A 72,089-nucleotide genomic window follows, 5' to 3' on the forward strand; every position below is an offset into this window, starting at 1 on the left:
GGTGAATTAATTGTCATATCCGACGAATAAAACCTATCCTCTATATATAGTGGTGGCCCGGGTCCTCTTCCCTTATCGTTTCGTCGGGAAGGGATCCCACAACGGGCAATTTTGAAGGAGAACAGGGGAGCATGCTCCCCCTGCCCAAAGATGGTCTTCGCGTGCAAACTGGCTGCCCACGCTGCAGGGCCGGGCCCGGGGATGACGTCTCTCCTGCTGGCAGGCGGTGACGGCCTAGTTGCACCAGAAGAGAAACTTTTGGAAGATGCCTTGGGAATCCCAGTACGTCCTTGCCCCCCTTTGCACTAAAGGGGAAACTGCACCGCCCTACTTCCTGCTGCTCGTCTGTCCTTCCCTTGCGTCATCCTTGACTCCTGAGGCCGGGCCTCGCCTCGGAATATCCGCTGCTTCAAAGGGGTCCTCGGGAGGCCCGTGCGTGTCTGGATGACGTTCCTCCTCGGCCTTGAGTGGTGCCAAGCCCGTTGGTTTTCTTGATGAAGTGGGCCGGCCCTAGGCCACATGCAGGCAGGTCTGGGTACCCCCATTCCCAGAACGCCGATAGTAGCCCCCGGGCCCATGGCGCGCTCGGGTTGGCTTATGGGCGAAGCCTCGGGGGCGAGTTGAGATGCCGTGGGCCCCAAATGCCTGTGGGCCAGGCCGGTGTGCGTCACGCGGCTGGAATTGAATCTTCCTTATCTTATGTCTGTGCTCGAGTTATTAGGAGCCTTGCTTGTTGAGTCGGTGCATTATTGCTTTCCTTCTCCCACACTCGCTCTTCCCCCTTGGTCTTCCACTCCAACTGGCATCCCTCAGATCCAGCGTCGCGCCGCTTCCTCGCCAGTCCATCAATGGCGCCCATCGGCAAGCAGAAGCCAGAGGTGCAAGGTCCAGCCCCGGCTCCTCCGCTCTTGGAGTGCGTCCTTTCCAAGGATGTGGATCTCGTCCCCGTGCTTCCATGGACTGCGGCCGAGTCCAGCGAGTACGGGCAGGCCCCGATCTGGCCTGGCGCCATAGAGGAACGGCTCGCATCGAAGGTGGTGTACTCCTTCTTCCTCAATAGCGTCTTCGCCGGACTGGTGCCGCCTTTATCCCCGTTATTCACCGCCATCTTGAACCACTACGGGATCCAGGATCTTCACCTCCAGCCCAACTCTATATTGCTCATGTCCTTGTTTGCTTTCTACTGCAAGGCTTTCATAGGTGTGCAGCCTTCAGTGGCCTTCTTTCATCACTTCTTCAGCCTTCGCCTGCATGACGATACCCAATTGTTGGCGTGTGTCTCCTTCGTGGCGGCCCAGAGCGGCAATCTTCTCCTGAAGACCGGGAAGAAGGTGGAAAACTTCAGTCAACTTTGGGTTCTTATGAGCCTCAAGGACGCCAACCCTCAGCTGGAGGAGCCGAAGGGGTTGCCGGAGAAGACCTCCGCGTGGAGCTCGGCAAAGCCTTCCGACCCTCGGGTCGCGCCCATCTTGGAGCGCTTCTCCCGCGACATCAGCGCCAAGAGGTTGACTGTTGGGATGATAGTGAAGGAGTTCTTGTCACAACGCCTTGCGCCCCTTCAAGCCCACTCCAGGCCTTTGTGGGATCATCGTGCTGGTGACGACGAGTCAGGCTCTGGTCCGAGGACCTTCCCACTGATGAGCTGATCAGGGTCGTGGCGATCTTGTTGGGCGGCGACCCTGGTGACCTGCCTGAGGCTCTGGGCCCGTTGTACCGTCTTGACGACCGGGCCGACATGATCGTCAGGCTGCCTGTCTTTGGCGAGCGTGGGCTCCTCCCGGCCGAGGGCTTCGGTCCGGTAGAGGTGTCATCCGGCAATACCTTCGGTGAGGGGGATTCAGAGAAGACCGTCGAGGACTGCCCGACAAGCGCGCCCTTTTGTAACAGGCTGTCCTTCCGCACGAACTCGCAGATGATGATGCCACCGGTGAGGTCACCGCGGGGGTTCCCTCGCGCCCGATCCGGACCTCCACGGGAGCCACGTCGAACCCGCACGCTACACGGTCTGCGTGCGTGCCCAACCCCCAGAAGTGCGAGGCTGGGTCATCCTTGGCGCATCCCGCCTCCGCTGGTGGAAAACCTGAGGCGTCGGGCTCGCCCCCCTCTGTGGGGGGTCCTGTTGCTCCAGCCGGCGGGGGGGGGGGGAAGAGGACGAGGTGGATTAACCCCGAAGAGTAAGTCACTTGTCTTGGCATGCTCTGTGCCTTCGAAGTCCGTGCTTGGCTGATTCCCTGTTTTGCCTGATGTCGAGGGACGTCGTCTCGCCGAAGGAGAGGAGGAAGAAGTCGGTCGTCAAGCCGAAGGCGACTCCTGACGCACCGCCAGCCCTCTCCAATGCATCTTCGCATGTCGATGGAGAGGGGGGGCTCGCAAGGCAACCTCCCAGACCTTGATCATCGTGCCCCCGAGCCCCCGAAGTGCCCTAAGGCGACCGTGGTGACGCCGCTGCCCGAGGGGAAGGTTCCGGAGGGCCCTCAGCCTGCTGATGCACCAATGCCTGCAACCTCCAGGAAGCCTTCACAGCCCCTTATTCCTCGTGACGCTGCCTCCCCGACGGCACTGCCTGCGGCAATATTGGAGGATGTTCAAGAGGAGGTCCAAAGGACCTCGGTATTCATCCAGGGTGTCCTGAACGCGGCCTTCACTGTCCTGGGCAATGTCGCAGTCAAGATAGGGAAGGCCGAGTGGGAGGCCAAGGCCGCCCTCGCTGCGCGTGAGGAGGCGCTGATGGAAGCCAAGGCGAATGTCAAACACTGCGAAGAGGTGGAGGCCCGCCTACAGGCCCTCCAAGGGGAGCAGGCCAAGCTAGCCGAGCAGCGTCGCCTGCAGGAGGAGGGACTTAAGGCCCGTGAGGCCAAGCTCACTGCCCGAGAGGGGAGAGCTGTCCCAGGAGGAGAATTTCCTGGGCACGAAGCAGGCGCACTTGGGAGAGTTGGAGACGGAGGCCGCCTCGAGGAAGGCCCTCCTTAGTGCCTAGGAGGAAGCCTTCGCCACGGGCGAGGAGAAGAAGGCCGCGAAGCTGGCCTGCTTCCCTGACGTTGAGCTCGAGCTTCGCACGGTGCTCCGCTCCCTCTGCTGGGACGGGTTCTCTGAGCCTATGGCTATCACGGAGGACGGCTTTGCCGCGCTCACGAAAGAGCTCGTCGCGGAGCTGGAGGGCGCCATCGTGCAGGTGGACAAGATCTTGGACAGCGAGTGTCGCGACCTCTTCTTCGCGGCTGCGACACGTGTCTTCACCCACCTTCATCTTTGCGAGCCGGGTTTTGACCTCGGCTCCGTGATCCTTCCGGTCCCTACCGAGGCCCGTGACCGTGCCGCGGAGGCGGTGAAGGGCCCCATGGAAGCGTTGGTGAGGAGGTTTGCCCGTGTCGCAGCTCCTTCATCTCCAGGTGCCGCTGAAGTCGACGACGGAGAAGACGATGCTTCTGACATCAACGACCAGCCACCTGCGGAGGGGGCGACCGGCGGAGGCTCCTCCTGATTTCTTCTCCCTGTCTTTTTCCTGCAATGCACATCGTGCCTTGGGGAGGCGTTAAACTTATTTGCATTTTCATGAACTTTTCGAGGCTTGTAATAACTGAATGCTTGAATGTTTTCTTCGCCTCGTTCCTGTCATGTTTGATGTGTTACTCTGCGTCGGCAAGGCCCACCCCGCGTGTACCTCCCTGCGGTTGAACCGACAGGAAACCAAGGACGTCCCAAAGGGGGAAGGGTCTACGAGCGCAGTTAGGCCCCTGAGTCGCGATGCTCAGGAGTCCCCCTTGACGCGCGAGCTGCCCTCATGAGGAGAACGCGCCAAGGATTTCAAAACTTTAGAACACCTTCAGCGCTCCGCGTCGGCAGGACCTGCCCTGCGCGTACCTCACCGTGATTGGACTGACCGGAAACCAAGGACGGCCTAAAGGGGGAAGGGGCTACGAGCACAGTTCGGCCCCTGAGTTGTGATGCTCAGGGGTCCCCCTTGACGTTCGAGCGACTCCAATGTCACTTCTAGGAAGGTGGGAATTTAAGACTCCCGGGCTCTTTCAGCACTCAGCGTCGGCAAGGCCCGCCCCGCGTGTACCTTCCCGCGGTTGAACAGACCGGAAACCAAGGAAGGCCCAAAGGGGGAAGGGGCTACGAGCGCAGTTCAGGCTCCTGAGTCGTGATGCTTAGGAGTCCCCCTTGATGTACGAGCGCAGTTCAGGCTCCAGCATTCTTCCTAAGAGATCTAAGGTGGCTTGTTGAGTGCACTAGGCTCTGTGTTGTTTGGGTCCGACCCGCGCGTACCTCCCTGCGGTTGAGTCAACCGGAAACCAAGGATGACCCAAAGGGTGGAGGGGCTACGGGCGCAGTTAGCTCCCTGAGTCGCGATGCTCGAGGGTCCACCTTGTCGTACGAGCGGCTTCGTACCTTCAGTTGTTTGCCCCATGCACTGAGCGTGAGCGTAGTCGCGGGGTGGCTGTGTTGATTTCCTTGCCAGCTGTGGGTGTATCCATTGACAGGATGTGTTGGTGCCAACTGCGGGCATAGTCATTGGCTGACTATGTTGACTGCCCCCATCTGTACCCAGCGCGTAGCATAGGTCTTCCACTAGGCATGTGGTGGACCCCTCCGCGTCCTCGGGGGGCCCTGGGCATATACAGCCACAGCTCGTTATTACGTGGGATTGTCACGGTGGGGGTGTATCTGTGAGGTCACGAGGATGCTTTGGCCTCGCGAGTGTCCCTACCCCCGAGTCATTGGTGGACTAGGCTTCTCCCCGATGCGGAGCATAGGGATTCCACTAGGCGTGGGATGCACCCCTCCACGTCCTCGGGGGCCCTGGGCGTATACCGCCTCGACTCCTTAATACGTGAGATTGTCACGGTGGGGGTGTATCTGGGAGGTCGCGAGGATGCTTTGGCCTCGCGAGTGTCCCTACGCCCGAGTCATTGGTGGACTTAGCTTCTTTTGGGTGATTGGTAAACCGTGTTGAATTCTTTTTCTTTGACAGTGAGTTTGGGTGTCTCATGCCTCGTGCGGCATGCAAGTATAAGCTTCGACCAGAGTCCCCATGAGGGGGTCGACTGCCCAAAGATGCAAGCAAAGTAGAACGTTAGGGTTCGAAGAGGGTGATGTAGAAACAACTGAAAGATGCTTGAATGAAAGTAGCGGCTGGGAGTGCCTTGAGCTCCTGGAGACCGCATAACCTTGTGGGCGAGCTCGGACAAGGTGGGCCAAAAAGTTACGTGGCAGCAACCAACAAAAAGATACCTAGCGGCCATGCAGCTAAAGTGGCGAAACTGTCGTCATCGCCCGAACTCCTGCTTCCACGGTCGCAATCTTCCTGGGTTCCCCCTGAGATTCAGGGCCTTCGCTTGGCATCTCTTCCTCCTCCTCGCCACGCTCCAGCAGGACAGGCATGAGAATGGCCCGTTGGAGCCACTGGTAGGTGGCAGCCGCGTTCCCCAGCCCGAAGAGCATGTGGGCATCGACGCGCGGGTACACCCACCGATGCTTGGTTGGCGCGGGCCAGAATGGGCCTTGAGCCGCGACTGTATCGATTGTGAGCGTGTTGATGAAGATGCACGGCCGATAAACCGTGCCGACAGTGGTGACTATGATTGGTGGTGCAGTGCAGACCCCGCCTCGCATGGCTTGGGACTCTCGAAGTTCTCGGATTGCTCTGATGACGGACTCATGAGAGCTGAGTAGACGCGCGTTAGACCTCGCCCTCGATTTGTGATCGAGCGCCACCCTCGCCTCACCGATCAGGTCTGGGATATCCCTGGTGGGAGCCGCCAGGCCCGACCCAAGGGGGGCGCCGAGCGTGCCTTCCTATGCGATGGGAGGCATGGCCCCGTCCCCCGGCATGGAGCCCAAAGCCCCTGGGCGCTTCGTGAGGAGGAGTTCCTTCTTCTTCTTGTGTGGGTCCTCGTGAGGCAGTTCGTCTTTTTCTCGTCCGGGCGCTCTGCGGCCGCTGCGCGGTAGGCGCGCTTGAGGGCGCAGACGACATCCTTCTCGTCGCAGGCAATGGTGATGATGCCGCCACTCCCTGGCATTTTGAGGACGTTGTAGCCATGGTGGGTCACTGTCATGAACTTGGCAGGAGTCGGGTACCCAAGGATCGCATTGTACGACAGGTGGATGTGCGCGACGTTGAAGACAAAGATCTTAGTGTGGTAGTTCTTGCGCTCGCCGAAGGTGACTGGCAGCTGCACCTACCCGATGGGCACGGTGGACCCCTCTGTGACTCCTGAGTAGGGCTTGGTCGGTAGGAGTTGTGCGTACGGTAGCTGGAGTTTCTTGAAGGTCTCGACCGAAAGGACGTTGAGCCCCGCTCCATCGTTGATAAGGTTTTTTGTGACAAGGACGTTGCTAATCGTCGGGTTGCCCATCATGGGGAGCTTGCCAGCCATGAACTAGGACGTGAGCAGATCACTTGTGTCAGATTTTTGGCTCCGCAAAACCCTAAGTTTTTAAACTCAAGGGCGCGTGCGGAGTCCGCATTGCAGATATGGTTCCTCGGCTCGTTACTCGATGGGCAAGGCAAAGAACTCACTTGATGGCGAGGAAAACAGAGAACACGACAGTTTACCTAGGTTCGGGCCGCTGGGAAGCGTAAAACCCTACTCCTGCTTTTGTGGATTGCCTCTCGTAGAGGTTGAGGTATCAACTGATATAGCGTTCTTCGGCCTCCTATGGCTAGGTGGCCTCAACGGTGCGATGGTGGTTGAATGAAAATGGTTTAGGGTTCGGACCCTATCTACGCAACAACCTATCCCTATTTATAGTGGCGGCCCGGTTCCTCTTCCCTTATCGTTTCGGCGGAAAGGGATCCCACAGTGGCAAATTTTGAAGGGGGACACGGGAACGTGCTCCCCTGCCTAAAGGTGGTCTTCACCTGCAAAGTGGCTGCTTGCGCCGCAGGGGTCACGTCCGCCCTGCTGGCGGGCGGCGGTGGCTTGGTTACACCAAAGTGGACACATTCGGAAGATGCCTTCAGGTCCCGGGTACGTCCCTGCCTCCTGCGCACCAACGGGGGTGCTGGATAGCCCTGTCATTTGTGATTCACCTGTCCTTCCTCTGCGTCATCCTTGACTCCAGAGCCCAGACCTTGCCTCGGAATGTCCGCCGCTCTGGATGGGTCCTGAGAAGGCCCCCTACAGGTCTTGATATCATTCCTCCTCGTGAGGCTTGGCCCCTCACGAGGGCCTTGCCTCGAGCGACGTTGAGCTTGGAAATGCTTGGTTGATAAAGTAGGCCAGCCCTGGGCTGCAGGCAGGCAGGTCTGGGTACCGCCATTCCCAGAACGCCGATAGTAGCCCCGGGGCCTAAGGCGCGCTAGTGTTGGCTTCATGGTGAAGCCCTGGGGGTAGTCTGAAGCGTCGCCGGCCCTATAGGTGTGCAGACCAGGCTGCACCCGAGCGTTTTGCAGCCTAGTGGCAACACTCCAGTTCCCGAGGCGTCCGAAGGTGCGCCTAGTCAAACTGATGTGACGCCTGGTTTACTCATTGGTGGCGGCGTCTGTGCATGCGCCACGTGAATGCGTCCCCTCACGAACCGCGTGGGCCCGGGGACGCAAAGGGACGCCAGCTCAGTCTTTTATTCTTATTTAACCCGGCAGGGGCGATAAGGCTGACATCGTCTCAGTTTTCTTCGTCTTCCATCTTGAGCCCTCCACTTTCTGAACATGGCGCCGGTGAGGAGGTTCTCCGCCGCCGAGAAGGTGAAGACTTCTGGTGAGGGTCTTGGTGCCCCACCTACCAAGAGGGGCCGAGGCCGCCCCCGGAAGTGCGCGGTGGTGTTGGTGCAGGCTTCCGCCAGGCGCAGCCGTGGCTCTGCCCTTCCAAGTGGTGCACTAGCGAGCACGAGCACGCACGGCGACCGAGGTGGAAGTTCACTGGTGGCCACTCGGCCACCGCTCCCGCGACTCCATTTAGCCGACATGGCGATGGAGTTCGTGATGTGGGTGGACATGACAGAGATCGCCTGGTTCCAGCTCCCAAGCTTCTTCGTGAAGGTGCTGCCGTCCGGCGGGCTCTTGGGCCTCTGGCTGCAGGCCCGAAGCTGCTGCGGCGGGGCTTTCCTGGGTGGAGGTCGAGGTCACCCCCCGCGTCTATGTGTATCTGACCCACGGGTGGCAGGTAATCGCTCGTGCCCGAGGCTTGAAGGGGAGGCGCTACCTCCATTTGAAGTACGACGGGGAGGCGATGCTCTTCATCAAGATCTTTGGGGACGAGGGCGAGCGTCTTGGTTGCTTCCTAGAGGACACCAACTGCGGTGATCCCGCGGATGAGCTTGCCTCCACCGACGGGCGCCGCGCCTCTGGGAACAGCGACACCCCATCAGGAAGGAGCCCGGACGGCAGCAGTGACAACAGTTACGACGAGCCACCCCGCCGCCGTGACCGGACCTCAGGGATGAGCCCCAAGCGGGGTGCCGCCCATCCGCTCCTGCGGCGCCTGTGAAGGAGGAGGAGGACACAGACTGAGGGTCATTGTGCGGGTGTCGGACGTCTGCGACGACAGCCCTCCTTTGGGATCTCCATCACTAGCTGTCTCCTCCTTGCTTTCGGTCCTGCGTCCATGAAAACTAGAATAGGCCCTTCGGGCATGTACTAGATTTGGGCAGCCATCTCTTTTGTTAGTACTGTTGCTTCTTTGTTAGTTCAGATACTTAGCTTTGCATGCTTGCAGTGAACTTCTTCGTGGTGACGTGTGATTGTGGCGCTCGGGGGGGGGGGTTGTTTTTCGGTTGGTTTCTCCTTGCTGTGGGTGAAGTGGGTCGAAGCTCTATGTCAGTAGGTCCCAGTCCCGCACATTTTCCTGCCGCGATGAGGCGCGACCCGTTACCAAGGTCGCTCCTAACGGGGCAAGACCCGGACCCCCCTAATACCAACCGAATCACTTGGACGGCACCAGGGTGGTCAAGTGGCTTTGCCAGCGGTGAGGATCCTAAGGCACGATGCTCAAGAGCCCCTTAGCCATTCAAGCGGCTCTACGTCGACAGGTCCCAGTCCTGTACATTTCCCTGCCGTGAGGTACGACCCATTAAGGTCATCCCCCATGGAACAAGGCCACGGTACCCGGGTACCAGGTGGCTTTGTGACCGGTAAGGCTCCTCAGGCGCGTTGCTCAGGATGCCCCTTAGACGTCCAAGAGGCCCTCGCGAATTCTTTTTCTGGAGATCCCTAATCTGCATTCAGGAAGCTCTGCGTCGGCAGGTCCTAGTCCAGCTCATTTCCCTGCCATCATGAGGCGCGGCCCGTTACTAAGGTCGTTCCTCACAGGGCGGGGCCCTGGCTCGAGGGTACCAAGTGGCTTGTGACCGGTAAGGCTCTTGAGGCGCGGTTCTTAGGAGCCCCCTTAGGCACTCAAGCTGTCCCAAGAGAAACAACTGTCATAAGAAAAGACCAAATGTGTTTCCTCTCAAGGGCGGTGCGCTGAGCCGTGAATGCGACTCTTGAGCGAGTATCAGATGGCATGAGTCTACCGACTCGTCCGTGAGTGCCATGCGAGGGTTCGGGCGGCAATGCCTTGGCGAGGTGCCGGCACCGTGCCCCCCAGCCTCCGCTCACGGGGTACGTGCGGGTGGGGACATGTAAATGCTCGACTTAGTGAAAGAGAGTGTGCTACAAAGAGTGGCAAGGAAGACGAGTTTTCGCAAAAGCTTCATTTGGAAAGGCCCCGAGTTTGATTTCATAAACAACAGCAAATCCAAATCTGAAGAAAGGCAAATGCAAGCCGCGTCCAGCGCCTAATCTATTCGCCGCCTCCGTCGCCCCCAGCACTGAGCACACGGCTTCCACTAGGCGTGGGATAGACCCCTTCCACGTCCTCGGGGGGCCCTGGGCGTATACAACCTCGACTGATTATTACATGAGAGTGTCACGGTGGGGGTGTACATGGGAGGTCGCGAGGACGCTTTGGCCTCGCGAGTGTGCCTACCCCAGGCATTGGGGACTGAGCTTCTGGAGTCATTGGTGGACTGTGTTGATTTCCTCCGTCTTCCCCACTAGGCGTGGGATGGACCCCTTCCACGTCCTCGGGGGGGCCTGGGTGTATACAGCCTCGGCTCGTTATGACGTGAGAGTGTCACGGGATGAAGTAGGTTCGAGAAGAATTGAAGGACGATGCAGGATCGATGCAAAGGACGTGCAGAGTCGTTACAGGTAGAACTTGCAGAGGTGTTAGACGTTCCACGCATTCTGGATGAGGACTCCTTCTTGACTCTCCACACGCATAGAGCCTGGCCTGGAGACGTGGACAACCTTGAACGGGCCCTCCCACACGAGCGAGAGCTTGTGCGATCCCTCTGTTGATTGGACCCGCCTCAGGACGAAATCGCCGGCTTTGAGGGTCATGGAGCGGATGTTGTGGCAGTGGTAGCGCCGCAAGGCCTGTTGGTACCTCGCGGCTTGGAGGGAGGTCCAGCGGGGCACCTCCTCTCTGAGCACGAGGTCTGTCTCCCGCGCAGTATCCAGACGCTCTTCGTCAAACGCCAAGACCCTCGGGGACCGGTGCCTTATTTCGTGGGGAAGGACCGCATCAGCTCCGTAGACGAGGAAGAACGGGGTCTCACCGATGGGTTTGGTTGCGGTGGTGCGGATGGACCAGAACACCGATGGGAGCTCATCGACCCAACCCCGACCGCAAGCTTGAAGCTTCTTGTTGAAGCTCCTCACTTTGAGACCCCGTAGGACCTCCGCGTTGCCGCGCTCCGCTTGGCCATTGCTCCACGGATGGGCCACTGATGCATAGCATATCTGTGTAACGAGGTTAGCAAAATAAATCTTGAAGAGATGATAAGTGAACTATGAATCGTTATCGGTGATAATGCGGTTAGGGACGTCCAAGCGGCTCACGAGGCCCTTGATGAACTTGAAGGCCGACCCGGCGGGGATGGTGTGCACAGGCTCCACCTCCACCCACTTGGTGAGTTTGTCGATGGCGTCGTAGAGGTAGCAGAAGCCCCCGGCCGCCCGTGGGAAAGGCCCCAATATGTCCAGCCCCCAGACCGCAAAGGGCCGGGAGAGCGGGATGTTCTGGAGACCTTGCGCGGGCTGGTGGATCTGCTTGGCGTGGAACTGGCAGGCCTCGCAAGACCTGACCAGCTCCGTGGCATTCTCCAGCGTTGTAGGCCAGTAGAACCCTGACCTGAACGCTTTACCTGCGAGCGTGCGCAAAGAGGAGTGATGCCCGCAGTCGCCTCCATGGATGTCGGCTAGTAGCTCGCCCCCTGCTCCCTGGAAATGCACCGTAGCGTGACCTTTTTGGGGCGCTTGCGGTACAAGGCACCGTCTCGTATGCAGTAGATTGATGCTTGTCGTGCCACGCGCTCCGCGTATTCCTCCTTCTCCAGCAATGTGTTGTGGAGCAGACACGCCGCAAGTGTGTGCATCCAATCATCAGCCTGAGCCTCCAAGGCCAAGAGCAGTCGAGCCCCCGAGGCCTGACCGCAATCCGGAGCCCCCGAAGGTGGTTCCGGTGGGAGCTCCTCTCCGTGTGGTACCGGCTCCTCACGCGACGGTGTCGCGGAGGGCTTGAAGAGTCGCTCCTCAAAGACGCCTGGTTCTTGAGCCTCGCGACGTGAAGTTCTTGTGGCGATGTCGTGTGCCTCCTTGTTTTCGCCTCGTGAAACATGCTGCAGCTCCAGGCCCTGAAAGCGTTTCTCAATCTTACGTGCCCCTTGTAGGTATGCCTCCATATGTTCGTCCTTGGGTGTGTACTCTTTGTTGGAGAAGTTGACGAGGAGTTGAGAGTCGCCCATCACGGTGAGGTGCCCGACCCCCAAAGCCGCCGCTGCTTTGAAGCCAGCGATGAGGCCCTCGTACTCTCCTATATTGTTGGAGACCTTCTCCCCAAGCTGGAAACAGAGTTGTATGGCGTAGCGAAGCTTGTCTCCCGTCGGGGAAGTGAGAAGGACACCAGCCCCTGCTCCTTTCCGTGCAAAGGCTCTGTCGAAGTGCATGGTCCATCCCTCGGGTGCCTCCACACAGGGGGCAAGGGATTGGCTCCCTTCCAGCCCCCGTTCCGGTGCGTCCATCCACTCCACCATGAAGCCAGCCAGGGCCGGTCCCTTGATGACCCTCGTCGCGCTGAATTCGATGTTGAAGGCCTGAAGCTCGATGTTCCATTCGGCGACCCTTCCCGCCGCGTTTGGGTTGCGAAGGGTCTTCTATAAGGGGTAGGTGGAGACGACCTTGATTAGGCCCCCTTGAAAGTAGTGACGTAGCTTGCGTGAGGCAATGAGGAGCGCTAGAAGGAGCTTTTGCTGCATGGGGTAGCGCGAGCTTCTTATGGCACCATCCTTCAATCTAGGACTCTGGCTCCTCTGCTTGCGGGGGGGGGGGGGGGGGGGGGGGGGTTGGATCTCGTGAATCGGGTGAGCCCCCAATCGCCGTGGGTGGGGGCCCGCCGGGTCTCTCCAGAGTAGCGCCCTTGCTGGTTTGTTCCTCTCTTACTGCCACCAATGCAGCTCTGGCGAAATGGGGGTTGCAGCGAGGTACAGGAGCAGAGGATCCCGAGGGCGAGATGCCACCATGACCGGCGGGCCCGTGAGGTAACGCTTGAGCTCGTCAAAGGCGGCGTCGGCCTCCGGGTTCCACTCGAAGGGCCCTTTCCTTTTCATGATCTTGAAGAAGAGCATGGCCCGCTCGCCAAGCTTGGAGATGAAATGACCCAAAGAGGTAACGCACCCCACCAACTTTTGCATCTCCTTGAGTGTGGTGGGCGTGCTCATCTTGTTTATGGCATTGACCTTCACTGGGTTTTCCTCGATTCCCCGGTGCGATACCAGGAAGCCGAGCAGCTTGCCCGATGGGACCTCAAAGACGCACTTCTTGGGGTTGAGTTTCAGGTTCACCTCCTGGAGGCTGGCGGAGGTCTCCTCCAGGTCCTCCACCAGGGTTCTTGCCTGTCTTGACTTGACCACAATGTCGTTGACGTAGGCCTGTTCGTTCCTCCCGAGCTGCGGTACTAGGGCGATGTGCATTAGTCACAGGAAGGTTGCCCCGGTGTTCCGTAGCCCGAAGGCATGCACTCATAGCAGTACACCCCTCATGGGGAGACGAAAGTTGTCTTCTCAACGTCCTCCACCGCCATCTTGATCTGGTGGTAGCCTGAGAAGGCGTCCAGGAAGCACATGAGGTCGCACTCCACGGTGGAGTCCACGATCTGATCGATGCGTGGTAGCGGGAACAGGTCCTGTGGGTAGGCCTTGTTGAGATTGGTGAAGACGACGCACATGCGCTCCTTCCCGTACTTCTTAGAAACAACCACCGGTTTGGCCACCCATTTAGGGTAGCGCACCTCTCGAATGACTCCTGCCTCCTTCAGCTTGCGCACCTCCTGAGCGATGAATGCCTGCTTTTATGAGGCTTGCCTCCTTGCCTTCTACTTCACTTGACATGCGTTTGGGCATACCATGAGGTGGTGTTCAATGACATACCTCGGGATCCCCACCAGGTCTGAGGCACTCCAGGCGAACGCATCTTTGTTCGCCGTGAGTAAGTCCACCTACACCTTCTCTTGGTCTTGGGGGAGGTTCGCGCCGATGGTGAAGGTGGGGGCCGAACTTCCTTCATCCACTGGAACATGCTTTTTCTACGCCAGGTCCTAGGAGAACAATTTCTTCTTCTTCACGGGCGCAACGTCATGGACGTCCCCCGGGTTCTCTGCGGCGTGCACCTCGCCCCTGAAGTTGGCACGCGCCACGGCCGCAGCCTGGTGGGAGATCTTGAGCACCCGATAGGCGTCCTTGTTGTCCCCCACGATGGTGACGACACCGCCGCTCCCGTGCATCTTGACGACATTGTAGCCCGGTTGCGTTGCTGCCATGAACTATGCGGGGGCGGGGTAGCCGAGTATTTCGTTGTACGGTAGTTGGATGTGGGTGATTCGAAGTCGATCTGCTCGGTGCGGAAGTTGGAGCATGTGCCGAATGTGACGGGGAGGCAAATACGCACCATGGGGACGACGGATCCCGCGACCACCCCAGAGAAGGGCTTTGAGGGTTCAAGCCGCTCTCGGGGTAACCGCAGCACGTCGAAGGCCTCCACTGAGATGACGTTGAGGCCCGTGCCGCCGCCGATGAGGGTCTTGGAGACGGCCACACCGGATATGGTCGGCGTGCACATCATGGGAAGCATCCCACCGGCCGTCGTGGCCTTGGAGTGATTGTCGGGCCGAAGGTGATGTTGACTTCTGGCCACACGCGACGTTCCGGCGCTTCTGGCCTTGGCTGCAGGAGACGCTTCACGTGGCGGGCGGGAGGTGGCGCCTGCAATCCGCCGAGAATGCAGGCGACCACAGGGGCGGCCCTGCTCACGGGGACGTCGTCCACTGCTGTGGACCGGTGGCCGTTGGAGGTTGCACTCGCCATGCAGTCGCCAAGTCAAGATCTGGCTCTTGCTGCCGCGTGGAGGCTCCGACACGCGCCCCTTCATGGCGCATCAAATGTCGGATTTCGGGCTCTGCAAAACCCCAAGGATTCAAACTCCGGGACGCGTGCGGAGTCCGCGTTGCAGATACGATTCCTCGGCTCGTTACTCGATGGCAAGGCATAGAACTCACTCGATGGCGAGGAAGACACAGAACACGACAGTTTACCCAGGTTCGGGCCGTTGGGAACCGTAAAACTCTACTCCTGCTTTTGTGGATTGCCTCTCGTAGAGGTTGAGGTATCAACTGATACAACGTTCTTCGGCCTCATATGGCTAGGTAGCTTGAGCGGTACGATGGTGGGTGAATGAAAATGGTTTAGGGTTCGTCCCCTATCTACGAAGCAACCTATCCCTATTTATAGTGGCGGCCCCGGTCCTCTTGCCTTATCGTTTCGACGGGAAGGGATCCCACAGTGGCCAATTTTGAAGGGGCACAGGGGAACGTGATCCCTTGCCTAAAGGTGGTCTTCACCTGCAAAGTGGCTGCCTGCACTACAGGGGTGACGTCCGCCCTGCTGGCGGGCGGCGGTGACTTGGTTACACCGAAGTGGAAACATTTGGAAGATGCCTTCGGGTCCCGCATACGTCCTTGCCTCCTTCGCACCAACGAGGGCGCTGCATGGCCCTGTCATCTATGATTCGCCTGTCCTTCCTCTGCGTCATCCTTGACTCCGGAGCCCAGACCTTGTCTCGGAATGTCCGCCGCTCTGGAGGGGTCCTGAGGGGGACCTCTATAGGTCTTGATGTCGTTCCTACTCATGAGGCTTGGCCCCTCACGAGGGCCTTGCCTCGAGCGACGTCGAGCCTGCCGATGCTTGGTTGATGAAGTAGGCCAGCCCTGGGCTGTAGGAAGGCAGGTCTAGGTAGCCCATTCCGAGAACACCGACAACTTGGGTTGAAGGTGACAGTGGTTTGGGACCAGTTGAGGGGTGCATCGCTTCAGGCTTCGGGAGAGCGATATTCACTTCCCGTGCGAACTACTTGAAGGCACGGTTGGAGGCTCTTGGCGCCGCCGAAGATGGAGTCCACTGCCCTCACCTCCTGGAAGCCCCCAGCCCCGTCGTCCTGCCTGTCTTCATCCCTCCTCCTGGGTGGCAGAGGCAGAGTAGGCAGTCCAGCCTCACAAGGCTGGCCACGTCGTTGCCCCTCCTTGGGGTCGTCACGCCAGCGGTCCTCCTGAGCATGGCCATGCCAATGTTCGTGATGAGGCTACTAGCGCCACCCCTGACGCGGCTCTCGGTCGTCCAAGCGGCCTCCGCCACGGCCTCCTCCGCGGGCGGGGCTTCTATCTCCCCGCCGAGGGCGCCTGCTGAAATGCTCTGCACGGGCCAACTGGAGCTCTTGGCACTCGGAGGTATCATGGCCGATGGTGCCATGGAATATGCACATTGGCCCCCCTCTTAACGGGCGCTCTCCTCCTCATCCGAACTTCGCCTCAGGTTCGGCTGCGAGCACCGCATGGGCCTTTTGCTTCACCTCCTTGGCCTTAGCCTTCATCTCCTCTGGTTCCGCTGCATGAGGCCTGAGGAGAGACATGCGACCTTCCTCAGCACTGGCGCACTTGTTTGGCAGGTTGAACATCTCTAGTGCGGTGCTCATTTCGCCACTCATGGCGAGCTCCTCCTTCATCTTGAGGTCGGTGACTCCGTCAGAGAAGGCCGAGATGACGGCCTTGTCCGACGCCTTAGGGATCTTGAGGCGCATGATCGTGGAGCGTTGTATGAACTTGTGCAGGGTCTCCCCCTCCTACTGCTTGATGCGCCACAGGTCGTTCATGGTGGGGGCGCGGTCGCGAGTGCCCTAGAAGTTGGCAACGAAGCGCTCGTGCAGACTGTGCCACGAGGTGATGGACGCCTTCGGGAGGTTGAGGAGCCAACATAGCGCGCCACCCTTGAGCGCCATGGGGAACAAGCATGCCATGACCTTGTCGCCTCCTCTTGCCTCCCTGATGCTCAACGTGTAAAGTTGCAGGAACTTTGTCAGGTCGAGGGTGTCGTCGTAGCATGGGGGCAGGTCGGGCTTGAACTTGCAGGGCCATGTAGTTGGGTAGAGTTCACGGGCGATGACGAGGCATCCCACCAGTCCGACGGGTGCAACGTGTGCGGGGGCGACCGGTCCCTGTTGCTCCAACGGGTCTGCTTCGGGCGGGGAGCGCTCGCGGTCCAGGACTTGCAGCGCCGAGAGCGTGTGCACGTCGGCGCACGGTCGAGGAACCACCTGACAGCTTGCTTCATCTCCTAGCCTCCCCTAGGCTCGCGGGATTGGTCGCGGGGACGTGCCTCCTGTCTGGGCTCGAGACGCACATCTCTCAGCGATGGTGGGGGCAGTGCATCTTGTTCCTCGTCGTTTGCGTTGGACGGTTGGGGCTGAAACGAACAGGAGAGCGCCGCGGAGTCGCCGCCGGCGGTAGTGAGCCCCTCTATGCGCTGGAGCTAGTCGTGATGGCGGTCAGGGGCGGGCTGGTAGCGGAGTATCTCGGTGGCCATGGTAAGTGCGCTCCGGACGTGTGGCATCTCCGGCCGGGCGTGCGAGGCCGCCCCGGAAGCCCGGACGAGCGACGGAGTGCCGAATCGGCCGTCACGGCACTTGGTAGCCGGCTGGGAGGAGCCCTGTTGTTCTTGAGCATCAGGGCCCATGGCGGCGTCCGCCCCGGGCAATGGTGACCGGCGTGCGCCGGCGGGGCCTACTGGCGCCGTTTGAGCAATGCATGTGGCACGACGTTCGGCGTGAGCCCGGCGAGCGTCAGACATCAAAGCGACGGAGCTTGGTGAAGCCGGAACTTGGAGGAGACCTTTACATGCCCCCTATCTGGCGCGCCAAATGTCGGATGTCGGGCTCCATAAAACGATAAAGATTGAAACTCAGGGGCATGAACGAAGATCTCTCACTGGTTCGCCTCACCTAGCTCGCTACTCGCATGCGATGACAGGAAACTCACTCGATGGTGAGGAGGACACAGAACATAGAAGTTTACCCAGGTTCGGGCCGCCGTGAAGTGTAAGACCCTACTCCTGCTTTGGTGGATTGCCTCTTGCGGAGGTTAGTGGATGAACTAGTATAGTGATTAGGCGCCTCCTGAGGCTGGATGACCTTGCGTGGTGCTAGTGGGTGAATGAATAGTCCTCTCCTATGAAGCAACCTATCCTCTATATATAGTGGTGGCCCAGGTCCTCTTCCCTTTTCGTTTCGGCGGGAAGGGTTCCCACAACGGCCAATTTTTAAGGGGAACGGGGGAACATGCTCCCCCTGCCCAAAGGTGGTCTTCGCCTGCAAATTGGATGCCCGTGGTGCAGGGCCGGGCCCGGGGACGACGTTTGTCCTCCTGGCGGGCGGCGACGACCTTGTTGCACCAGAAGGGAAACCTTTGGAAGATGCCTTGGGAATCCCAGTACGTCCTTGCCCCCCTTTGCACTAAAGGGGAAACTGCACCGCCCTGCTGCATGTTGCTCGTCTATCCTTCCTGTCATCCTTAACTCCTGAGGTCGGGCCTTGGCACGGAATATCCGCCGCTCCGGAGGGGTCCCGAGGAGGCCCCTGAGGGTCTGGATGTCGTTCCTCCTCGTGAGGCTTGGTCCCTCACGAGGGCCTTGCCTTGAGTGGTTTCGAGCCCATTGGTTTGCTTGATGAAGTGGGTAGGTCCTGGGCCACATGCAGACAGGTCTATGTACCCCCATTCCCAGAATGCCGACGGAATTCTTCTAGATCTGCTCCATGTGGTACATTCGTGTAGGTGACATTGGGAGAGGCCACAAACTTCTGGGAAATATCATGACGTACTATTCTCAATGGCACATCAAAAGAGCTCCAATTGGTAAGAAGGTAAATTATGTTGAAGTAATTGCCACTTTGACTGATAAGATGGATGTTATTATGAACATGGTTTCTAGTAAATATACTAATGTTGATCCCAATGACAGGCCATTATCTACCTTGATCGATCAACTAATTATGTTAATAACGTGAGCTTTGTCTCTCGAAGTAATTTCAACAACAATGCTTATAGAGGAAATTTCAATGTTAGACCGTATGCCGGTAATTGCTCTAATAATTATGGTAATTCCTATGGAAATTCTTCTACTACTAATAATATGACACCCTCTGATCTTTAGAACACCATTAAATAATTCATTAGTTCTCAAAAAGTTTTCAATACTATGGTAGAAGAGAAGAAGCGTAAAGTTGATGATATGTCTAGAAATATGGATATAATTGCTCATGATGTGGAGACTCTTAAAAATAAAAATTTGACACCCAAGCACAATATTAATGATTCCATTAAATATATCCAAGTCTCTATTAATTAAATCAATGAGATGATCGCTAGGTTGAGAGCAAAGCGACAATTCCTAGAAAAAGCTCTTCCACCGAGTTTTTAGAGTAATCATGATGAAGATGTTAAAATGGTTGGTGTTTCTCCTATTGAATATTTATTTACTAATCTAAAAATTGATGATATATGGACTGGATATGATTCAACTATAGCTAGAAGGCATCCCATTTATTTGGATGGTGATGATCTTAATGATAAAAATGAAAGAAGTGGGTTTGGAGAGGTCAAAATTTTAACTAGTGATGTACCCACTATCTTGGATTACAAGGACTTTAATTACGAGACTTGTTATTTGGTTGAATGTATTTCCTTGTTGCAATCCATTATTATCTCACGCAATGCCTATGAACAAAATAAAGCTTTTACTGAATAATTCATAGAAGCGATGATAAAAGCTTATGATGAGAAACTTGAGCTAGAAGTTTCCATACCTAGAAAATTGCATGATGAATGGGAACCTACTATTAAAATCAAGCCTAAATAATATGAATGTAATGCTTTGTGAGACCTTCGTGCTAGTGTTTCACTTATACCTACATCTCTTTGTGATGTGTTTGGTCTCACCGATGTATAAGATTCTTCCCTTAAATTGCATCTTGCACGTTCTACCATTAAGAAAAATTTGGGTAGAATAAATGATGTTCTTATTATTGCTAATACAGATTATGTGCTTGTAGATTTCATTGTGCTTGATACTGAAGGCAATCCGTCTTGTGCAATTATACTTGGTAGACCCTTCTTACGAACTATAGGTTCCATTATTGATATAGAGGGAAATATAAAATTACAATTCCCATTAAAGCAAGAGATGGAACACTTCCCTACGAAGAGAATTAAACCACCTTATGAGTCTATCATGAGAGACACTTATGGACTGAGTATCAAGGACGATATCACTTGAAACTATGCATTATGCCTAGCTAGGGGCGTAAAAGATAGCGCTTGTTGGGAGGCAACACAATATTTATCTTACGTATTGTGCTCTACATTCTGTATGTGTGAGCTGACACGATTGTTTTCTACTGTAATGATTGTGTTTTTATACTTTAGTTAGCGCTTGTGCCAAGTAAAGCCTTTCAGATGATCTAGATGATAGGTATAATTGATACGGTGCCAAACCAGAAACTTCTACGTTTGGTGCAAAATTTCTATGATTTTACTCCAACTTCTTTTTGACCTGAATTTTTTACACAGTACGGATATATAAATGTCCCCGATTTTCCATATTTTTTAGAATTTCAGAGTTATAAAAGTATGGTTTAAGTGCTAATGATGCTATGGATTGTATCGGGGTATAAGCCATGGAGAAGTTAAAATACAATACCTTATGTAACAACTAAATATGAATTAATTTATAATAGTACCTAAAGTTTATGATTTGCCTATTGTACTAATGGATCTCAAGAGGTTTCTATTGAGTTTTCGGTGCTAAAGTTTTCAAGTTTAGGGTGCGATCACGATGGATGAAGGAATAAGGAGTAGTAAGACCCTAAGCTTTGGGATTACCAAGGCACGTGTAACGCCTGGAACCAACGCTCCACAAGATTCCCCTTTTATTCCATTGTCGTCGTGTGATTTGTTTGGTTGTCCCATTAATCATCGTGTCATGCACATCATTTGCATTGCATAGACACATCATTTCCATCAGTTTTGAAACTTGCATCCATTCTTAGTTGTCGGTTCCCTCCGTTTTGTCGTTGACCGTTTTGAGACCAAGCACACGCGCCCTCGCCCGCGACATTGTTAAAATATTGTTTTTAAAAGTGTGTATAAAACTTTCTAGAATTAGGTTGAAAGTTGGCGTGCGGTCTTGTTATAATGTAGGTAGGCCGCCTGCCAAATTTCGTCGCAATCGGAGTTCGTTTGATACCCGAACTATCGATCGTAGCGGCACCGTCGTTAGTTTATTCGTCGGATGTTTTTTGCTTTATAAACTCTGTCACGGGCCGCACCATTTTCCTCTCGTCTTAGTCCAACAGCCTCTACAAAGCCTATCCGGCCCACCTAGCCACCTCTCACATCCAGAACCGTCCGATTGCGATCGTACGGTAAAATATCGGACTAAAAAACCCCAAACCCTAGCTTTTTTCCTATATATAGATAGCCCCATGTCCAAAAATGGTCTCCTCGCACCTGTGCCTTGTTTTCTACACCGGCCACATATGCCACCGCCACTTGGCCACCAGACGCCACCCTCGGCCAACCAGACGCCGCCATGTCGCCCAACAACTCCTCCCTCCACCGCATGCCCGCCGAGCTGTGAGGGACCGGTTTTTCGGAGATTTTAATTTCCCTTCGAAATGGCCCTTATGCATACCAGCCCCAGGAATACTGTTCGCTGGTGCACAAATCCTTGATACAAATGTCCAAGCAAAATTACAAACTTGAAGTACAAGACCGAGGTGGTCCATAGAGTACATCAAAAGGTTTCTAATGGTTGATGGCGGAAGCGGTTCGGGGATCTCCATTGTCTATGGGACTCCATTTCCCACAGGAACAAATGACCTGGATAATTCCTATCTCACGTGGCTCCTATCTTCGGTGCCTAGGTTTCGGGTTTATCATCGAGTTCCTCCTCTCCAAGCACGCTATCTGGCCAAGACAATACCCAGGGTCAAGCCAGTTAGTACTTTGAATATACTCGCAAACATCATGAAACAAACATAAATTAGCATGGTTAATATGCACTTGCAATAATACCACAATACTTTGTCAACCCAGATGTACTTCTCAAGTACTAGTAATGAGAACATAATCATACTGAGAAATTAGTAAGTAATTAATAAGAGTAAAAATGAACGGATGTAATATAAATGATGCCTCCGTCGGGCGTCTAAGCGACACCACATATAGGGCTTGGATAAAATAATAAGTAGCATGCCACTGTCGGGCATCTCAGCGACACCACATAAAGGTCTTATATGAAATAATAAACATGCCGCATTCGGGCGTCTCAGCGACACCACATAAAGGGCTTATATGAAATAATAAACATTCCGCAGTCGGGCGTCTCAGCGACACCACATAAAGGGCTTATATGAAATAATAAACATACAATATCCAGGAAGTAGAACCGTCCGGGGGATATTCAACAATCATAATCATAGGGTTTAGTACATCGAAAAATAATGTTTATAATCATCCACCATATCTCCTGATTAGCCTCACGATTCCTTAACTACTCCGAAGACCGACACTTGACTAGTCAACCAATCGTCCTTGACCGTGGACACGGCTATTCGAATAGTTTTAACTCTGCAGAGGGTGTACTCTTTACCCGCAACCAACAGGTTTCAACAGTCACTTGGACTAATCCCGCGTACGGTATTTCACGGGTAAACACTCACAACCAGCACACACCCATTTTATCCCTACGAAGCCTAACTCCAACCAGACTACGCTGTAGGGAAAAACCATAAGATGGGGAGGCTCCAACCTCGACTAGCATGGGATCAAATTTATACTACGCACTAAAAGGGGAGAGCTCGTCCCAGACCGGAAACATCCATGCCCCCTGACCGGATGACTGGATTTAGTCCATGGCCGTGGATACCTTCATCTCGGCCCCTCTAGTTGGTGTGTACCTGGTAATAGGTTTATAACCTACTAAACTATATCCCCTTTCGGGAAGATCGTGGCAGCACGAACGAGTTAAGGTGACATACTGAAAAGACTAGATCTACGGTCGACTCAGGAGGTTTAAGTTATTCCCTGTATGATTAGCAACATAAAATGATTTCACCACCATAGACATAGTCACTACCTATCATGCCCCTCATGTCTCGCTGACCAAACTCGTCCCACGAGATGTCAGTCGCACAATCGTATATTCCCGAGACACCGACTCTCTTCGGATCCCATCCGAGAGGCATGTGTGGCAGAAAGATATGACCTCTGTCTCACCCATATCACTCATGCAATCATCATACTTCCAAACATAAAGCCATATGCATGATCATCACATGAAATACCATCAACTTTAACATAACCATAGTGTTTACTTTAACAAACAAAACACACACAACCAACACATGTCAAGTTTCAGGATGCTTGCCTTCCAATTGTAGAGAGGTAAGGTTTCACTTCAAAACTTTTTGCAAGTTTTCTGCTCCTCTCAACATAGCCTATATTTCGAAATTATACTAATTAACACCCAATAAAAAATAGTATAGAAAATTGTTTTAGATAAATACTAAAATAAACTAGATGAAAATTGGAAGAGGTGAGAAAAAGAATCAATTCATTTGGACTACTATTCTAGGAGTTGGAGCCAGTCAAAGTTCTGTTTTAAAAATCAAATCTGAAAAAGAAAACGTTTCGGCCGAAATACGTAAGCGCAAGGGGAAGGCATACTTGGCCGAAGGCATCTCCACTAACGCGGGCGTTGGCTTGGTCGAGTCGCTAATGCGCGGGGCCCACGGACAGGTTTGACCGTGGTCATGCCAGCCTTCTTCCTCCTCTGATCGAAGGGAGGGGAGGCTCCCGGCGATGCTCGCTGGCGACTGGGGCCACCTCTTGGGAACCTGAGGGTACCCTCGTGATCAAGGATTCACGATGGTTCGGGAGAGGTACAGCACGACCTCCGGCGGCAACGAGGCCGGCGGACGGCGGTGCGGCCAGCAAGGGGGTTGTGCCTACGGCTCATGTGGGGCTTCGCCGATAGAGGGAAGAAGCTTGCGGTGCTCGTGGGATTCCATTCCGGCGAAGAACGGCGTCAGGGACGCTATATTGGCTGCGAATTTAGGTTGGGGTATGGGCGGCCGAGACCTGCCGGAGCTGGGGAAGACGGCGGCCTCTGGCCAAATTGAAGCTAGGGAGGGGTGGCTATGGATTCTAGGGGGCTTGTGGACTACGATGGGGCTTCGGAGGCTCTATTTATAGCTGCAGGGAGTTGGTTCCTCTGGTGGACAAAGATAAGGTCGCCGGAGACCAACATTCAGCGACACACGGACTGCAATAGAGGTCGCAGCAGGGCTGGGCAGCAAGGTTACTATGCAGGGTTGGTGTCCGAGGGTAGGTGGCACACGGGGGCGGCTCGGGCGGTGCTGCATCGTTGTGTGACTGCTGTTGGCATTGACGGCTGACACGACTGCCGTGCTCTAGGGGTGTGCAGCAGGGGCAGCAGGTAGCCACGAAGAACACGTGCGAAGGACCGACGCGGTGTGGCCCTTTTAGACAGCAGGAGGGGGCAAAAACTGAGACGCGGCGGCTCGGGCGCTTTGGCTACAGAAGCCGTGCTCTCGAGCGCGCGTTTGGCATGCCCTTGAGGTGCTCGGCAAAATGCCCAACCTCATAGGATGCCCATATCAAAGTGAAACTTAAGAGGCTGGCTAGGGGTTTCACCAGGGCTCCTATGGACATAAAGGTTTGGCTATTTGGGCAACTTCTTCACACAAACTAAACATCATGCCAAATCTGGTCACGGATGCAAGGTGTTCGAAAGAAAGACAGGGGCATCTAGAGGGGTTTTATGACCACCAAAGTTTTCATATTGAGGTCTCACTGGACACTAGCAATGATGGCCAGGTTAGGTTTTGCAAAATAAAAACTTGTTAGTGCAATAATATGAGAAAAACGAATCTGGACAGCAACTTAGGGTGATTAAAATAGGGGCTTGCTTAAACACAAAGAGGCTGATCTCTTGGACTTAAGTGTCTTGCAGGGTCTACTACAAGCACAAAAAATTTCAAAGGCATTGAAAAAGAAAATAATGGGGTTGTAGTGCAAACTACAAAACTAGTCCAGAATAGAAATCAGGATGTGGTGCTCAAAATTCCCAAAACACAACAGTGGATTTTTACATAAAACTAAATTATATGAACTCCTTGACCACTCCAATTGTTTGTAGAATTTTTGAAGAAGTATATCCAGGCGTTGTAGTACAAAACTCTAATTGGACCAGAATGCAAAATAAAATAATGTGCTCAAATTTTCCAAAACACTTGGCTATATTTTTACATAAAATTGATCCAGAAACATATTAGGACATTGCCAAGTTTTTATGGAATTTTTAAAGGAAGTTACCAAATGGTTCTAGTCCAAATTGAGTCTTTAAGAAAATTTGAAGCCAATTTTGAATAAATAAAACTTAAAAGAGTATGTTTATAAAGAGCCTTTTTTGGATCAGAAATGAAGTGAAGAACGCCTGAGTCAACACTCAAATCATAAAAATAAATTAAGAGCTCTCACTTGAGGGAGGAGTATTTTGAAAATCAAGAAAAGAAGGGGTCTGAGATCAGTAGAAAACCCAAAAATATAAATTTTAAAAATCCTGGCAAAATTTTAATAATTGTAAACAGGGCTAAAATTTTGGGGTGTTACACGAGTTTATGGGTAGCCTGCGTGAGCCCGATCCCCCGCCGCGGCTCGCCGACGAGCCCGCATGCCCCTGCCCGTGCCTCCCATTCCCCGACTGCCTGAGCTTGCGCTTCAACCCCATACCCTCACCGGAGGCCTCGCTGATGCTCGACAGCTTCCATGACCTCAACGGCGACCTCCTCCGCTAGGTCGTGCTGCCGGACCTCCTCCCCCGTTTTCCTTCCCTCTCCTTCCTTGCCTTCTTCCTCTCTTCCCTAATCTCTCTCTTCCGCCATGCTGCAGGAGATTGCCGCTGCGCCGATTGACCACACCATCGGGTGGATCTGGTTCCTCTTAAGGCCTCGTTTGATTAAGGGGGATTGGGGAGGTTTTGAGAGGGAGGGATTTCAGGGGATTGGGTGAATCCCTTTGTTCCACCCAATCCTCTCAAATCCCCGGAGCTTTGCTTCCACTAGTCCCCCGAGGAGGGTTTTGAAACACATGGATAGGAAGGGATTGAAGGGGAACGGAAAGGATTGATCTAAGCAAACCCCTCTTACCAAATGGGCGCCCGAGGATTTGTGGGGTTTCTGACCCTCTCGAAGATTTTCCTTTCAAAACCTCCCCAATCCCCCTTAACCAAATGAGGCCTAACGGATCTGCAACGCCTCTGCTGTCCCCGCCTATCCCGACCTCGCCGGAGTCCGGTGCGCCGCCCCGCGTGAGTTCATCAGCGCTACCATGTTTCTCCGCTCGAACCAACAGGAGTGCAATGCCTCGTGTACCTGTTGACCTCGCCGCAACCCCGTGCGTGGACAAAGGCCCGTCCCAGCTGGACCTAGTGAGCGTGTGGGCCGCGTCCCTGTGATCCAGCCCTCGAGGCGCCTCCTCGCGCATTGGCCTAGTCCGGTGTCAGTCAAGCCGCGCGACCCCGCAGGCCTACACCTCAACCACCAGCCAGCCGGCTCCTCCACACCATCCCCGGCCTCCAAGACCCAACGCGCTAGGTCTGCCCGAGACCTCCCCGAGCCAGCCGATCTACTGTTGGCCCATGGTGAGCTCAAAGCCAAAACCCCGCCCGTAGCATTATTTTATCATGCTCTGTGCTCATGTCGGCCCACTTCCAATAGTTTCGGTCCGCACAATATATTTTTCAACATGAGCGAATTTATCTTTTAACCGTGGATATTTAGTAATTTCAGAAAATTGCATATTTTAAAATGCTAATAACTTGAGAACCATGCATCACATGAAAATAGTTTAGATATGTAAAATGTGTAGAATTTTGTGTAGATTAAAAATTTCCAACTTTCATGCATGTTTAAAACTGTTTAACCTACTAGTTGCATTGTTTTGCGTGATGGCATATTAAATGATTTAATTCATAGCAAAATTATCGTGCATCATATGTAAAAACATTATACATGACTAATGCTTAAAATTTTGTATAGTTTCAAAATTTCCCCCTTTCATACATGTTAAAAATGTTTAACCCGTTGTTTGCGTTTAATTTGCGTAGATCCCATGTTAGAATAGCTCCGATTCAAATGATTCACATATGTAACGTGCTTAGAAAAATGTGTAGAATAGCATGGTCGCATTTATTTTGCTGTTTAACCACTCTAAAATTGTGCTATAGGTAGAACAATATTGAATCTTAATTTGCATATGGGGACTTTCCAGAATTCTTATTCCTTATTCTGTCCTTATTTAAACTTTCCTAGAATTTCATGTAGTTTCATAATATCTTGTTTATCCATGTTTTAACATGTTATGGCTGTCATTCGCATGCATTTTGCATTCGTGACATATCATCTTGTGTTCCTCGTGTCTTTTAGACCATAGCTCCGTTTTAAATGATGTATATATGCAAATCAACTTGGATGACGTGTACAATCACATGGTCCACTTTATTTTGATGTTTAACAAATATAAAAAGTGTTTAGTTCAGATCTGGATCAATTCCGAAATTAACACATGGGGACATTTCAGAGATGCTATAAGTTGTTTCCGACCTCATTTAAACTTCCTAGATAGGTAGTTTATTTACGCTTCACCTTTTTCCATGTATAACAAAATTTAACATTGTTGAGTACCTAAACATGAGTGAATTAAATAATTCAAATATCGAGTTTCGTCAATATGCAACGAGTTGCATATTGAGCTTCATTTAATGTGTAGTAATAAATTGTTGTGCTTTGTCGTGTCGTGCATAATTAAGTTGGACATGCATCATATGTGTTTACGCATCATTGCATGCATATGTTGTGGTGTTTATTGTGTGTCGACTATTGTTCCGAATTGTTTATTCTCGATAGAGTTCCGAACCGCTTAGGAGTGTGAGGATTCGTTCGACTACGCGGTTCTCTAGTTCATGGATCCGTTCTTCTTCCAAGCGGGATCGCAGGCAAGATGATCATTTCCCTAGATACCATTACTATCATTGCCATGCTAGTTGTCTCGTTTCTTTTGCTATGTCTTGTTTCCTACCGCTTAAATGTCAGCCTCCCAACATTGCCATGAAAAGCCTCTAACCCCCTACACATCCAGCAAACCCTTGTCTGGCTATGTTATTGCTTGCGCAGCCTTCTTGTAGTGTTGCTAGTTGTAGGTGCAATTGCTTCCCATGTGACAACATGGGTTCCTTGTTACATCACCATATTATTGCTATTTTATCTAATGCACCTATATACTTGGTAAAAGTTGGAAGGTTTGGCCTTTTAGCTCGGTGTCTTGTTCCATCTTTGTCGCCCTAGTTACTTGTGTACTTGTGTCATATTCCATAATTGAGCACTCCTAACATGCTTGGTGTGTTATGGGGACCCCCTTGATTTTATGTTTGGGATAAGACTCTTCTGGCAAGGCCCAACATTTGTAGGATAGAAAGTATTCCTAGAGGGGGGCAGGGCGTGATTAGACTACTTGACAAGATATTTTTTTGCCTTTTCCCAATTTTACATGAGAGGCAGCTACCTCAGTTATAAGGGGTCAAGCACACCCTACACATGCAGTTCTAATAGTATTGCAGTGGAAAGTAAAACATGCAAGTGTAAAGTAGAGGAGTAAGGTAGGGAGATCAAACACATGAGGTTGACACGGCGATTTCTGGCATGGTTCCGATAGGTGGCGCTATAATACGTCCATGTTAGTGGAGACTTCAACCCACGGAGGGTAATGGCTGCGGGAGTCCACGGAGGGCTCCACCCATGGAGGGTCCGCAAAGAAGCAGCCTTGTCTATCCCACCACAACTTGCGTCCATGGAGGACTAGCCTTACTCATGGTAGGTCTTCATGAAGTAGGCGATCTCCTTTCCCTTAAAAACATCTTGGTTCAACTACACAACACGAAGTAGGAGGCTCCCAAGCGACACCTAACCAATCTAGGAGGAACCACCATCCAAAAGGTAATAGATGGGGAAGATCTATGAACTCCTTGCTCTTGTGCTTCTAAAGATAGTCTCCTCAACACAAGTCTCTCTCTCACAGGATATGAATGGGAAGGAGAGGTTGATTTGGTGGAAAGCAGTTCGGGGAGGCTAGAGATCAAGTTTCAAATGATTGGATTGGAATATCTTGGTATCAACACATGAGTAGGTGGTTCTCTCAGAAAATGGATCTTGAAATGAAGTGTGTGTTCTAAGTGCTTCTCCCACAAATGAGAGGTGGGTGAAGGGGTATATATAGGCAGCAGCCAAAATCCAACCGTTACACACAAAAGTGCAAACTTGGTGGTACTGACTAGCTCAAAAGTGTGAACTTTTGAATCTCGGTGAGACCGATATATAGAACTCGGTAGCACCGAAAAGGTGACTAACGATCAAATGGCCAAACTCGGTGGCACCGATACTCAAACTCAGAAATTCCGATTTTGTGTATCTTGGCACAGAAATTTTGCTCATCCAAACTCAGTAGCACCGATGCAGTTTCGGTTGCACCAATTTTGTGGGAATGGCTAAGTTTTGTCTTAGGTTCAAACAAAGTGGGTCCAATGTGGCAATGTTGGTGACACCGAATTTGTATATGTGGAACTCGACAGAGTGGATATGTGGGAAAAATGACTGAGTGATTTGGTGGCTAACTTTGAGCATTTGATCAATCAGTTCAGTCTACTACCTCACCCCTTTTAATAGTATTGGCTTTCCTATGGACTCAAAAGTGATTTCTCACAAATATAAAATGAAGAGTCTTCTAGCTTGAAGCTTGAGCCAATATTATTCCTTTCTTGTGTCTAGGGGTATCTCCACATAAACCTTAAGCCGTAGCATCTTTTGAACTTTTGTGAAATATACATGGAAAACACATTAGTCCAATGATGCATATGTTGTGATCAATTATCAAAACCACCCTAGGGAGCATTTTTGCTTTCAGTATCCCCCTTTTTGGTAATTGATGATAAAATATAGATCAAAGCTTGGACAAAAGATATAATCAATGATTACCATCAACGCTTTGAGAAGTATGTGAAAAGCAAGAGCTCCCCCTAAATTTGTGCATTATTTAAAATTTGCGTTTGAATGCAAACGCACAATCGATTAGGATCATGGGTTACTCTTTCATGTCACATACATCTTGGTGGTGCGTAAAAAGAATAGCAATGCACATGACACCAACAAGATAAGTGAATGATCATCACATGGATAGCTAAAAGATAATATCATAGCATCACACACGATGAAGTATATGATCACTCACATATAGAATAGAGTCATCCAACAAACCAAAGTTTATAAAACCAAACGAGAGAAAATAAAGTAAAAAGCTCTCTCTCACACGATGTCCATGATCTATACATTTCTACCCCTTTGGTAACAAGTTAGCAAAAAGTTCAAAAGAATAGAACTACTCGTCTCTCTGGGGAGCTGCTGATGGAGTCGAGAAAACAACATCGGTGAAGGCTTCTGCTGACGTCCTTGGAGCTGGAGTAGTTGATACTGAAGGATCTTGAGTTGGAGCTGGTGTTGAAGGTGTTGAATCTTGTGCTGAAGATGTCTGTCTTGTCTCCTGAATAGGAACAAAATCTGACCGGGGCCTGATGATGTACTATGTAGTAGTGGGAGGAGAAGACTCATCCTCATCCTCATCATCTTCGTCTTCATCTTCATCCTCTGAGCGTGGAATCTCCATAGAGTCAACTTCATGTTGAAGTTGTCTAACAATGGTGGTCAACTCAGTTACCTTCACATCCATGTCGTGGAATTTTGTCTCCACAAATCTCTCAAGGCTCTTCTGATTTTGCATAATCTCCTCGATGTTCTTCTCCATGCCTTGGACAGTGCTCACTATAAATGCAATTTGCTCAGCTTGAGTTCTGAGCTGTGGAACTGGAGGTGGCATGTTTCTAGCATCACCAGCCTCTGCTGCCTCTACTGCCATTCTTGCTGCAGCTGAGTTGGGATCATTGTAATTCATCACAACCTCATTATCTTCAAATTCTGGCTAAAGAGGTAGATGGGGACGATCAAGTAGATGTGCATGCTTTCCTATCTTGGCATTGATGAGCATCTGAATATAAGGTGCATATCCATATGATCTCTTTTGATCCGAAGCAGTCCTTCGGATAGTCTCAACTATTAAGTCCATCACTCTAAATCCGGTATGGGTATCAAGTAGGTGCGGCAGGTTGACTGAATATCCTCCGATCATTTTCTCATCTCCTGACTTAGGCATGAGAGTGTATCATAGTATAGTGTTTGTTGTGGGAATACCAGCTTGCAGAAAATATATTGAGCCAAGCTTGTGACTGGCCAAGTACTGATGTGGAATGGTCTTGTACATGTTTGCCATAGAGTTGTGATTCTGCTTAGCATCTGCATACACATCTACATCTCCTTCTTCCTGCTTGGGAACTCCAATGATAACAACCCATTCAGCAATTTTAGCGTCATATTTGTGTCCATCTGTCATCCAAACAAGGGTGTCTTCATAGAAATGAACTTTTGCATAAAATTGCATGATCATCTCGTCATTCCATGGGGTCATCTCCTTCCCAACAAAATCTTCTATGTTAATTCCTATGAAATTGTCTTGAACATGTAGAAAGAAATTCTCATTCTCCTTGATATATGCCAAGTGGACATACCTCATGTCACTAACAACAGGACTCTTGTCATACAAGACAATCTCATAAAAATCTTGTTGTTCCTTGGTGTGAAACATTGGATCAACGGCAGTTCTTCTTCTGACAGCATATGGACCAGCATCTCTCCACTCTCTTATTCCAACATTCTTCCTCTTCTTCATGTCTTCTGCTACAGTATGAGCATCATTATGAAGTGAAACATATGGTCCGAGCTTCCTGAGAACTAGAACATTCTCATCTTCTTCTTCCTCTTCTGCAGCATGGGCACTGGATGCAGGGCCTTTGCTCTTAGCAGCTGCAGGTACATCTTTGGGGGTCTTCCTCGAAGCTACAACCTTCTTTGCTTTTGCAATAGGCTTTGGAGCAGACTTCATTGCATCTACCATCAGCTTCTTCTTCTTGGGAGGAAGTGGGGTCTCCTCAGCTTCTTCCTCAACTTCTTTAGGGTCTTCAAACATAGAAGTCTTTCTGCCAATAAGATGAATAGTTCTCTTCATGGGCCTCTTTACACTAGTCTTCTTTGCAGGTGCATCCTTGGCAGCAGTTTTGCCCTTCGTGACACACTCACGTGCTCTCTGTTCAGCAGCACCGGTTGATACCTTCCTGACAGCTTTCCTTGGAGGAGCCTTTGGAGGTGCTGAAGTTTCTTCAGGCATGAAATATGAGTCTTCCTCATCAGAAACTATCTTCCTCCTTTGCCTAGTGTCTGCTTTGGGCAAGCCATGGGAACTCGGAGAACTAGGATGTGAGGCAGTCCTTTGTGGACTAGTGCCAGCTTCCAAGTCAACACTCTGCTCTCTGAAATCATTCTGACTGTCATCTGATCCTGACATACTAGCTGACAAACACAGGAGCAAATAGCAGAACCTGTGAAGTGGATATAGGAGAGACGGATTGGATGAGCATCACAAAAGTCAGATAATTTTTGAAAAATTTGAAGTCCGAAACTCAGAATATGATCTTCTCCAGGATGTAAATCGGTGGCACCGATTTGGCATTTTCGGAGTCACCGAGAAAACAAACCCACTTAACAGAAACTTGACAGTCATTCTCGGTGGCACCAAAAATAGCTACTCGGTCTCATCGAGTTGCTCCTCAGGAACTCTAAAACAAAAATCGATGGAACCGATTTTGTAAACTTGGTCTCACCGAGTTGCATTTTGCAGCATATCAGGTCCGGAATTTCCTACTTATTCTACTCTATGAGATGTATCTGGTGGACAGGAGGTCTGCACAAAGTGGAAAGAAGAAAAATATGTCCCAATGCGTAAGGATCAGATGGGGAACGCAGAGGGGATCGAACCGTACCCTAGATCGGTGGAGGTTCGGCTACGACAAAGACGGCGAGGCAGATTGCGTTGACTGGGCGAATCCTAGCGGTCGCGGTGCTCGGGGAGTCAAGGCCATGACCTGGGGTCTCAGGGGGCAGCGAGGGTTTGAGGACGAATCGTTTTGAAGATGGGAAATCATAAGGTCCGGTCCGTAGATATATATACCCCTGCGCTGTCGGTGTCACCGAGATGGCAAACTTAGTGTCACTGAGTTCCTCTACTGTCAGTAGACAGGGAAACTCGGTGGAAGCGAGTTGACGATTCCGGTGATACCGAGATGAGAAAACCTGATCAACTTTGTAAAATTGGTGGCTCCGAGTTTGTGGAGTTGGTCACACCGAGTTTTTCACAGAGGTTTTGTAAGGCAACCTTTGAAGATACTGAACTCCGAGTGCACCTTCACACAGAGGGATTGACAAGTGCTTGTTCAAGTTTTGTGATGAAGCATCAATATAACTTGAGATGAGATATCATAGATAGCTAGAGAAGGGTCCTAAGCATTCTTGTCCATCCAATTGGCAAAAGATAAAACAAAAGCCAAATAACAACAATTGGATGTCCTCGAATGATTAAATTTATGCAGACCAACATGCTCACACAATAAGAATGATGATACAAACATGGTGAACATGCACAAACATCCTAGAAGCTATCAAGCACTTGGGCGATGAAAAAGTCATCTATATATGAGTATATTGACATAGGAGCCAAGCAAGAATACTTGATCATAAGTCATACTCACCATTAAGAACAAGTGGGGTTACCACTTTTACATAACCATTAATGTGTACATATCCTTAGGAGATGCTTATAGTCAAGTCTTAGAGTAAAGCTCCCCCTTGATATGATATCCCCACAAAGAGGGATCAACTAACCTTGGGTTTTTTTGTGGAAGACTTCAAGTAGGTGAAGTAGTGGTGGATGCTCAATGTTGATGAAGATCATCTTGAGTTGGGAGCAATGCATCTTGTTTTCATACTCTTCTAACCTACATGGGTTAGTCCCAAAGCAAAAGGGACACATGCAAGTATATCTGCGGACATGGAGTGAAGCACAAATGGGATAATGTCCAAAGATGAATTCTTTACCCAGTTCCTTGCTCACCTTTGAGGGAATGTGTGTCTCCTTGAACTAATGCATATGGTTGAGGTTGATTGCACATAGTTCTTGCCAAAATGAATAAGAGTGAATTTCATTGGTAGAGTCACCCCTCAAGAACTTGTAGTTCTTCCTCTTGGTAATCCACACCAAATTGATGGGGATCCTTGGAGTTGTTGTAGCACTTGTTGAGGTAAAGCTAGTAGTATCCTTGGGAACCCACTTAACCTTGGCTTGGGGTTCTTCTTCAAATAGGTCAATGTCATCTTGAAGTTTTCCGTTGCCTTTGTGGTCTTGTGGTAGAAGGCCCTCTTGTGAGCTAGTTCCTTCGGAAGGAGTGGACTTCTCCTCTTGGGGAACAAACTTGGGAGTGGGATATGGACCTTCTTCTCAAACAACTCCGTTGACATTGAAATAGCCAACACCTTGTTTCTTCCGATGTCCCCCTTGCTTGCGCACAGTTTCCTTGAATTTCTTACTTCCGGCAAGACTCTTAAAGACACCTCTCTCTATAATCCCTTTCAATAAATCATTATCTTGCTCAAGTGTAACTTGGCTAAGAGAATCGTTAGTGGAATCAATAGAGTTACTAGAAACTACATTATTGGATTTAGGTTTAGCATTGTTGTTACTAGATGAAGAAACCTTCTTGCCTTTGTTACTAGTGTACTTAGGCTTAACTTGTGGAACAAAATTAGACAAGAGTAATCGTTTGGCTAGATAAGAAGAACTCTTCTTTTGAAGGTCATCATTGATTGCTTTTAAGAACTCATGCTCTTGCTCCACGTTGAGCTTCTCGAAGCGTAGCTTCTCATGGGTTCTTGCAAGCTCTCTATGATCTTCTATAGTAGTCTCATGAGCTAACTTAAGAGTTTTTAATTCTTGAGTTAGTCGTTCAATCTCTTTCTTATCGTCATCATTCGATTTCTCTTGACAAGCATGATAAATAGCAAGTACATTTTCAGTGCATTCACTAGTTTTATCTAGAAGCAAGTCATCCTCATCACTATTGAAATCAAGATACTCAAGGTGTGATACCATGGGGCCTTTAGCCATGAAGCGGTTTCTAATTCCCTCATTTGGTGAATCAAATAAGTTGTAGGAGTTGGTGGAAACAAGTGCATTGCGGGCAACACGTTCATCTTCACTATAGTTGGAGTGGGAGTGATAGCTTCTCTAGGAGTGGTGATCAGATTCAGAGCCAGAAACCCATTCACCAACATGAGCTTGATGTCTTCTTCTTGAACTGCTCTTGGTGTATTTGTCCTTCTTCTCCGATTCCTTGCCTCCCCGTGAGTGTCTTCGTTCATAGTAATCTTCTCTACTCCTTCTCTCTCTGCAAGGTGACACATGTCTTGAGGTTCGTCTTTGAGGTGACTCTTCTCTTCTTTTATAGGGAGCCGAGCACTCATTTGAGTAGTGTATGGGCTTCCCACAATTATAGCAGCTTCAGTCATGACTGGACGAACACTTCTCATCATGTCTTGAACTTGAGCTTCTATCTTTGCCTCTACTCTTGTAGAACTTGTTGAATTTTCTGACCATGAAGCTTCTCTCATCATCATTGACAAGATTGTATTTTCAAGTAGCGGGAGCATCGCATGCAGCTTTATAAGCACTGCTTGACTTGTTGTGCAACTCATCTTTGTCTTTGAGTGACATCTCATGAGCAACAGTCCTACCAATGACTTCAGTTGGTTTGAGATCTTTGTAATTTGGCATCATTTGGATCAGTGTGCATACTATGTCATACTTGCCATCAAGAGCTCTAAGTATCTTCTTGATGATGAATTTATCGGTCATCTCTTAGCTTCCTAAGCCGGCAATCTCATTGGTGATGAGAGCTAGCCTAGAGTACATTTCAGCGACTCCTTCACCATCCTTCATCTTGAACTTGTCAAGTTGACTTTGAAGCACATCCAACTTAGATTCTCTTACAGAATCAGTAACTTCGTGCATATCAACCAAAGTATCCCAAATCTCTTTTGTATTCTCAAGACGACTGGTTTTGTTGAATTCTTCGGGGCAAAGGCAGTTGAAGATGATATCGCAGGGTTGAGCATTAATTTGCAACATCTTCAGTTCATTAGTTGTCGCATCACGATTTGGTTCATGCCCTTCTCCAAAGAAGTTACCTTGCACACCAACACGAATGACAACCCAAACATGAGGATTAAAGCCAAGTATATGCATTGTCATTTTATGCTTCCAACTAGCAAAATTAGTGCCATCGAAGTAAGGACCTCTACGATGATAATTTCCCTCACTAGATGCCAAATTCTCCTAGGTTGCTAAACCAATGAAATGGAGACCAAAGCCCTGATACCACTTGTAGGATCGAAAGTATGTCTATAGGGGGTGATTATACTACTTCACAAGATATTTTTTTTCCTTTTCCCAATTTTACTTGAGAGGCAGCTACAGCAGTTCTAATAGGTCAAGCACGCCCTACACATGCAGTTCTAATAATATTGCAGCGGAAAGTAAAACATCCAAGTGTCAAGCAGAGGAGTAAGGTAGGGAGATCAAAGGCATGAGGTTGACACGACAATTTTTGGCATGGTTCTGATAGGTGGCGTTATCGTACGTCCATGTTAGTGGAGTCTTCAACCCACGGAGGGTAACGAATGCGAGAGTCCACAGAGGGCTCCACCCACGGAGGGTCCACAAAGAAGTGGCCTTGTCTATCCCACCATGGCTTACGTCCACGGATGACTAGCCTTACCCACGGTAGATCTTCACAAAGTAGGCGATCTCCTTACCCTTAGAAACATCTTGGGTCAACTGCACAACAAGAAGTAGGAAGCTCCCAAGCGACACCTAACTAGTCTAGGAGGCACCACCCTCCAAAAGGTAATAGATGGGGTAGATCAATGAACTCCTTGCTCTTGTGCTTCTACAGATAGTCTCCTCAACACAAATCCCTCGCTCACAGGATATGAATGGATATGAGAGGTTGCTTTAGTGGAAAGTAGTTTGGGGAGGCTAGAGATCAAGTTTTGTCGGTGCACTAAAGACTGGGGTCCATAGTGCCCCAGTCTTGTGCACGGGCGCAAAGAGCCCCTGCCGGCAGGGCATGGCAGGACCCAGACAAGATAAAACCCCCAAGATTATCAAGGCCTCAACAAGCCTTCCTTCTCGGGAAGATTACCAAGACCTCGACAAGCCTGCCTTGCCGAGAAGACAACTAAGGTCACGCCCAGTTGGTGGGCGTGATGAACTCAGAAAGTACAAGACCTCGGCAAGCCTCCCTTGCCGGGATGACGACCGAAGCCCCCGACAAGCTTTCTTGCCGGGAAAAAGACCCAAGGCCCTGCCAAGCTCCCTTGCTGGGATGACGGGGCTAGGGACTGGAGGGCAACCGCCCTTGCCACAGTGCCACTGCCCCCAAGTTCCAGTGCATTCCGCATGTGCCAGCGCAGTGTCCAGGTGTCGAAACACCTAGATAGGTGTCTTCACCAGCACATCAGTGACAATGACAAGACATGCATTTAATTCACCTGACAACGCTAGATGGATAAGCACCGCTCTAGGTTCACTGTAACTCCTCGTGAACCTACCATCGAGAACTGTAGGTTACCCTTTTGCCTATAAAAGGAGGCCCGTAGCTCATTTCATAAGGGGTTAGACTCTTTGGACATTGGCCTTGAAGAAGGTTATCAACGGTCATTGTAACAATCAACAAAAAACGCTTAATACAACCACACAAGCAGGACGTAGGGTTTTACGCGTAAGCGGCCGAACCTAGGTAAAAAGGCTTGCCGGGTGCCGATCGTTAGCTCTGCTCTTGACGTCACCTCTCCCCACCCTACGATCACAAGGTTTCACGTGGATTCCCATAGGTGTCGACCTTGCACCGCCGACATCTTCACGCGCCAGGTAGTGGCCGCGGAGTTGAGCGTGAATCAGAGTAAACTCAGCACCAGATTCTTCAAAGTTTGGGCACTACGCCGCGTTCCCCCGAAATCGGGGTACCGCGGGGGACGTTGTGTTCTGCTACGGCTTACCGAGGCCTGCGCGAGCGCGGAGTAGGGAGGCGGAGGCTCCAAAGGCGGTGCCGTCGGGCCGATGCGTCACTCGGGGCCAACGCGCGGCTGTCGAGGGCGTGCCTGGGCGCTTCATAGAGGGCTCGGTGCATACTCCGATGGATGTACCTCTGCGGATGCAAAGTCGTTGAGGATGCGCCACACAGTTCCGAAGCCCAGGCATGCACTCCAACATAAGTTTGTGCCCCTGACAGCATCGTATCGACGCCCAAGATGCGCTCGGGGGCTCCGCCAGCACAGCCTAGCAAGGGAGAGGTAAAGGGGTTACACCCTGGCCGGCTTTTTCTCCAAACGACGGTCGCGGACTGTCAGCAAGAAGTTTTTGCCGAAAAAAAGCCGCCGGGAGCGGTAATTTCCTGCTTGCCGGGGACTCCGACGCCCCGGCGAAAGATTCATGCGCCATGCAACTACGGCGTGAGCAGATATGCTTTAAGTTCAAGATTCAGATCTGAAGTAGATAGATTATGTGCTTCCCCTTTGAAAGTTTCCAATCTTTGTGTTTGGAGTTTGCGCATATTGGGACCTTTCTGAAGATCAGTGCACCCTGTCTTTGTTTCGAACTCGTTCAAAGGACATGGACGGCCACAGAGCGCCTTCAAACAGTTGCGAACCTGATCAATAGAGCAAGCGGCTATGTAGCACCCGATTTTGTCTCAAGCTGCGCTTGGCGATTTCCATGGTTGCACTGAACACGGCAAGGAGCCTTGCCGGTAGTCGCCGGCAAGCTCCCAGATTATGCAAAGGCGAATCATACAAAGAATAGAATCGGGAAAAGGGAAAACAGTCTTTTCATTCATTTGTTTGGGGTATTCTCAAACATATTACATGCATGATAGGATCTACTCTAACCTAAGGTTTTGTCTTTGGCGAGGAACTACGCTCACCGGAGCGAAGTTGAAAAAGACAAAAAGCGGGTGGGCCCACTGCGCGACCTAGGCTGGCCCCTCCTGGACCAGAAGTGCCCAGCGGAGAGCAACACCGAAGGAGATGAAGGGGTCGGGTCCAATGGTTGCACCGCCTCAAAGATGAGGCGTCGATGCGGGCCCGTCAAGGAGGGGGAGAGGCGTGAGCGGGCACCGGTGGCAGGGCCAGCACTCAGTCGAAGCTCGGGGAATCATACTCCGACTTGACCCCTCGAGCTCTCGACGTGCTTAGAGCACCACTGCCGCCGCCGTCCCCCTCGTCGCCGTTGCTCGAAGCGGAGCACTGAATGCCGCTCGAGCCCTCTTCGCATCAGCCGAGAAGCACATGTGGGTGCCCCTAAAGCAACATGGAAGACCTCCACAAGGGCATGCCTCGGGGAAAGCGGAGGCACTGCAGTAGCGCTCTGCCTCCCCCGGCCTCGACCTCCACGACGACCGCGGCCCCTCACCCTTCCTCCTCCATAGGCGATCGGGCCGTTTTCCACTGTGGCGCCCCCAGAAGCTGTGGCATGATCCGAACGGTATCCACTCGCCGCCCTGGCAGCCGACGGTGGACGACCCTATCCTCTAACCATGGTTAGGGGCGGGCACCACCTGTAGATAGAAGAAGAATCTGAAGACCAAGGCTGAGGAGTTGTTGGGTTCAGAAGGAGTTGGGTGAGCAAAACCCCTTGCAAACCCTCCCAATTTATAGGATGGGGCGCGGGGGCTAGCCTCCCTTGCTCTAGAAGCCACCACCCCTCTCTCCCAATTGCTCGAGTTCATGGGAGAACAGAGAACCGTCCTGCTGCGCCAATGCATGCATGGGCGGGCCGAGCCACTACTGCGCCTTTTAAGGCCACGTCTGCCACCTGCCCATCCATAACTGCGCATGCCACACCATGGCAGAGGCATTTCAGGAGGCGGAGAGGCCACTCCGTGCACGACCTCCCACTTCGCGCATCTGATGTGCGGTGTGGGGAAAAGCAACCACCAACAGATCCAGCCATGAAGGCCCGCGCACCTCTTTGGGCCTCGCCCAACAACGCTTCACATGCGTGTGTGTCCTAGGCCCGGGGGCTCCTGTCGGTGCTCTAAAGACTGGGGTCCCTAGTGCCCAGACTTGTGCACGGGTGCAAAGAGCCCGTGCCGGCAGGGCATGGCAGGACCCAGACAAGATACAACCCCCAAGATTATCAAGGCCTCGGCAAGCCTGCCTTGCCGGGAAGGTTACCAAGGCCTCGGCAAGCCTGCCTTGCCGTGAAGACAACCAAGGCCACGAGGTGACGAACTCACCAAGTACAATACCTCGGCAAGCCTCCCTTGCTGGGATAATGACCGAAGCCCCCGACAAGCTTCCTTGCCACGACGAAGACCCAAGGCCCCGGCAAGCTCGCTTGCCGGGATGACGGGGCTAGGCACTGGAGGGCAACCGCCCTTGCCACAGTGACACCACCCCCAACTTCCAGCGCATTTTGCATGCGCCAGCGCAGCGTCTAGGTGTCGAAACACCTGGATACGTGTCTTCAACAGCACATCACTGACAAGGACAAGACGTGCATTTAATGCACCTCACAACGGTAGATGGATAAGCATCGCTCTAGGTTCACTTTAACTCCTCGTGAACCTACCACCGAGCACTGTAGGTGACCCCTTTGCCTATAAAAGGAGGCCCTTAGCTCATTTCATAAGGGGTTAGACTCTTTGGACATTGGCCCAGAAGAAGCTTATCAACATTCACTATAACAATCAACAACAAAACGCTTAATACAACCACACATGGAGGACGTAGGGTTTTACGTGTAAGCGGCCCGAACCTGGGTAAAAAGGCTTGCCGGGTGCTGACTGTTAGCTCTGCTCTTGACATCACTTCTCCCCGCCCTACGATCACAAGGGTTTCACGTGGATTCCCATAGGTGTCGACCTCGCACCGCCGACAAGTTTCAAATGATTGGATTGGAATATCTTGGTATCAACACATGATTAGGTGGTTCTCTCTCAGAAAATGGATCTCGAAATGAAGTGTGTGTTATGTGTGCTTCTCCCACAAATGAGAGGTGGGTGAAGCGGTATATAGGTAGCAGCAAAAATCCAACTGTTACACACAAAAGTGCAAACTCGGTGACATTGAAGTGGGAAACTCGGCGGTACCGACTAGCTCAAAGGTGTGAAATTTTAAATCTCGGTGAGACCGATATATAGAACTCGTTAGCACCGAAAAGGTGACTAACGGTCAAATGGACAAACTCGGTGGCACTAATACTCAAACTTGAAAATTCCGATTTTGTGTATCTTGGCAACAGATTGTTGGTCACCCAAAGTCGGTAGCACCGATGCAGGTTCAATTGCACCAATTTTGTGGGAATGGCTAGGGTTCTGTCTGAGGTTCAAACTCGGTGAGTCCGATGTGGCAATGTTGGTGACACCGAATTTGTATACGTGGAACTTGACAGAGTGGATATGTGGGAAAAATGACTTAGTGTTTTGGTGGCTAACTTTGAGCATTTGAGCAAACATTTCATTTTACTACCTCACCCCCTTTTAATAGTATTGGCTGTCCTATGGACTCAAAAGTGATTTCTCACAAATATAAAATGAAGAGTCTTCCAGCTTGAAGCTTGAGCCAATAGTATTCCTTTCTTGTATCCAGGGGCATCTCCACATAAACCTTAAGGCATACCATCTTTTGAACTTTTCTGAAATATACTTGGAAAACACATTAGTCCAATGATGCATATGTTGTGATAAATTATGAAAACCACCCTAGGGAGCAATTTTACTTTCAACATTGGTACTACATTTGCCTTATAACTAATGAACCACATAGGGAGTAATTAACCCATGGATTATGGATCAACCCCCGGGCCAGTGCTCCTTGTGATTGTTGGTCCAAACTAGAGCCGTGTGCGGGCCAACCTGGGGCAACTAGGGGGACATCTACCAGGACGCTCTATGCTATGCTTATTTGTCGTGTCCCGATAACGAGATACGCGGCTGCTATCAGGTTCGTCCACACATAGGGAGGCCTTACTGGATTTGTTTTACCTTTCACGAAAGTCTTGTGCGAGGGATTCCGAGGATACTTTGAGCTATATCGAGGTTGAGGATTTCCATCAGGAATCCGAGCAGATCACGAGTTTTCCGTTGTCAAGGTTTCCGACACAGCTTGTGGTTGTTTGTGATGCACTAGTTGGAGCACCCCTGCGGGGTTAAATATTTCTGAGAGCCATGCCCGTGGTTATGTGGCAACTTGGAAACTTTGCTTAACACCCGGTCACATAAAACTTGAAGTAAACTTAACTAAAATATGCAAACTGTGTGCGTAACCATGATTGTCTCTTCTCGGGAGTTCTGCATTCGGAAGAGGACACGATGGGGTTATGTTTGATGTAAGTAGGTGTTCAAGATCACTTCAAGATCAATATTAGTTCACATCAATTATGTGTAGATCACCCCCTCTTATTTTTGTGCTCGTAAGTTAGCCACTCAGATAATTGCTTAATTGGTTGTTGCAGCCTCACTACTTAACCATACTTTATCCATTAACCTTTGCTAGTCTTGATACATTTGGAAATGATTGCCGAGTCCCTGTGGCTCACAAATTACTACAAGAACAGTTGCAGGTATAGGTAAAGCGATACTTTGATGTGACCATGATGATTGACCCATTTCAAGTTTTCTTCTTCTTCTTCTTCGATCTAGGATGGGTTCTAGGACGACATCCTGGGATAGCAAGGTTGGACGTCGTTCTTTTATCGTTTGTTTTTCATCCGTAGTCGGACCCTGCTCTTCTACATGGTGATTGAATATATTGTTGTATTGTGTTGTTCATGTTGTAGCATGTGGCAAGTGTAAGCCAATTCCATATACTCATCTCTTGTGTGCAGGTACTTGTAACGATATCCATTCTTGCAAAACGACGAGATGCGTTTCTATTCCTGTCGAGGCCCTTGAGCCAAAATAAAGATAAGATCACAACTTGGTCATTAAAAGTTGGTATCAAAGTAGTATCGACCTAGGAGCCCCCTTGATTGATCAATTTTGGCCGAGTCGAGTCTAGTGAAAATTGTTTTGAGTCCTAGTTATATTGGAGAGTAGGATTCTTTTTACTCCTCTTCCTTGATTTGGTGACGTTTATGACTTAGGAATTTTGATTCTACTCCTCTTCTCACTCAAATTTTTTTAGGATCACGCTGGTATATTGGAACTTCTATGATGTTGTTGTGACCGGGAATTTGTTCCAAGTGCCTCCTGTTATCGAGGAGTTGAGCTCCAGGGATTCTTGTCACACTCGCTATCATTCAGTTTCCTTAGTATCTCAAGACGGAGGATGTTCGAAATTGCTTCAATACTAGTATTGGCGAGAGAAGCCTGGCCTCCCCAGTACTGGTGGAGAGAGTCTGGATCTAGTTCCATACTTGGTATTGTCATGATTACGAGGGTTCGAGATAGATGAGTTTCCGAGACTGTGGTTATGTGTTGACGGATGTGTTACATTGGGGCATAGTATCATGTTAGTAGTTGTGTGAAGTTTTGCTCCTTGTATCCGTGGACCAGATTGCACTAGTGCAAATTTTGGGCGTTCTCAGGTGGGATTCAGGTGGTTACCTAGGGTTATCTTCGAATAGATGCATGATGTGACGTTGGGGTTAGACATCTAGTGGATTCGCTTGTTCAGGGTTTTCTTACAACTGTTCTCGTTGTGTCTTAAAGAGTCCTTGTAGCTTGCTACGACTCAGGGACGCTTCATATGGCATGTGCACTGCCTTGTACATGACGGTACTGTAAGATAGAGCTCGTGCGAAACTTATGACGAAAATATCAAACAGAATATTTGTCATATATTTGTTGTGGCTTAACTTGCAAGCCTCATCCTTTGTTTTGTTGGAGTATGGTAATTCGAGTTGCTTCAATGTGAAATTTTGATTACATATATTTCTGAAGTGGTGTTTTCATATTCTCATACCTTTTGCTCAATCAAATTTTCATCTCAATTCTTTCAACCGGTGTGCTTCTCTTCAAGTGAGTTCAATTGTCTCCAATATTTGCAAGATCCATCTTCATATCTTTTCGTGAGTTCGTCTCCGCTGTCTCAAGTTGTCTTTGTTTTCCCCTCCCTCCCTCCCTTTTGCTTCCACTATTAAATCCTCATGCAAGTGCATTTATTTTCATTGATGTTTCGGCTATCTTTTCTTCCATGTTGTATCCGGTGATTCATTGTGAAGATGCCCAGGTGTTAAGTTCATCATTCTTCATTCTTGTGTTCTTCTACGGTGTGTTCATTTCAAGCTTTTGGTGTTCATCATACCCCTTCCATTCATTCTATGTTTTTCTCGTGTTAGATATTCTTATTCAAGCCTCTCTTATTTAGTCATCCCTCTCTTCATATCCGGAGTGTTGAAGATATCTCAAAAGATTCGTGTTTCATCAAATCCTTTAATTATTTTGAGGTGCTCAACCTCATCAATTTTTCATTTGTACCGGTGATATCTCTCTTTTCTAAGTAATCAATTCAGCGATGTTTTATTTTAGTGGGCCCATAACACACAGGTTCTTCTCCGGAATCTTACCTAGCTCTTCTAATCTTGTGTGAAGATCTATAATTCTTGTCAAATGTGACGTAAGTATGGATTCCATCAGCCATATTCCTTTTGCAAGATCGCTTTGAATTATTTTCATAATTGGCTCAACCTTTCTTTATTCATTGTTCCGAAGTTTCTTAGTCATTCATGGTGTTGTATCTCTCCTTCATTCTCAGTTTGGAAGATCGAAGAAGAGTTCCTCTTAAATCTCTATCCGTTCTTTTAAAGAATTATAATCTCACCTTTGTGCTATCCTACCAATTGTATCCAATAATAAGAAATTCCTTCCATATCTATCCGGTGCATTTTAGAGTTGTTTTTATTTCTCGATTATCTCAAGGACATCATTTCAGAAGATTTCTTAGTTCTCAACTTTCAAATTTAATTCTCAAATTCTTATGAATTGTTGTCTTTTTGTTCGTCGCTCAATTATTCTGGTGCCTCATTCATGTTTTCTATGCTCATGTATTGCATTCATGTGAAATATCCCCATTCATTTGGAGATCTTACCGGTGGCTTGTTTAGGCATTCTCTAATCTAATCATGTCTCTTTGTCCTCATGTAGCCTAGTTCATTTGTGTTATCATCTTTCATTCCAAATTCTTCTGGTGGTTTGGCAAAGCTTCCTCAAGTTTGTGCTCATATCTATCTTCAATATTTATCAAGAAGAATAAGTGGTATGCTAAATTCGTTGCTTGTCACCAATTTAACTTGATGAAGGATAATCATAACATAATTCTTGTTCTTGTTTCATCAGAGATATTTCAATGCTTCTTTCCTGGAGTTGATCATGATATCAAATTATTGATTCTACGTACTCATCTTTTCTTTTCGGAGTACCAAGTTTTCCAGTATCTCTTCGTGAAGCTTCATCTATATCTTGCAAGGTCATAATCCTATTATTTTCAACCTTCATTTTTTTTAATCATTATTTTGTATATGGAGGTTCGTCATGGCGGTTCTCAAGGATTCAATTCATTCTTGAGGTGTTCTTCAAGATTCTTGTTGGAAAACCTCTAGTGTTCTTTATCTTGCATTTCAAAGTGCAATTCCTCCTCCATTTTCTTTTGAGGTGGTGTTATAGCATTCTTGATTTATGAGGGGGTTTCAAAGAGAGTTCATTTCAAAGAATGAGATATCTGAACCCACCAATCATTTGATCATGAGATATTTTCAACCCATGGTTTCTTAATTGACGTTACCTTGGATTGGATTTCACCTAAAGCATTCCCTAAGGACTGTTGCTATTATGGTATTTAGCATGATCCAAGTTCTCTAAATATCCTCTTGGTGTAAGAAGTTTTGCATATCTTGTTGCTCCTAATCAAGCTATGTCTCCGTTAGTGGCCAGTTGTCGCCTCATAATTTTCAGATGGTTTCCATAAGCCCACAACAAGCTTGTTCTTTTCGTTGTTGATTTTCCAAAAACTCCGGTCATTTCTTCTTCCTATGGCTGCTTATCAAATTCAAGTATGATGGGAATTGTTATTTTCGTCGTGATGATCTAGTTTCTATTATGTTATCCGATAGGCTTTGTGATGTTGATCTCTTCAACCCATCATTTTGTTTTGTCAAAGATCATGTTTTTCCTTGCTTGTCCATTAAACCGGAGTGTAGTGCCCCCTTTTCAAGTTCTTTCCTTCTTAAGAAACTTTTTCCCTCTTTCCTATGGAACTATTGCCAAAATTTATTTCGAATTCTTGCCTGTTCCTCAAGTCATTCTTCATCTCCTTGAAAACCCAAGATTCATTGGTTTCACTCGTTTGTCAAAGAAGTGATTAATTTTTATCTATTGCTCTTTCTCTTCCTCTTCCTGTTTTTCATTCTAAGATCTCGGGTCGAGAGCTCTTGTTAGTGTAGGAGAGTTGTAAGAGCCCAGAATCGATGCCCCATAAGATTCCCCTTTTATTCCATTGTTGTCATGTGATTTGTTTGGTTGTCGCATTCATCATCGCATCATGTGTATCGTCCGCATTTCATCGACAGTTCGTTGCCGCCATTTTTCAAACTTGCATCCGTCCTTAGTTGTCGGTTCTCTCCGTTTTGTCATCGACTATTTTGATACCAAGCACACGCGCACGCGCGTGCAACATTGTGAAAATATTGTTTTTAAAAGTGTGTATTTCAGATTGGGTTGAAAGTTGGCGTGCGGTCTTGTTATAATGTAGGTAGGCTCCCTACCAAATTGTGTCGCAACTGGAGTTCGTTTGATACCCGAACGATCGACCGTAGCGGGACCATCATTAGTTTATTCGTCGGATTTTTTTCGGTTTTATAAACTCTCTCGCGGTTTGAACCATTTCCCTCTCATCTCATCCAAGAGCCTCTACACAGCCTACCCGGCCCACCTAGCCACTTCTCATGTCCAGAACCGTCTGATTGCAATCATACGGTCAAAAATTGGACTAAAAAACCACAAACACTAGACTTTTTCCTATATATAGTTAACCCCCACGTCCAAAAATGGTCTCCTCCAACCTCTGCCTCATTTTCTATGCCGGCCTCATCCACCGCTTCCACTTGGCCATCAGTCGCCGCCCTCGGCCAACCATGCACCGCCACGTCGCCAAGCAACTCCACCCTCTACCGCAGGCCCGTCGAGCCGACGTGGAACCCGCCAGAGCCCGAACCCCCGCCGTGGCTCGCCTGCGAGCCCGTGTGCCACTGCCCGTGTCTCCAGTGCCCCGACTACCGAGGTCTCACTCCGACCCCGCTCCCTTGCGGGAGGCCTCGCCGGCGCCCAACCGCTGCCCCGACCTCGCCGGCGACCAACTCCGCCAGGTCGTGCCACCGGACCTCCTGCCCCGTGTTCCTTCCCTCTCCTTCCTTCCATTCTTCTTCCTCTCTTCCCTAACCTCTCTCTTCCGCCATGCTAACACGAACTAGCCGCTACGACAATTGACCTTGCCGCCAGGTGGATCTGGTTCCTCTCCACCGAGTCCGGGACACCTCTGTCGTCCTAGCCGATCCTAACCTCGCTTGAGTATAGTTCGCCACCCCGCATGAGTTCATGAGCGGCGCCGTGTTTCTGTTGTTGATCCAGCAGGAGGACACAACCTCATGTGCTTGTTAACCTTGTCGTAACCCCGCACGTGGACCAAAGCCCAGCCTAGCTGGACCCCGTCAGCGTCTGAGCCGCGTTCGTGCGATCTAGTGTCACACCCTGTGTTTTAACTCTCCTGGCTAAACTAACATAGCTCAAAAATTAGAGCCAATTATTTTTTTTGGGAATGCTTGTGATGCTTGATGTGATTGTTGCTTGCTGCTTGTTTTATGCTTTCAAAAACCCTTGAGTTCGGATTGTACTACAAGTCCCCAAATTAGGGAAGTTGTTTTGCCCCAAATATTTTATTTGAATCCCATTATCAAAAAGACTTCTCAAAACCACAAAACTATTATTTTAAAAGTTATTTTCCTATTTTATTTAAAAACCTTTTTCCGAGGCCAGAAATGGTCTTTTACAAAGAAAGATTTTTTTTCTTGCTTTCAAAATATTTGAGAAAATTTAGAGAAACTCAGTGGATATACATATTCCATATATAATAGTTTCGAATCATGGTCATGTTCAAAATATTGGACAAAACCCTTCAAAACCATTTCTTCCTATTTCAAGCTTTTGGAATATTTCCGTAAGAAATATTATCCATAAATTCCAATGAAGATCTAGCATGTCACACATAATATATGTGATGACTGTTACAAGTTTCATCTCAATCGAAGTTAATTTGGTTCACCTAAATATTCCAAAACCCTATCTATAGAGATCCAAAATTGAACTACTCTATAGTGCAAAGTGTCTCCAATTGTGCCAAAACTTTGTGGATATGTTTTTATGCTCCAATAATGCATCCACGCCAGGTGGTGCATCAAGAATAATAGACTAACTTGTCCAACACCCCTTAAAACCTTCTTTGTTGAATTATAAAATTGGGAAACTTTACATTGTGAAGTTTCTCCAATTGATCCCAAACATTTTGGGCAATAATGCCACCACACCAAGTGATGCATTTGTGGGAATAAAATTGCATGGGTTTATCTTCATGAAGTCATTTCTGCCCATTCCTAGGGTTTTTTCAAGTCTACATTGGAAACTTTCTCCAACAAATCCCAAATTTGGGATCCCATCGCATTTTCACCTATCATCTGACCCTGTTAAGTTTCATAGCACTTGGAATCCATTTTCTAGACCTAACACCCATCAAACACCTTCTGCTCACTTACCAAACTTATTCTTTGGCCCCTTCTACTAATCTCCTTGATCTCAAATTTTTACCATAGTATTCTCTGACCCTATTTTACCTCGAGTAACCTTGCCATGGCCTCTGGTAAATTATTGGAGAGTGACTCCCTCTCTTTTCCTCTTATTTTTACAATGGCAACCCCTCTTTTGCCCTCTTTCAATATTTCCTTTCAAGCCTATGGCCCCACATTCTTCTGGAGCATCACTAGTATGCCAATGCACTATTTCAAGCAAAGATATAGCATTCTCGTGTGGGAAATGTGAGCAGACCTTCTGAAACCTGATTTTTGGCACAAATGTGTCCTTGAACTGCAAGTGCTAGCTATTCTCATCTCCGTGATCTCTAACTTTGAATTCTTATAGTCCCTCCATGCCTATGACTACTAGACAAGGTTTCATTTCAAATTCATCACAGTAAAGCATTTTATGCTAGCCCAAAGTTTCTTGTTGCAAACTTATATGAAGTCAAAAACTCTAACCCAACCTACTCCATTCAAGTCCAAACTGCACCAGTTCCCTCTGGCACGCATGGCTTGCATGCTGGACACATTGGCCTGGCCAAAGGGTGACCCTGGACACATAGTGGAGTGGTGCCCACCTCCCTGACATGCAAAAGTGGTGCTCTACACCATGTCTTCATCCTGTAGCTCGTGTCCCACAGCTGTAGAGTGCCCCCGCACGCCAGAGAATTCCCTCCTCCACCTTTGACCCCCTCCATGATGCCAGTAAGGCTCCAAGCTGCAGAGGCCAAGTGTACTGGCCGCGGACCTGAGCTCCCTTCCGTTGCTTCCCCTCCATTTGACCTCTGCCCCGAACCCTTGTTGCATCCGAGCTCATTCCCTTGTTCCCTAGATGCCTCCTGGGCTCCTTCTTCACCGCCCCTCCTGTGTAATGGCGACAATGACATACACAATGCCGGCAGTCCCCTCTCAAATTAGCTCGCCCATGAGCCCTTCTCTCTTTCTAGCAACCACCGGAGCACCCCAGCACCTCCACCAGCCTCCCCCTCATCCTGATTTCCTCTCTCCTCTACCGTGCCACTATACCCACGCCCACCCTCATCAGCCTCCGCTGCGGTGCTAAACACCCAGGCGGGTGCAGGCCATCGTCCTGAGCTCCCCAGTGGTCGGACCTTCCCTAAGGGCAACCTGGGCTACCGGATCGGGCTTGTCCCGCCTCCCCATTGCTCCCAGCTTGAGTGGGAGGTTGGAGACGAATCAGACAGGCGGGTCCCGCTAGCCAGCAATTGCCTATCGGGTCCCCACCAAATTGAGTGAGCGCACCTCGCTCGTGTGCCGCCTCCCCGCAAAGAAAATGCACCAGCCAAAGTGCGCCTTCTGCATGGCCACTGCGCCGATGAGGTTGAGCCACTGGGCCGACCCAAGCTCTATCTTGTGCCCGAAGCCAACTTAGCTTTCTCGGTAAAGCCCCTTTCCCATTTTTATTTTCTATAGCTACCATGGTATATTCACCCTTGCTCTAGAATTTTTTATTCAAATTCCTATAGCTACCTAAAATCATGTACTATCCACATATATGCCTTGCACATTTTCCAAGAAACTATTCTGTAGTATTAATATACAAATACAAATTTGAATATTTAAGACCACACCTTGTAAAGTTCATACAATGCTCAAATCAGCTCCAAATGGAGTACACAGACTTAGAATATAATGCTCTAATTCTGTAGCCTTATTCAACATTTTTGTAGAGCACTTTGTGTTTCTGTTGCATCAAATAAATAGCACCTATTGTATTTATTCCATGTTACAAAATCCATAGGAAAATCATACCAACTCCAAATTGAGTGAAACCACTTCTTAAATATTTCTATAATCATGCCCTATTATATGAGTGGCTCCACTCATTTTTAGTTGAATATTTTTTGTGGACTTCTTGTGGGGCCAGTCATGCCTCCATTCCCACCACTGAAAAATCTCTGGTGACGCAAATCCCTTAGAACAACTTTAGGCATTTTTCTTATGACTAGTGATGACCAAGACTAATAAAACTCCTATTTATAGAGCACTTTGTGTTTCTACTTGTTGTGTGGCTTATCGTTGTTGTTTCCAACGATAATTGGGAAAATAGGCGGAGTACTCGGAGTTGGATCGGAAGACCTCGAAGACCCCGGAGACCTATTTAAGCAAGACAAGCAGCCCGTTGATAATGCCTAAGAAACTTTTACTCGCGTGTCATATGATGCCTTACTTAAGCAATTATTCCATTTGGATTGGAGACCCCCCTTGTTGGGCTGTCCTCGAAGAACACTTCGTTGAAATTTGCATTTGGGCATGACCCGACCACCTATGAGGGTTGTGCATGTGGGATGTAGTTAGTTGCTAGTAGATGCTATGCAAGATGGGATGGGTATATGCATAATGATGATGAAGGGTGTGTTACAAAGGCTTTTCAAAAAACCCGTCGGGTGCCACTAATGCCCGAGGGTGATGGTGTTGGGATGGATGACCACTTGAGAAAGAAGTAGTGTACCAAGAATGGTTTGTGTGTGTGGTTTCGGAAATGGGATTAGATTTAAGATGTGTTGACCGTCCCAACTTTACATGTGCGACCACGATACCCCTTATGGGATGGTGATTTGTTGATTACTTTGGTCGATGCTAGCAGAGAGCCCACATTACTAGTAACAGGAATGATGTGGTCACTCTCGGGACGGGGTCGTGCCAGGTAGGACGACTATGTTATTTTTACAAGTTCCCGGCACAAAGTTGGTCCCTGCATGGATGATACGATCTAGAGCAAGGCTCGTAGGATGTACATCATGTAGGCTGTGTACCAAGCGAGTGGACTCTTTGTTTAGTGTATCCATTGGAAAGGCATTGTTTGGGTGCTTAGCTTGGGTATGTTATATACCGCGAGTCGTGGATTACATGGAAGTTCCCTTAGTCTGGTGGGTACATCACGCAACCTCTAGAAAGTGTAAAACTATTCAATTAGTCATGTCCACGGTCAAGGATAGTTGGGTAATCCTGCTTAACCTATGTCTAGTCGTTATCGCATAAACCAAGTGTGTGTGTGTGTGAGGGGGGGGGGTAATATGAGTAAAAGATGGAGACATGGGAAAGATGATGTTTGAGCTAAGTCATGTGACTTGGCATGATGGGTGGACATGGGATGATCGACCATCGGTTAATATTGATATTTGTAACCTGTTCACTGGGTTAGCTCTATGCCTTGTGATGCATGTCGCACGAGAATTTGATCATGTTATTGCACTAGGGAAATCTGCTTTTCACAAATTAGCCTACGAGTGTTATACCATGTTTCATTATTGCCTTGTTCCACAACATGGGTTGCTTGCGAGTAGATTCAAAATACTCATTGGCTTGACAGTGGTTATTTCATTCACGAGCTAAGAGAAAACTGGAGATGGTGAATAATACCTTGGTGATGTTCGTGCAAGCTAGGACGGTTCCCAATCAGAATACCTGTAGGTTAAGGCCGATGGCATTGGTTCACGCTTTCAACCAAGATTTCCTCTATTAGTTGAGTTTGGTGTGTTGTCCTTCAAGGCCCTACCTAAGTAAGACTTGACATCAATGGTCTTATTTGCATGAGATGGTATGTATGGATGTAAGACTCTTGTTATGCAGTTTCTGGGTGTTCGGTGAGCATTGATCTCTGGGATCACTGAGCACGTACATTCGGTGATCACAACTTATAAGTCGGTGTCCCCACAGAGCTCGTATCAGAGTAAAGTTATCTATAGGAAGCCCTTAGCTAGCACAGAAGTTAGCTATGACAAAACTATTTTCGAGACCCTTCAAAAGCACTTACATAACCTCTATATTTCTCATCTCTCCAAAATCGCCAAAGGAAGGAACGGTTTTTGCCTTAGCGCTTCCACCCATATTCTCTCGACTCTCCTCGTTTGCTTTTACAAAACTTGCAAATGGTCGCTAGCCTCCTTGTGCCCTGATAACGGGATTACTTAAAATCCATGTGTGTAACTTGGATGGGAACTACCTTTCCAATCGATCACCCGTGTACTTAGAAAACAAGGTTGGGAATGCTGCGACAAGACAACACCAACAGAAGCTACCTTCTTTATGAATGAGGACCTCGAGATGGTGACACCCTTGACCCTGTTCCAGAGTGATGCAACCTTGGCCTGCGATGACGAGGACATAAGATATGCAAGATCATGATATGCATTGCTTATAGAGCGACCTTGTCATTATTGACATGTGTCGACCACCACCGGTGGATGAGAACCTCGCCACTTGGTCCGCCTCACCTTAGTGAGCAGGAAAATGTTCTCTTTGTCCCCCGCTCTTGGTGTCGATGTTGTCAATAACGTAATTGACAGGTCGGAAATCTATCAAGCCTTCTTAGTGTCTTTGCATAAAGGTTGTCCACTTGGAACTCTCAGTGCCTTGGAAGGCAAGAAGACATTGGTCGGATTATGAGACCTATAGAAGACCCTATCAACGAGAGCCAAGAGGAACCACCTACGTTGGCAGCTTAGCAGACGAGAAGTCGTTAAGGACTCTTTCCATCTCAACCCTATTCGTTTCGGCAAACAACAACAAAGGACACAGTGATACCATAAGAAGACCCAGAAGATGGAACCGACTCCTCTCCAAGGCACGAATCAAGCACGACTATTGAGTCCGAGGACCCCTAGGGTAGGTGAGTCATGAAACACCATATGCAAAGTCGAGCATGTGAAATGGTTCGAATGGGATAATATTGTGTATTGCTTGGTTTACTTGTTTATGCAATGATATATGTCGCACATTTTCCCTAGGCAACGAGTATGCGACTATATCACCTGCCTCATCTTGATGTTGTGTTGGCCTTTTGGCACTTGTTTGATTGCACTTGCACTATACCACCCCCTTAGGCACTCCCATCTATGTTACTTTTGTCTCTCCAATGTTTCTCGACACCTCGAGACCAGCAAGACAAGATGCACTAAGGATCCACTCGACGGACAACTGGCACTAAAGACTCTAACTGCAATGTACTCAACCAAACACAACCCCATAGCCTTGTGCTTCTCCCTCATGATTGGAAACCCCTCCCTAGACCAACCTAGACCTCACAAGATTTCCCTGCTCAAATTTCTGGTCACGTGTCTAATACACGGATTTGCCAGAGAACCTGTTGATCTCCAATAACCCCTGCTTAGCACTGGGTCCATTATGGAACAAGTGATCACAGTGAACAAGTACCCTTCACTCTTAAGCTAGCACCAGAACCCTAATGCCATAGGAAAGATCGTTTGGGAATATATGATTTGTGGACAATGGGTTGTTGTGATTATAATAGGTGTCTTTATAATATAGCTAGACTATCTTGGTGGATCGCAAGACCCTTATGATGGTAGGTGAACTTGGTGGAACAAGTTGATAAAGTAGCATAACCCACACATTCCTGGAGTAAGCGTTGATTCACTAGGACAATTATGATCACAAGCTAAAATTCTTGGTGGTACAATAAAATGACTTTGTAAAGTAGTATTCATGGTTTGATGATGGTACCATAATGACTTGGAATGACAAGTAGGAATTGTGAATCCGGTTTAAATAGGTGATCCTAATAGAGTATCGAGGATGAATGAGGCTACATGGTTCAGGGTAAATTGGATTTAGTTTGATGATCTCGATCATGGTATCATGTTTCTAGTTGGGTAACTAGTAGAAGTAAGGGGTATAGTCGAGTTGATTTACGGATCTATATAAGCCTAGCCTTGGAGATTAGTTGGCCATGCTATTGGAAGATGGTGGGTATACTATGGCATAGTCGTGGCAAAAATATGAGGAATACTAGTACTCTAGGTGATCATGTAGAACCTCATCGATATTGGATTTATAGGAGTGATGGGTTCGGTAACGGTTGTTAGGAATGATGGAAAACTTGATTGGATTCGTAGGAAGGAACACAAGACCTTGGATCGGTACACTACCTATTTCCTTAAACATAGGAATGCAGTACACTGTCCATTAGATGATCTAGCGGGACACTTGAATTCGTAGTGTCCTAATTCAAGCCTAGCAACTTGTATGCTTTCCCGAGTATTCTTACATGGGAATATAGGTGCAACTTAGATATAGTATACTAATGAGGTTAGGATAGGTCCTTCCCTCGGACCCTGGAGTTGGCTAGCACGAGTGATGTGGAGTTGGCTTATGTAAGATGGTACATTCGATGATATAGGGTGATTTTGTTGGAAATATGCCCTAGAGGCAATAATAAATTGGTTATTATTATATTTCCTTATTCATGATAATCGTTTATTATCCATGCTAGAATTTTATTGATTGGAAACTCAAATACATGTGTGGATACAAAAACAACACACTGTCCCTAGTGAGCCTCTAGTTGACTAGCTCGTTGATCAAAGATGGTCAAGGTTTCCTGGCCATAGACAAGTGTTATCACTTGATAACGGGATCACATCATTAGGATAATTATGTGATGGACAAGACCCAGACTATGAACGTAGCATATGATCGTGTGAGTTTATTGCTACCGTTTTCTGCATGTCAATATATCTGTTCCTATGACCATGAGATCATGCAACTCCCGGACACCAGAGGAATATCTTATGTTTATCAAACGTCACAACGTAATTGGGTGACTATAAAGGTGCTCTACAGGTACATCCGAATGTGTCTGTTGGGTTGGCATGGATCAAGACTGGGATATGTCAATCCGTGTGACGAAGAGGTATCTCGGGGCCCACTTGGTAATAGAACATCACAACAAGCCTTGCAAGCAATGTGACTAAGGAGTTAGTCATGGGATCTTGTATTACGGAATGAGTAAAGAGACTTGTCGGTAACGATATTGAACTAGGTATAGAGATACCAACGATCGAATCTAGGGCAAATAACATATCGAAGGACAAAGGAAACATGAGACGGAATTAACTGAATCCTTGACATAGAGGTTCAACCGGTAAAGATCTTCATAGAATATGTAGGAGGAAATATGGGCATGTAGGTCCCGCTATTGGTTATTGGCCGGAGAGTGTCTCAGGTCATGCCTACATAGTTCTTGAATCATCAGGGTCTACACACTTAAGGTTCGATGACGTTTCGGTATTATTGAGTTATGTGTGATTGGTAACTGAAAGTTGTTCGGAGTCCCAAATGAGATCTCAGACGTCATGAGGAGCTCCGGAATGGTCCGGAGGTAAAGATTGATATATAGGAAAGTTGCATTTGGCTTCCAGAAAGTTTTCGGGCATTACCGGTAAAGTACCGGGAGTGACGAATTGGGTCTGGGGTTTTACAGGGAGGGGCCACCCACCCGGGAGAGAACCTAATAGGCCTAAAGGTGGTGCACCAGCCCTTAGTGGGCTAGTCTGTCCAACCAAAGAGGACCTATTTCGTACAAGGAGCAAAATAAGGGGAAAAGGAAAAAGGGAAGGAGGAGAAAAGATGGAATCCTACTAGGAGTAGGATTGGTGGTGGACTCCTCCACCTCCACCTCCAATTTCGGCCTCTCCACCCCTCTTGCTGGATCAAGAAGGCGGGGATCGTCATCGAGCTGCATGTGTGCTAAACACTGAGGTTTCGTCCGTTCGGCACTAGATAAGGATGGATTGTGATGGGATCGCGGGATAGATCGTGATGAGATTACGAGACGAACTGCGATTTGGATCGCGAAGATGTTTCACTACATCAACGATGTTATATACGCTTCCGCTTAGCGATCTACAAGGGTATGTGGATCTGATATCCCCTCTCGTAGATGATCATCACCATGGATAGGTCTTGCGTGTGCATAGGAAATTTGTTGTTTCCCATGCAACGTTCACCAACGGTGGTATTAGAGCTAGGTTCATGCGTTGATGATATATTGAGTAGAACAAAAAAGAGTTTGTGGGCGTTGATGTTCAATTTTCTGCCCTCCTTACTCTTTTCTTGATTCGGCGGTATTATTGGATTGAAGCGGCCCGGACCAATATTACTCGTACGATTAAGAGAGACCGGTTTCATTGACTAACATGCAACATGTTGCATAAAGATGGCTGGCGGGTGTCTGTTTCTTCAACCTTAATTGAATCGGATTTGATCAAGTTGTCCTTGGAGAAGGTTAAGTAGCAATTTGCATATCACCGTTGTGGCTTTGTGTAAGTAAGATGTGATCATACTAGATACCCATAGTAGCCACGTAAAATTTGCAACAACAAATTAGAGGACGTCTAACTTGTTTTTGCAGCGTATGCATGTGATGTGATATGGCAAAAGAAATGATATGATATATTTGATGTATGAGATGATCATGTTGTCGTAGTTAAATATCGACTTGCACGTCGCTGCTATGGCAACCGGCAGGAGCCATAGAGTTGTCTTTAATTATTTTGCGCCTAGAGATGCTTTGCTTTATCGCGAGTAGTAGCTTTAGTAGTAACATCATAATTAGCGCGACAACCTCGATGGCAGCACAATGATGGAGATCATCATGATGGAGATCATGGTGTGGCACCAGTGACGATGGAGATCATGCCGGTGCTTTGGTGTTGGATATCAAGAAGCACAAGTTCATGGCCATATCATGTCACTTATGATTTGCATGTGATGTTTATCCTTTTATGCACCTTGTTTTTCTTAGGACGACGGTAGCATGATAAGGTGATTCCTCACTAAAATTTCAAGATAAAATTGTGTTCTCCCCGACTATGCACCGTTGCGACAGTCCGTCGTTTTGAGACACCACCTGATGATCGGGTGTGATAGACTCTACGTTCACATACAACGGGTGCAAAACAGTTGCACACCTGGAACACTCGGGTTAAATTTGACGAGCCTAGCATGTACATACATGGCCTCGGAACACAAGAGACCAAAAGGCCGAGCATGAGTCATATAGTGGATATGATCAACATAGAGATGTTCACCATTTAAGCTAAACTCAACTCACGTGAAGATCAGACTTGAGTTAGTGAATTTGGATCATGCAACACTCGAATGACTAGAGGGATGTCAATTTTAGTGGGAGTTCTTAAGTAATATGATTGATTGAACTCATTATCATGAACATAGTCAAAAGGTCTTTGCAAATTATGTTGTAGCTTGCGCTGTAGCTCTACTGTTTTTGATATGTTCCTAGAGAAAATTTAGTTGAAAGATGATAGTAGAAATTATGCGGACTAGGTCTGTAAACTGAGGATTGTCCTTATTGCTGCACAGAAGGTTATGTCCTTAATGCATCACTCGGTGTGATAAACCCCGAGCGTCGTTTATAGATGTTGCGAACATCTCGCATATACGTTTTTGATGACTACATGATAGTTCAGTGCATAATGCTTAAACGGCTTAGAATTGAGGCATTGAAGATGCTTCGAACGACATAGGACATACAAGATGTTCCAAGAGATGAAATTGGGATTTCAGTCTCGTGCCCGTGTTGAGAGGTATGAGACCTCCGACAAGATTCTTTGTCTACAAAGTAAGGGAGAAAAGCTCAATCGTTTTAGCATGTGCTCAGATTATGTGAGTACTACAATTGCTTGAATCGAGTGGGAGTTGATCTTCCAGATAAGATAGTGATTGATATAGTGCTCCAAAGTCATTGCCATCAAGCTACAGAGTTTCGTGATGAACTATAACATATCAGGGATAGAGATGATGATCCTTGAGCTATTCGCGATGTTTGACACCGCGAAGGTAGAAATCAAGTAGGAGCATCAAGTGTTGATGGTTAGTAAAACCACTAGTTTCGAGAAGGGCAAGGGCAAGAAAGGATACTTCATGCAAGGCAAACCAGTTGCCGCTCTAGTGAAGAAACCCAAGGTTAAACCCAAACCCGAGATTAAGTAATTCGATTATGAGGGAAACGGTCACTGGAGCGGAACTACCCTAGTTACTTGGTAGATGAGAAGGCGGGCAAAGTCGACAAAAGTACATTGGATATACATGATATTGATGTGTACTTTACTAGTACTCCTAGTAGCACTAGGGTATTAGATACCGGTTCGGTTGCTAAGTGTTAGTAACTCGAAATAAAAGCTACAGAATAAACAGATACTAGCAAAGGTGAGGTGATGATGTGTGTTGGAAGAAATTTCAAGGTTGATGTGGTCAAACATCACACGCTCCCTCTACCATCTAAATTATTGTCGAATCTAAATAATTGTTATTTGGTGTTTCATTGAGCATGAACATGATTAGATCGTGTTTATTGCAATATGATTATTCCCTTAAAGAGAATAATGGTTATTATATTTTCTTGAATAAGTACCTTCAATGGTTTGTTGAATCTCGATCGTAGTGATACACATGTTCGTGATATTGATGCCAAAAGATACAAAGTAGTAATGATAGTACCACTTACTTGTGGCACTGCCGCTTGAGTCATATTGGTATAAAACGCATGAAGAAGCTCCATAGTGATGGATCTTTGGACTCACTCGTTTTTGAATCATTTGAGCCATGCGAACCATGCCTATTGGTGTAAACGCATGAAGAAACGCCTTGCAGATGGATCATTTGGGATCACTTGATTTTCAATCACTTGAGACATGCAAATCATGCCAGATGGGCAAGATGACTGAAGGCCTCATTTTCCAGTGAGATGAAACAAGAAAGTAACTTATTAGAAGTAATACACGTTCACTTTAATGAAGTACCACTGTTGGATATGGTGCATACTATGATGTCTATTAATGAAGTACCACTATCGTTTTTGGGTTAGGCATTGGAGACAACCGCATTCACTTTAAATAGGGCACCACGTAATTCCGTTGAGATGACACCATATGAACTATGGTTTGGAGAAACCTAAGCTGTCGTTTCTTAAAAGTTTGGGGCTGCGCCTCTTATGTGAAAAAGTTTCAGCCTGATAAGCTCGAACCCAAAGTTTATAAATGCATCTTCATAGGATACCCAAAATAGTTGGGTATACCTCCTATCTCATATCCAAAAGCAAAGTGTTTCTTTCAGGCAATGGGTCCTTTCTCGAGAAATAGTTTCTCTCGAAATAATTGAGTGGGAGGATGGTGGAACTTGATGAGGTTACTAAACCGTCACTTCAACCAGTGTGTAGAAGGGAGCGAGAAGTTGTTCCTGTGACGCCTACACCAATTGAATTGGAAGCTGATGATAGTGATCATGAAGCTTCGGATCAAGTTACTACAAACCTCATAGGTCGACAAGGTCACGTACTGCTCCAGAGTGGTACAACAACCCTGTCTTGGAGGTCATGTTGTTGGACTACAATGAACCTACGAGCTATGGAGAATCGATGGTGGGCTTGGATTCCGACGAATGGCTGGACGCCATGAAATCCGATGTAGGATCCATGTATGAAAACAAAGTGTAGACTTTGGAAGAACTACTTGATGGTCATAAGGTTGTTGGGTACAGATGGCTATTTAAAAGGAAGATGGACGATGATGGTAAATGTCACCATTAAGAAAGCTCGACTTGTCGTAAAGATGTTTCCAACTAGTTCAAAGAGTTGACTATGATGAGACTTTCTCACCCGTAGCGATGCTTAAGTGTGTTGGAATTATGTTAGCACTTGATGCATTTTTCAATTATGAAATCTTGCAGATGGATGTCAAAACATTGTTTCCTCGACGGTTTCCTTGAGGAAAGGTTGTATGAGATACAACGAGAAGGTTTTGTCGATCCTAAAGGATGCTAACAAGTATGCAAACTCCAGCGATCCATCTATGAACTAGAACAAGCATCTCGGAGTTGGAATACATGCTTTGATGAGATGATCAAAGCTTTTGCGTTTATACAAGGGTTATGAGAAACTTGTACTTCCAAAGAAGTGAGTGGGAGCACTATAGAATTTCTGATTAGTATATGTGATTGACATATTTTTGATCGGAAATGACGTAGAATTTCAGGAAAGCATATAGGGTTGTTTGAAAAGTGTTTCTCAAAGGAAAATCTGGATTGAGCTACTTAAACATTGAGCATCAAGATCTATATTGAAATATCAAAACGCTAAATAGAACTTTCAAATGAATACATACCGTGACAAGATTTTGAAGGAGTTCAAAATAGATCAGTCAAAGAAAGAGTTCTTGACTATGTTATAAGGTGTGACTACTGAGTAAGACTCAAAACTCATCCACGGCAGAAGAAAGAGAAACGATGAAGGTCGTCCCCTATGCATCATCCGTAGGCTCTATAGTATGCTATGCTGTGTAACACACCTGATGTGTGCCTTGCCATGAATCTGTCAAGGGGTAAAAAGGTGATCCAGAATGGATTACTGGACAACGGCCAAAAGTTTTCCTTGGTAACTAGTGTACTAAGGATTTTTTTCTCGATTATGGAGGTGATAAAAGAGTTCGTCATAAAGGGTTACGTCGATGCAAGCTTTGACTCTAATTTGGATAACTTTGAGTAGTAAACTGGATTCGTATAGTGGAGCAGTCATTTGGAATAGTTCCTAATGGAGCGTGGTAGCAGCATCTACAGGATGAAATAGATATTTGTAAATCAGAGAAAGATCTGACAGGTTCATACCCGTTGACTAGAAACTTCTCTCACAAGCAAGACATGATCGAGCCCGAGAACTGTATGGGTGTTAGATTCATTACAGTCACATAGTGATGTGAACTAGATTATTGACTCTAGTGCAAGTGGAAGACTCTTGGAAATATTCCCTAGAGGAAATAATAAATTGGTTATTATTATATTTCCTTCTTCATGCTAATCGTTTACTATACATGATAGAATTGTATTGATTGGAAACTCAAATACATGTGTGGATACATAGACAACACACTGTCCCTAGTGAGCCTCTAGTTGACTAGCTCGTTGATCAACGATGGTCAAGGTTTCCTGGCCATAGACAAGTGTTGTCACTTGATAATGGGACCACATCATTAGGAGAATGATGTGAAGGACAAGACCCAAACTATTAACATAGAATATGATCGTGTCAGTTTATTGCTACTATTTTCTACATGTCAATGTATCTGTTCCTATGACCATGAGATCATGCAACTCCTGGACGCCGGAGGAATACCTTGTGTGTATCAAACATCGCAACGTAATTGGGTGACTATAAAGGTGCTCTACAGGTATCTTCGAAGGTGTTTGTTGGGTTGGCATGGATCAAGTCTGGGATTTGTCACTCCGTGTGACGGAGAGGTATCTCGAGGCCCACACGGTATACAACATCGCATCAAGCCTTGCAAGCAATGTGATTAAGGAGTTAGTCATGGGATCTTGTATTACGGAACAAGTGAAGAGACTTTCCGGTAACGAGATTGAACTAGGTATAGAGATACCGACGATCGAATCTCGGGCAAGTAACATACAAAAGGACAAAGGGAATATCATACAGGATTAACTAAATCCTTGACATAAAGGTTCAACTGATAAAGATCTTCGTAGAATATGTAGCAGACAATATGGGCATCCAGGTCCCATTATTGGTTATTGACCGGAGAGTGTCTCACGCATGTCTACATAGTTCTAGAACCCGCACGGTCTGCACACTTAAGGTTCAGTGATGTTTCAATATTATTGAGTTATGTGTGATTCGTAACCGAAAGTTGTTCGAAGTCCTGGATGAGATCCCGGACATCATGAGGAGCTCCGGAATGATCCGGAGGTAAATATTGATATGTAGGAAAGTTGCATTTGGCTTCGAGATAGTTTTCAGGCATTACTGGTAAAGTATCGGGAGTGACGAATGGGTTCCATGTTTTTACCTGGTGGGGCCACCCACCCGGGAGAGAACCTAATAGGCCTAAAGGTGGTGCACCAGCCCTTAGTGGGCTGGTGCGGCCAGCCCAAGAGGACCTATTTCGGCCAAGGAGCAAAAGAAGGGAAAAAGGGGAAAAGGGAAGGAGGAGAAAAGATGGAATCCTACTAGGAGTAGGATTTGAGGTGGAGCCCTCCACCTCCACCTCCAATTTCGGCGAAACCTTAAGGGTTTGAGGATGCCTCCTCCCTTCCCTCCCTCCTATATATACTAGAGGAATTAGAGGTAGACGTAACCCTAATTAGCCACGTGCTGCCCTCTCTCTCTAGATCGTTTTCTCCTCTAGATTAGTTCTGCGACACTTGGCGAAGCCCTTCTGGATTGGCCACCACCACCACCACTACGTCGTGTTGGAGAACTCATCTACCTCTCCGCCCCTCTTGCTGGATAAAGAAGGCGGGGATCATCATCGAGTTGTACGTCTGCTGAATGCGGAGGTGCCGTCCGTTCGGCACTTGATCGGGATGGACCGTTATGGAATCGCGGGACGGGTCGTGATGAGATCGCGGGACGGACTGCGATTTGGATCGCGAAGATGTTCCACTACATCAACCGCGTTACATACGCTTCCGCTTAGCGATCTACAAGGGTATGTGTATCTGATCTCCCCTCTCATACATGATCATCACCATGGATAGGTCTTGCGTGTGCGTAGGAAATTTTTTGTTTCCCATGCAACTTTCACTAACAGATTTTTGGCCAGAGATTGAGGCTAGACTATTGGCATCTAAGGAATGTGCTTAAGAATAATATGATAGACATTCACTCACATCCTAAGTTCCTTGAAACCCCAAAGCTTCACCGAGCTATAAATTGGTCGAATTAAGACCATAAGAAACGAGTCTAAGTCGTTAGACTATGGCCAATTCTCCGCCCCGACCATCACCAATCTTGCCTATGAGGAACATGGACATAAAGGACTAGATTATGTTCGACCACAAGCCCCTCGGCAAGTGACCGCCCATAGAAAACCCCCACTCCTATCACCTATCTCATGAGCAGTGTGCTTATGTAATGCTTGGGGAAGTATGTTGTTATCCTCATGGATGACGTACTTATTCACCCAATAAGAGAAGGAACACCTTAGTCTTGTGTGGACAAGCCCGAGGAACACCGATCTTCATGCCTCTCAATAGTAAGGTATTAACTTGAGGAAATGGACTCCTCGGCGCAATCTCCAATCATCGAAAGTCAACCCTACCCAAGACAAGACGAAGAACTGCCATGGTTGGGAAGGCACGATGAAGGAAAAAAAACGAGTAGAAGTCATCCGCCGCTCCTCTGTCGGCTACATCAACTATGCCAAGAAGCATCGACATTCAAGCAGATGAAGCCTTTGGGACATCAAGCGAAACTAATAAGCCCTTCCTGGTCCAAATCGGGGATGTGAGTTCTAACTGGACCATGGTGAATCCCCTAATGAGGGGAAGTTCACCCTGCTTCCCAAGCCGTAGACCGTAGGATTTGATGACTGACCTGTACTTGTGGGTAGCCAGCTCATCTAGGACCCATCAAGAACTCCCCTAGGTGATAGGGAACGTTCTAATGCCGTGCCCTTAAGCTTAGTCTTATGGACGAGACCCAACCCAGGCCTTCCCACGAGAAGCTACGAAGAGGCTAGAAGACCAAACATCCGAAGACTCACCGGAAGCATGCGTCCATGATGACAACGACAAACGGCCAGAGAAGAATGAAGCACATACACGGGCAACTTACTCAAGCAGAAGATATCGACGAACAGCCAATGACGAATCCTTCTATTCTAACCCGAGACATTTAGGTGTCACTAACCAACGAGTGCAGCCCCAGGGCCAACACTCAAACATGCTACCTTGCCACATAGTCCGACTGAGTACACCTGCAAGCCAGACCATTGCGAGGACTTAGTTCACCAAGCCCCTAACCCTTAGTCAAGCCTAGCTTATTGCTAGAACCCCGTTCATGGTCAGGCGAAGATAAGCGGAGCATACAAAGCTGTATCATCAAGAACTTAAAGACCCATAGGAGCAACCACATCAAAGAAGGAGCAATAGCGGAACGTGAAGCTCCGACCCTAAGTTTTGTATCTCTCCAACACCTAGGCTAGAAATCTCGAGGACGAGATTTTTCTTAAGGGGCTAAGGTCTGCCACACCATGTTCTTTAACCATCCTGGCTAAACTAACATAGCTCAAAAATTAGGGCCAATTAAAATTTTTGTGAATGCTTGTGATGCTTGATATGATTATTGTTTGCTGCTCGTTTGCTTGTGTTTCAAAATCACAAGGTTCCTACTATTCTCTAGACTCACCTCCTTGACCAAGACCTTTGTCCAGTCACCATACCATGTGCATAGGACCAGAAACTATTTTTACCAAATATTATTTTGACCGAGAAGCATTTATTTTATTTAAGCTTTCAAAAACCCCTAAGTTGGGATTGTACTACAAGTCCCCAAATTAGGGAAGTTGTTTTGCCACTATTATTTTATTTGATTCCCATTATCAAAAAGACTTCTCAAAACCACAAAATAATTATTTTAAAAGTTATTTTCCTATTTTATTTAAATACCTTTTTCTGAGGCCAGAAATGATCTTTTACAAAGAAAGATTATTTTTCTTACTTTCAAAATATTTGAGAAAATTTAGAGAAACTCACTCGACATATATATTCCATATATAAGAGTTTCAACAAAAGGTCATGTTCAAAATATTGGACAAAACCCTTCGCAACCCTTTCTGCCTATTTCAAACTTTTGGAATATTTCCATAAGAAATATTCTCCATAAATTCCAATAAAATTATAGCATGCTACACATGATATATGTGATGATCTTGCCAAGTTTCATCTCAATCCAAGTTGATTTGGTTCACCTAAATATTCCAAAACCCTATATGTCTAGAACCAAAATTGAGCAAGTCTACATTGCCAAGTGTCTCCAATTGTGCTCAAATTTTGTGATATGTTTGTATGCTCCAATAATGCATCCACACCAAGTGATGCATCAAGGAGAATATATTAACTTGTCAAAAACCCCTCAAAACCTGCTTTGTTAATTTTTAGAATTGGGAAACTTTACATTGCGAAGTTTCTCCAATTGATCCCAAACATTTTAGGCATGCTATAATACTCAAATATTGTGAGGACACCAAGTGGTGCATTTGTGGGAATTAAATTGCATGGGTTTATCTTCAGAAAGTCATTTCTGCCTATACCTAGGGTTTTTGAAGTCTACATTGGAAACTTTCTCAAAAAAGTCCCAAATTTGTTATCGTGTCTCATTTTCACCAATCATGTGACCCTGTTAAGTTTCATAGCCATTGGAATCCATTTGCAAACATCTTCTGCTCACTTACCAAACTTGCTTATTTGGCCCCTTCTACTAATTTCCTTGAGCTCAAATTTTTACCACAGTATTCTCTGACCCAATTGTGCTTCCAGTAACCTTGACATGACCTCAGATAAATTATTGGAGGGTAACTCCCTCTCTTTACCTCTTATTTTTACCATGGCAACCCCTCTTTTGCCCTCTTTCAATATTTCTGTTCAAGATAGTGCCCCCACATTCTTCTAGAGCATCTCTGGTATACCAATGCACTATTTCAAGCAAAGATATGGCATGCTCATGTGGGAAATATGAGCAGCCCTTGTGAAACTTGATTTTTGGTAGAAATGTGGCCTTGAACTGCAACTGCTAGTTATTCTGATCTCCATGATGTCAAACTTGGTAGTCATGTAGTCGCTCCATGCCTATGGCTACTAGACAAGGTTTCATTTCAAATTCCTCCCTGTAAAAACATTTTATGCTAGCCCAAATTTGCTGTTGCAAGCTTATGTGAAGTAAAACATCTAACCCAGCCTAATCCATTCAAGTCCAAACTCCACCAGTGCCCTCGGGCACGCATGCCTTGCATGCTGGACACCTTGGCCTGGCCAAAGGGTGGCCGTGAACATGTAGTGGAGTGGTGACCACCTCACTGACATGCAAAACTAGTGCTCTACACCATGTATTCGTACTGCAACTCGTGTCCCGTAGCTACAGAGTGCCCCAGCATGCCAAAGCATTCCCTCCTCCACCTTTGAGACCCTCCATGATGCGAGCAAGGCTCCAAGATACTCATACCGCCTGTGTTGGCCGTGCCAGAGTGCACGAGAGGCGGACCCGAGCTGCCCTCTGTTGCTTCCCTTCCATTTGATCTCTCCCCCAAACCCTTGTTGCGTCCAAGCTCATTCCCCTCTTCCCTTGATGCCTCCTCAGCTCCTCCTTCTAGCAACCACCGAAGCACCCCAGAACCACCAGCAGCCTCCCCCCTCATCCCCATTTCGTCTCTCCTCGGCCGTGCTGCCATACCCACACCCACCGTCGGATGCCTCCGCTGCGGTAACGACCTCGTGCTCCCTGCTTCCTTCCAGCAAGGGCTAAACACCCAGGCGGGTGTGGGTCGTCACCCTAAGCTCCCAAGTGGCTGGAGCTTCCCACAGGCAACCTGGGCTACCGGATTGGGGCCGGTGCCCAGCCTTGTCCCGTTTCCCTATTGCTCCCAGCTCGAGCAGGAGGTTGGAGACGAAACAGACAGGCGGGGCCCTTCGATCAGCGCCCCATGTTGGGTCCCCACCAACTTGACTAGATGTGCCTCGCTCGTGTGCCGCCTGCCCACTAAGAGAACGCACCGGCCGAAGTGCGTCTTCAGCATGGCCACTCCGCTCACGAGGCTGAGCCACTGGGCCGGCCCAACCTCTATCTTGCGCCCGGAGCGCAACTTAGCTTTCTGGGTAAAGCCCCTTTCCCATTTTTATTTTCTTTCCATAAAATTCAAAAATTCATGGTAAATTCATCCTTGCTCCAGAAATGCTAATTCAAATTCCTATAGATTCCTAAAATCATGTACTATCTAGATATATGCCTTGCATATTTTTCCAAGAAAATATTATGTATTATTAATATTCAAATACAGATTTGAATATTTAAAACCCCACCTTGTAAAATCCTACAAAGCTCAAATCACCTCCAAATGGAGTGATTGCAATTTCTAGAGACTTAGAATATCATGCCATAATTTTCTAGCCTTAGTCAACATTTTCTCTAGCATATTTCTGTTGCATCAAATAAATAGCACCTATTTATATTTAGTCCATTTTATAAAATCTATAGAAAAATCATACCAACTCCAAATCCAATGAAACCACTTCCTAAATATTTCTAAAATCATGCCTTATTAAATGAGTGCCTGCACTCATTTTTAGAAGAATATTTTCTATAGACTTCTTGTGGGGCCAATGATGCCTCCATTTCCACCATTCAATAATGTCTGGTGATCCAATTCTCTTAGACCAACTTTAGGCATCTTTCTTATGACTAGATATGTCCAAGAGTAATAGAACTCCTATTTATAGAGTACTTTGTGTTTCTGCTTGTTGTGTGGCTTATCATTGTTGTTTCCCACGATAGTTGGCAAAATAGGCGGAGTACTCAGAGTTGGACAGGAAGACCTCGAAGACCCTGGAGACCTATTTGAGAAAGGCAAGCGGCCCTTTGACCATGCCTTAGAAACTTTTAATTGCTTGTCATATGATGCCTTACTTATGCATATATTCTAGTTGGATCAGAGAACCCCCCTTCTTGGGTTGTCCCCGAAGAACACTTCGTTGAAACCTGCATTTGGGAATGACCCTACCATCTATGAGGGTTGTGCATGTAAGATGTAGTTAGTTGCTTGTAGATGCTATGCAAGAAGGGATGTGTATATGCATGATGATGATGAAGGGTGTGTTACAAAAGCTTTTCAAAAACCCCGTCATGCGCCTTCTAATGCCCGAGGGTGATGGTATTGAGATGGATGACCACTTGAGAAAGAAGTGGTGTACCGAGAAAGGTTTCTGTGTGTGGTTTCAGAAATGGGATTAGATTTAAGATGTCTTGACCATCCCAACTTTACATGTCCGACCATGATACCCCTTATGGGACGGGGCTTTGTTGATTACTTTGGTTGATGCTAGCAGAGAGCCCGCATTACTAGCATCGGGAGTGACGTGGTCACTCTCGGGACGGGGTTGTGCCAGGTAGGACGACTATGCTGTTTCTACAGGTTCCGCACACATGGTTGGTCCCTGCATGGATGATACGATCTAGAGCAGGGCTCGTAGGATGTACATCATGTGGGATGTGTACCAAACGAGTGGACTCTTAGTTGAGTATCGCCATGGGAAAGGCATTATTCGGGTGCTTACCTTGGGTATGTTATCTCCGAGTCTCGTGGGTACATCGCGCAACCTCTGCAGAGTGTAAAACTATTCGAATAGCCGTGTCCACGGTCAAGGAGAGTTGGGTAATCCTTCTTAACCTACGTCTAGTGGTTTCCGCATAAACCAAGTGTGTGTGTGTGGTCATATGAGTAAAAGATGGAGACATGAGAAAGATGATGTTTGAGCTAAGTTAGGTGACTTGGCATGATGGGTGGACATGGGATGGTCGACCCTCAATTGATGTTGATATTTGTAACCTGTTCACTAGGTTACCTTTATGACTTGTGATGGATGCCGCACGAGAATTTGATCATGTTATTGTAGTAGGAAAAATTTGCTTTCCGCAAAATTAGCCTACCAGTGTTATATCATGTTTCGTTATTGCCTTGTTCCACAACATGGTTTGCTTGCGAGTACATTCAAAGTACTCATTAGATTGCCACTAGTTATTCATTGACTAGATAAGAGAGAACTAGAGATGGTGAAGAATACCTTGGCGACGTTCCTACGAGCTAGGACGCTTCCCAGTCAGAATGTGTGTAGTTTAAGGCTGATGTCATGGGTTCACGCTTTTAACCAAGATTTCCGCTATTAGTTGAGTTTGGTGTGTTGGCCTTCAAGGACCTACCTATGTAAGACTTGACCTCAATGGTCGTTATTTGTATGAGACGGTATGTATCGATGTAAGTCTTGTTATTCAGTTTATGGGTGTTTAGTGAGCATTGATCTGTGGGATCAGTGAGCACGTACATTTGGTGATCACGACTTATAAGTCAGGGTCCCCACATCTGCCCCGGAAAGCGCCTCCTCGCGCGTTGGCTGAGTCCACTGTCGGCCCAGCCATGTGGCCCCAGAGGCGTGCACCGCAACCGCAAGTCAGCCTACTGCTCAAGACCAGCCCCGACCTCCAAGGCCCAGCGCGCCCAGCCTGCCGAGACCTCCCAGAGCCGGCCTAGCTACTATTGGCCCATGGTGAGCTGAAAGCCAAAACCCTGCTCGGCCCACTTCCAGCAGTTTCGGCGTAAACGAATTTATATTTTAACCCTGGACATCAAGTAATTTCTGAAAATTTCATATTTTAAAATGCTAATAGCTTGAGAACCATGCATCGGATGACATAATTTAGGTATGTAAAATGTGTAGAATTTAGTGTTGATTAATAATTTCTAACTTTCATGGATGTTTAAAACTGTTTAACCTGCTCGTTGCATTGTTTTGCATGATGGCATATTAAAATGATTTAATTCATTGCAAAATAACCGTGCATCATATGTAAAACATTATACATGAAATATGCATAGAACTTTGTGTAGTTTCAGAATTTCCCACTTCCACACATGTTAAAAATGATTAACCTCATGTTTGTGTTTAATTTGCGTATATGTCATGTTAAAATGATTTATTTCGTAATTAATTAACCGTAGATCCAATTAAAATGATTCATATATGTAATTTGCTTGGAAAAATGTGTGGAATAAAATGGTTACATTTATTTTGCTATTAAACAGCTCTAAAATTGTGCTATAGGCAGAATAGTACCGAATCTTAATTTGCATATGGGAATTTCCAAAATTGTTATTCGTTGTTCCGACCTTATTTAAACTTGCCTAGAATTTCATGTAGTTTCATAATATCTTGTTCATCCATGTTTTAACATTTTGTGGTTGTCAATCGCATGCATTTTGCAATCGTGGCGTATCTTGTTGTGTTGCTCGTATCTTTTAGATTGTAGCTCCATTTTAAATGATGTATATATGTAAATCGACTAGAATGATGTGTAGAATCACATGGTCCACTTTATTTTGCTGCCTAATAAATATAAAAAGTGTTTAGTTCTGATATGAACCAATTTCTAAATTAACACACTCCGTCATTTGAGAGATGCTATAGGTTGTTTTGCGACCTCATTTAAAGTGCCTAGATAGGTAGTTTATATACGTTTCACCTATTGTCGCTTTTAAGAACATTTTACATTGTTGAGTACCTAAACGTAAGTGAACTAATTAATTAAATTTGAAGTTTCTTCAATATGGAACGAGTTGCATATTGAACTTCATTTAATGTGTAGTTATAAATTATTGTGTTTTGTTGTTTCGTGCATAATTAAACTAGACATGCATCCTGTGTGTTTGCGCATCATGTCCTGCATATGTTGTGGTGTTTATTGTGAGTTGATTTTTGTTCCGAATTGTTTCTTCTCGATAGACTTCTGAACTGCTTCGTAGTGTGAGGATTCGTCCGACTACATGGTTCATCTACTTCATGGGTTCGTTCTTCTCCCAAGCGGGATCGCAGGCAAGATATTCATTTCCCTAGATACCATGACTATCATTGCCATGCTAGTTGTCTCATTTATTGCGGTAAGTCTCGCTGCCTAGCACTTAAATGTCAGCCTCCCAACATTGCCATGAAAAGCCTCTAACCCCCTCCACATCCTAGCAAACCCTTGTGTGGCTATGTTACTGCTTGCTCAACCTTCTTATATCATTGCTAGTTGCAGGTGCAGTTGATTTCCATGTGATAACATGGGTTCCTTGTTATATAGCCATATTAGTGCTATTTAATTTAATTCACCTATATACTTGGTAAAAGGTAGAAAGATTGGCCTTCTAGCTCACTGTCTTGTTCCATCCTTGCCGCCATAGTTACTAGTGTACTGGTGTTATGTTAAATAATTGAGCACTCCTAACATGCTTGGGGTGTTATGGGGACCCCCTTGATTTTTGTTCTGGGATAAAACTCTTCTCGCAAGTCCCAACATTGGTGCTACATTTGCCTAATAACTAATGAACCACATAGGGAGTAATTAACTTGTAGATAATTAATCAACCCCCGGGCCAGTGCTCCTCATGAGTGTTCGTCCAAACTAGAGCTGTGTGCGGGCCAATCTGGGGCAACTCGGGAGATTTATATTAGGCCATTGTATGATGTGCTTATCCATCATGTCCTGAGAACAAGGTACACGGCTCCTATCGGGTCTGTCGACATGTCGGGCGGCCTTGCTGGATTTTTTTACCTTTCTCGAACGTCTTGCCGAGGGATTCCAAGGATACTTTGGGCCATCTCGAGGTTGAGGTTTTCCACCAGGAAACCGAGGAGATCATGGGTTTCCCGTGGTTGAGGTTTCTGATGCAACTTGTGGTAGTTTGTGATCGACTAGTTGGAGCACCCCTCCGGGGTTAAATATTTCTAAGAGCCGTGCCCATGGTTATGTGGCAACTTGGAAACTTTTCTTAACACACAGTCATAGAAAACTTGAAGTAAACTTAACTAAAATATGCCAACTGTGTGTGTAACCGTGACTGTCTCTTCTCGTGAGTTCTGCATCTAGAAGAGGACATGGTGGGGTTATGTTTGATGTAAGTAGGTGTTCAGGATCACTACGAGATAAATATTAGTTCACGTCCATTATGCGTAGATCATCCCCTCTTATTCTTGTGCTCGTAAGTTAGCCACTCAGATAATTTTTTAATTGCTTACAACGGCCTCACTACTTAACCATACGTGACCTATTAAGCTTTGCTAGTCTTGATACCTTTGGAAATGAGATTGCTCAGTCCCTGTGGCTCACATTTGCAGGTACAGGTAAAGCGATACTTTGATGTTTGTCCCATTTGGAGTTTTCTTCTTGTTCTTCTTCTTCATCGCTCTAGGATGGGTTCCAGGCCGGCAGCCTGGGATAGCAAGGACGTACATCGTTCTTTTATTGTATGTTTTCGTATGTAGTCGGACCCTTCTCTTCTACATGGTCATTGAATATATTGTTGTATTGTGTTGTTCATATTGTATCTTGTGGCGAGTGTAAGTCAATTCCACATACTCATCTCTTCTTGACATGTACTT

This window comes from Hordeum vulgare, chromosome 4H (assembly GCF_904849725.1).
Source record: "Hordeum vulgare subsp. vulgare chromosome 4H, MorexV3_pseudomolecules_assembly, whole genome shotgun sequence".
Lineage (NCBI taxonomy): Eukaryota > Viridiplantae > Streptophyta > Magnoliopsida > Poales > Poaceae > Hordeum > Hordeum vulgare.